Genomic DNA, 72,089 nt, shown 5'->3' with positions numbered 1-72,089 from the left:
TGTCAAAACTGTTAGGAATTATGTGATCCTTACTAGCTGGAAGTAAGGGAGATGGGGCATGATGTTATGTCTAGGAGTTGGACACATACCAAGTTTAGCTCAGTTCTGGGCATCTTTGAAATACCTATACAAACTTGTTACTACATAGTAACTTGCAACTTTGAATGAAAATGTGATTGCTTACAGCAACGTGCTATATGTTCTGAATGCCCGAATTGGGAATCTGTGTCAAAACTTTGTTAGGAGTTATGTGATCCTTACTAGCTGGAAGTAAGGGAAATGGGGCATGAAGTTATTTCTAGGAGTTGGACACATACCAAGTTTAGCTCAGTTCTGGGCATCTTTGAAATACCTATACAAACTTGTTCCTACATAGTAACTTGCATCTTTGAATGAGAATGTGCTTGCTTACAGCAACGTGCTATATGTTCTGAATGCCCGAATTGGCAATCTGTGTCAAAACTTTGTTAGGAATTATGTGATCCTTAGTAGCTGGAAGTAAGGGAGATGGGGCATGAAGTTATTTCTAGGAGTTGGACACATAAGAAGTTTAGCTCAGTTCTGGGCATCTTTGAAATACCTATACAAACTTGTTCCTACATAGTAACTTGCATCTTTGAATGAGAATGTGCTTCCTTACAGCAACGTGCTATATGTTCTGAATGCCCGAATTGGGAATCTGTGTCAAAACTTTGTTAGGAATTATGTGATCCTTACTAGCTGGAAGTAAGGGAGATGGGGCATGAAGTTATTTCTAGGAGTTGGACACATACCAAGTTTAGCTCAGTTCTGGGCATTTTTGAAATACCTATACAAACTTGTTCCTACCTAGTAACTTGCATCTTTGAATGAGAATGTGCTTGCTTGCAGCAACGTGCTATATGTTCTGAATGCCCGAATAGGGAATCTGTGTCAAAACTTTGTTAGGAATTATGTGATCCTTACTAGCTGGAAGTAAGGGAGATGGAGCATGAAGTTATTTCTTGGAGTTGGACACATAGCAAGTTTAGCTCAGTTCTGGGCATCTTTGAAATACCTATACAAACTTGTTCCTACCTAGTAACTTGCATCTTTGAATGAGAATGTGCTTGCTTGCAGCAACGTGCTATATGTTCTGAATGCCCTGATAGGGAATCTGTGTCAAAACTTTGTTAGAAATTATGTGATCCTTACAAGCTGGAAGTAAGGGAGATGGGGCATGAAGTTATTTCTAGGAGTTGGACACATACCAAGTTTAGCTCAGTTCTGGGCATCTTTGAATACCTATACAAACTTGTTCCTACATAGTAACTTGCATCTTTGAATGAGAATGTGCTTGCTTACAGCAACGTGCTATATGTTCTGAATGCCCGAATTGGCAATCTGTGTCAAAACTTTGTTAGGAATTATGTGATCCTTACTAGCTGGAAGTAAGGGAGATGGGGCATGAAGTTATTTCTAGGAGTTGGACACATACCAAGTTTAGCTCAGTTCTGGGCATCTTTGAAATACCTATACAAACTTGTTCCTACATAGTAACTTGCATCTTAGAATCAGAATGTGCTTGCTTACAGCAACGTGCTATATGTTCTGAATGCCCGAATTGGCAATCTGTGTCAAAACTTTGTTAGGAATTATGTGATCCTTACTAGCTGGAAGTAAGGGAGATGGGGCATGAAGTTATTTCTAGGAGTTGGACACATACCAAGTTTAGCTCAGTTCTGGGCATCTTTGAAATACCTATACAAACTTGTTCCTACCTAGTAACTTGCAACTTTGAATGAAAATGTGCTTGCTTAGAGCAACGGGCTATATGTTCTGAATGCCCGAATTGGGAATCTGTGTCAAAACTTTGTTAGGAATTATGTGATCCTTACTAGCTGGAAGTAAGGGAGATGGGGCATGAAGTTATTTCTAGGAGTTGGACACATACCAAGTTTAGCTCAGTTCTGGGCATCTTTGAAATACCTATACAAACTTGTTCCTACATAGTAACTTGCAACTTTGAATGAAAATGTGCTTGCTTACAGCAACGTGCTATATGTTCTGAATGCCCGAATTGGGAATCTCTGTGAAAACATTGTTAGGAATTATGTGATGCTTACTAGCTGGAAGTAAGGGAGATGGGGCATGAAGTTATTTCTAGGAGTTGGACACATACAAAGTTTAGCTCAGTTCTGGGCATTTTTGAAATACCTATACAAACTTGTTCCTACATAGTAACTTGCATCTTTCAATGAGAATGTGCTTGCTTGCAGCAACGTGCTATATGTTCTGAATGCCCGAATAGGGAATCTGTGTCAAAACTTTGTTAGGAATTATGTGATCCTTACTAGCTGGAAGTAAGGGAGATGGACCATGAAGTTATTTCTTGGAGTTGGACACATAGCAAGTTTAGCTCAGTTCTGGGCATCTTTGAAATACCTATACAAACTTGTTCCTACCTAGTAACTTGCATCTTTGAATGAGAATGTGCTTGCTTGCAGCAACGTGCTATATGTTCTGAATGCCCTGATAGGGAATCTGTGTCAAAACTTTGTTAGAAATTATGTGATCCTTACTAGCTGGAAGTAAGGGAGATGGGGCATGAAGTTATTTCTAGGAGTTGGACACATACCAAGTTTAGCTCAGTTCTGGGCATCTTTGAATACCTATACAAACTTGTTCCTACATAGTAACTTGCATCTTTGAATGAGAATGTGCTTGCTTACAGCAACGTGCTATATGTTCTGAATGCCCGAATTGGCAATCTGTGTCAAAACTTTGTTAGGAATTATGTGATCCTTACTAGCTGGAAGTAAGGGAGATGGGGCATGAAGTTATTTCTAGGAGTTGGACACATACCAAGTTTAGCTCAGTTCTGGGCATCTTTGAAATACCTATACAAACTTGTTCCTACATAGTAACTTGCATCTTTGAATCAGAATGTGCTTGCTTACAGCAACGTGCTATATGTTCTGAATGCCCGAATTGGCAATCTGTGTCAAAACTTTGTTAGGAATTATGTGATCCTTACTAGCTGGAAGTAAGGGAGATGGGGCATGAAGTTATTTCTAGGAGTTGGACACATACCAAGTTTAGCTCAGTTCTGGGCATCTTTGAAATACCTATACAAACTTGTTCCTACATAGTAACTTGCAACTTTGAATGAAAATGTGCTTGCTTACAGCAACGGGCTATATGTTCTGAATGCCCGAATTGGCAATCTGTGTCAAAACTTTGTTAGGAATTATGTGATCCTTACTAGCTGGAAGTAAGGGAGATGGGGCATGAAGTTATTTCTAGGAGTTGGACACATACCAAGTTTAGCTCAGTTCTGGGCATCTTTGAAATACCTATACAAACTTGTTCCTACCTAGTAACTTGCAACTTTGAATGAAAATGTGCTTGCTTACAGCAACGTGCTATATGTTCTGAATGCCCGAATTGGGAATCTGTGTGAAAACATTGTTAGGAATTATGTGATCCTTACTAGCTGGAAGTAAGGGAGATGGGGCATGAAGTTATTTCTAGGAGTTGGACACATACCAAGTTTAGCTCAGTTCTGGGCATCTTTGAAATACCTATACAAACTTGTTCCTACCTAGTAACTTGCATCTTTGAATGAGAATGTGCTTGCTTACAGCAACGTGCTATATGTTCTTAATGCCCGAATTGGGAATCTGTGTCAAAACTTTGTTAGGAATTATGTGATCCTTACTAGCTGGAAGTAAGGGAGATGGACCATGAAGTTATTTCTTGGAGTTGGACACATAGCAAGTTTAGCTCAGTTCTGGGCATCTTTGAAATACCTATACAAACTTGTTCCTACCTCGTAACTTGCATCTTTGAATGAGAATGTGCTTGCTTGCAGCAACGTGCTATATGTTCTGAATGCCCTGATAGGGAATCTGTGTCAAAACTTTGTTAGAAATTATGTGATCCTTACTAGCTGGAAGTAAGGGAGATGGGGCATGAAGTTATTTCTAGGAGTTGGACACATACCAAGTTTAGCTCAGTTCTGGGCATCTTTGAATACCTATACAAACTTGTTCCTACATAGTAACTTGCATCTTTGAATGAGAATGTGCTTGCTTACAGCAACGTGCTATATGTTCTGAATGCCCGAATTGGCAATCTGTGTCAAAACTTTGTTAGGAATTATGTGATCCTTACTAGCTGGAAGTAAGGGAGATGGGGCATGAAGTTATTTCTAGGAGTTGGACACATACCAAGTTTAGCTCAGTTCTGGGCATCTTTGAAATACCTATACAAACTTGTTCCTACATAGTAACTTGCATCTTTGAATCAGAATGTGCTTGCTTACAGCAACGTGCTATATGTTCTGAATGCCCGAATTGGCAATCTGTGTCAAAACTTTGTTAGGAATTATGTGATCCTTACTAGCTGGAAGTAAGGGAGATGGGGCATGAAGTTATTTCTAGGAGTTGGACACATACCAAGTTTAGCTCAGTTCTGGGCATCTTTGAAATACCTATACAAACTTGTTCCTACATAGTAACTTGCAACTTTGAATGAAAATGTGCTTGCTTACAGCAACGGGCTATATGTTCTGAATGCCCGAATTGGCAATCTGTGTCAAAACTTTGTTAGGAATTATGTGATCCTTACTAGCTGGAAGTAAGGGAGATGGGGCATGAAGTTATTTCTAGGAGTTGGACACATACCAAGTTTAGCTCAGTTCTGGGCATCTTTGAAATACCTATACAAACTTGTTCCTACCTAGTAACTTGCAACTTTGAATGAAAATGTGCTTGCTTACAGCAACGTGCTATATGTTCTGAATGCCCGAATTGGGAATCTGTGTGAAAACATTGTTAGGAATTATGTGATCCTTACTAGCTGGAAGTAAGGGAGATGGGGCATGAAGTTATTTCTAGGAGTTGGACACATACCAAGTTTAGCTCAGTTCTGGGCATCTTTGAAATACCTATACAAACTTGTTCCTACCTAGTAACTTGCATCTTTGAATGAGAATGTGCTTGCTTACAGCAACGTGCTATATGTTCTTAATGCCCGAATTGGGAATCTGTGTCAAAACTTTGTTAGGAATTATGTGATCCTTACTAGCTGGAAGTAAGGGAGATGGGGCATGAAGTTATTTCTAGGAGTTGGACACATACCAAGTTTAGCTCAGTTCTGGGCATCTTTGAAATACCTATACAAACTTATTCCTACATAGTAACTTGCATCTTTGAATGAGAATCTGCTTGCTTACAGCAACGTGCTATATGTTCTGAATGCCCGAATTGGGAATCTGTGTCAAAACTTTGTTAGGAATTATGTGATCCTTACTAGCTGGAAGTAAGGGAGATGGGGCATGAAGTTATTTCTAGGAGTTGGACACATACCAAGTTTAGCTCAGTTCTGGGCATCTTTGAAATACCTATACAAACATGTTCCTACATAGTATCTTGCAACTTTGAATGAGAATGTGCTTGCTTACAGCAACGTGCTACATGTTCTGAATGCCCGAATTGGGAATCTGTGTCAAAACTTTGTTAGGAATTATGTGATCCTTACTAGCTGGAAGAAAGGGAGATGGGGCATGAAGTTATTTCTAGGAGTTGGACACATACCAAGTTTAGCTCAGTTCTGGGCATCTTTGAAATACCTATACAAACTTGTTCCTACATAGTAACTTGCATCTTTGAATGAGAATGTGCTTGCTTACAGCAACGTGCTATATGTTCTGAATGCCCGAATTGGGAATCTGTGTCAAAACTTTGTTAGGAATTATGTGATCCTTACTAGCTGGAAGTAAGGGAGATGGGGCATGAAGTTATTTCTAGGAGTTGGACACATACCAAGTTTAGCTCAGTTCTGGGCATCTTTGAAATACCTATACAAACTTGTTCCTACATAGTAACTTGCAACTTTGAATGGGAATCTGCTTGCTTACAGCAACGTGCTATATGTTCTGAATGCCCGAATTGGCAATCTGTGTCAAAACTTTGTTAGGAATTATGTGATCCTTACTAGCTGGAAGTAAGGGAGATGGGGCATGAAGTTATTTCTAGGAGTTGGACACATACCAAGTTTAGCTCAGTTCTGGGCATCTTTGAAATACCTATACAAACTTGTTCCTACCTAGTAACTTGCAACTTTGAATGAGAATGTGCTTGCTTGCAGCAACGTGCTATATGTTCTGAATGCCCGAATAGGGAATCTGTGTCAAAACTTTGTTAGGAATTATGTGATCCTTACTAGCTGGAAGTAAGGGAGATGGAGCATGAAGTTATTTCTTGGAGTTGGACACATACCAAGTTGAGCTCAATTCTGGGCATCTTTGAAATACCTATACAAACTTGTTCCTACCTAGTAAGTTGCATCTTTAAATGAGAATCTGCTTGCTTATAGCAACGTGCTATATGTTCTGAATGCCCGAATAGGGAATCTGTGTCAAAACTTTGTTTGGAATTATGTGATCCTTACTAGCTGGAAGTAAGGGAGATGGGGCATGAAGTTATTTCTAGGAGTTGGACACATACCAAGTTTAGCTCAGTTCTGGGCATCTTTGAAATACCTATACAAACTTGTTCCTACATAGTAACTTGCAACTTTGAATGAAAATGTGCTTGCTTACAGCAACATGCTATATGTTCTGAATGCCCGAATTGGGAATCTGTGTCAAAACTTTGTTAGGAATTATGTGATCCTTACTAGCTGGAAGTAAGGGAGATGGGGCATGAAGATATTTCTAGGAGTTGGACACATACCAAGTTTAGCTCAGTTCTGGGCATCTTTGAAATACCTATACAAACTTGTTTCTACATAGTAACTTGCATCTTTGAACGAGAATGTGCTTGCTTACAGCAACGTGCTATATGTTCTGAATGCCCGAATTGGCAATCTGTGTCAAAACTTTGTTAGGAATTATGTGATCCTTACTAGCTGGAAGTAAGGGAGATGGGGCATGAAGTTATTTCTAGGAGTTGGACACATACCAAGTTTAGCTCAGTTCTGGGCATCTTTGAAATACCTATACAAACTTGTTCCTACATAGTAACTTGCAACTTTGAATGAGAATGTGCTTGCTTACAGCAACGTGCTATATGTTCTGAATGCCCGAATTGGGAATCTGTGTCAAAACTGTTAGGAATTATGAGATCCTTACTAGCTGGAAGTAAGGGAGATGGGGCATGAAGTTATTTCTAGGAGTTGGACACATACCAAGTTTAGCTCAGTTCTGGGCATCTTTGAAATACCTATACAAACTTGTTCCTACATAGTAACTTGCAACTTTGAATGAGAATGTGCTTGCTTACAGCAACGTGCTATATGTTCTGAATGCCCGAATTGGGAATCTGTGTCAAAACTTTGTTAGGAATTATGTGATCCTTACTAGCTGGAAGTAAGGGAGATGGGGCATGAAGTTATTTCTAGGAGTTGGACACATACCAAGTTTAGCTCAGTTCTGGGCATCTTTGAAATACCTATACAAACTTGTTCCTACCTAGTAACTTGCAACTTTGAATGAAAATGTGCTTGCTTACAGCAACGTGCTATATGTTCTGAATGCCCGAATTGGGAATCTGTGTGAAAACATTGTTAGGAATTATGTGATCCTTACTAGCTGGAAGTAAGGGAGATGGGGCATGAAGTTATTTCTAGGAGTTGGACACATACCAAGTTTAGCTCAGTTCTGGGCATCTTTGAAATACCTATACAAACTTGTTCCTACCTAGTAACTTGCATCTTTGAATGAGAATGTGCTTGCTTACAGCAACGTGCTATATGTTCTTAATGCCCGAATTGGGAATCTGTGTCAAAACTTTGTTAGGAATTATGTGATCCTTACTAGCTGGAAGTAAGGGAGATGGGGCATGAAGTTATTTCTAGGAGTTGGACACATACCAAGTTTAGCTCAGTTCTGGGCATCTTTGAAATACCTATACAAACTTGTTCCTACCTAGTAACTTGCAACTTTGAATGAAAATGTGCTTGCTTACAGCAACGTGCTATATGTTCTGAATGCCCGAATTGGGAATCTGTGTGAAAACATTGTTAGGAATTATGTGATCCTTACTAGCTGGAAGTAAGGGAGATGGGGCATGAAGTTATTTCTAGGAGTTGGACACATACCAAGTTTAGCTCAGTTCTGGGCATCTTTGAAATACCTATACAAACTTGTTCCTACCTAGTAACTTGCATCTTTGAATGAGAATGTGCTTGCTTACAGCAACGTGCTATATGTTCTGAATGCCCGAATTGGGAATCTGTGTCAAAACTTTGTTAGGAATTATGTGATCCTTACTAGCTGGAAGTAAGGGAGATGGGGCATGAAGTTATTTCTAGGAGTTGGACACATACCAAGTTTAGCTCAGTTCTGGGCATCTTTGAAATACCTATACAAACTTATTCCTACATAGTAACTTGCATCTTTGAATGAGAATCTGCTTGCTTACAGCAACGTGCTATATGTTCTGAATGCCCGAATTGGCAATCTGTGTCAAAACTTTGTTAGGAATTATGTGATCCTTACTAGCTGGAAGTAAGGGAGATGGGGCATGAAGTTATTTCTAGGAGTTGGACACATACCAAGTTTAGCTCAGTTCTGGGCATCTTTGAAATACCTATACAAACATGTTCCTACATAGTATCTTGCAACTTTGAATGAGAATGTGCTTGCTTACAGCAACGTGCTACATGTTCTGAATGCCCGAATTGGGAATCTGTGTCAAAACTTTGTTAGGAATTATGTGATCCTTACTAGCTGGAAGTAAGGGAGATGGGGCATGAAGTTATTTCTAGGAGTTGGACACATACCAAGTTTAGCTCAGTTCTGGGCATCTTTGAAATACCTATACAAACTTGTTCCTACATAGTAACTTGCATCTTTGAATGAGAATGTGCTTGCTTACAGCAACGTGCTATATGTTCTGAATGCCCGAATTGGGAATCTGTGTCAAAACTTTGTTAGGAATTATGTGATCCTTACTAGCTGGAAGTAAGGGAGATGGGGCATGAAGTTATTTCTAGGAGTTGGACACATACCAAGTTTAGCTCAGTTCTGGGCATCTTTGAAATACCTATACAAACTTGTTCCTACATAGTAACTTGCAACTTTGAATGGGAATCTGCTTGCTTACAGCAACGTGCTATATGTTCTGAATGCCCGAATTGGCAATCTGTGTCAAAACTTTGTTAGGAATTATGTGATCCTTACTAGCTGGAAGTAAGGGAGATGGGGCATGAAGTTATTTCTAGGAGTTGGACACATACCAAGTTTAGCTCAGTTCTGGGCATCTTTGAAATACCTATACAAACTTGTTCCTACCTAGTAACTTGCAACTTTGAATGAGAATGTGCTTGCTTGCAGCAACGTGCTATATGTTCTGAATGCCCGAATAGGGAATCTGTGTCAAAACTTTGTTAGGAATTATGTGATCCTTACTAGCTGGAAGTAAGGGAGATGGAGCATGAAGTTATTTCTTGGAGTTGGACACATACCAAGTTGAGCTCAATTCTGGGCATCTTTGAAATACCTATACAAACTTGTTCCTACCTAGTAAGTTGCATCTTTAAATGAGAATCTGCTTGCTTATAGCAACGTGCTATATGTTCTGAATGCCCGAATAGGGAATCTGTGTCAAAACTTTGTTTGGAATTATGTGATCCTTACTAGCTGGAAGTAAGGGAGATGGGGCATGAAGTTATTTCTAGGAGTTGGACACATACCAAGTTTAGCTCAGTTCTGGGCATCTTTGAAATACCTATACAAACTTGTTCCTACATAGTAACTTGCAACTTTGAATGAAAATGTGCTTGCTTACAGCAACATGCTATATGTTCTGAATGCCCGAATTGGGAATCTGTGTCAAAACTTTGTTAGGAATTATGTGATCCTTACTAGCTGGAAGTAAGGGAGATGGGGCATGAAGATATTTCTAGGAGTTGGACACATACCAAGTTTAGCTCAGTTCTGGGCATCTTTGAAATACCTATACAAACTTGTTTCTACATAGTAACTTGCATCTTTGAATGAGAATGTGCTTGCTTACAGCAACGTGCTATATGTTCTGAATGCCCGAATTGGCAATCTGTGTCAAAACTTTGTTAGGAATTATGTGATCCTTACTAGCTGGAAGTAAGGGAGATGGGGCATGAAGTTATTTCTAGGAGTTGGACACATACCAAGTTTAGCTCAGTTCTGGGCATCTTTGAAATACCTATACAAACTTGTTCCTACATAGTAACTTGCAACTTTGAATGAGAATGTGCTTGCTTACAGCAACGTGCTATATGTTCTGAATGCCCGAATTGGGAATCTGTGTCAAAACTGTTAGGAATTATGTGATCCTTACTAGCTGGAAGTAAGGGAGATGGGGCATGAAGTTATTTCTAGGAGTTGGACACATACCAAGTTTAGCTCAGTTCTGGGCATCTTTGAAATACCTATACAAACTTGTTCCTACATAGTAACTTGCAACTTTGAATGAGAATGTGCTTGCTTACAGCAACGTGCTATATGTTCTGAATGCCCGAATTGGGAATCTGTGTCAAAACTTTGTTAGGAATTATGTGATCCTTACTAGCTGGAAGTAAGGGAGATGGGGCATGAAGTTATTTCTAGGAGTTGGACACATACCAAGTTTAGCTCCATTCTGGGCATCTTTGAAATACCTATACAAACTTGTTCCTACCTAGTAACTTGCATCTTTGAATGAGAATGTGCTTGCTTACAGCAACGTGCTATATGTTCTGAATGCCCGAATTGGGAATCTGTGTCAAAACTTTGTTAGGAATTATGTGATCCTTACTAGCTGGAAGTAAGGGAGATGGGGCATGAAGTTATTTCTAGGAGTTGGACACATACCAAGTTTAGCTCAGTTCTGGGCATCTTTGAAATACCTATACAAACTTGTTCCTACATAGTAACTTGCAACTTTGAATGAAAATGTGCTTGCTTACAGCAACGTGCTATATGTTCTGAATGCCCGAATTGGGAATCTGTGTCAAAACTTTGTTAGGAATTATGTGATCCTTACTAGCTGGAAGTAAGGGAGATGGGGCATGAAGTTATTTCTAGGAGTTGGACACATACCAAGTTTAGCTCAGTTCTGGGCATCTTTGAAATACCTATACAAACTTGTTCCTACATAGTAACTTGCATCTTTGAATGAGAATGTGCTTGCTTACAGCAACGTGCTATATGTTCTGAATGCCCGAATAGGGAATCTGTGTCAAAACTTTGTTAGGAATTATGTGATCCTTACTAGCTGGAAGTAAGGGAGATGGGGCATGAAGTTATTTCTAGGAGTTGGACACATACCAAGTTTAGCTCAGTTCTGGGCATCTTTGAAATACCTATACAAACTTGTTCCTACATAGTAACTTGCAACTTTGAATGAGAATGTGCTTGCTTACAGCAACGTGCTATATGTTCTGAATGCCCGAATTGGGAATCTGTGTCAAAACTTTGTTAGGAATTATGTGATCCTTACTAGCTGAAAGTAAGGGAGATGGGGCATGAAGTTATTTCTAGGAGTTGGACACATACCAAGTTTAGCTCAGTTCTGGGCATCTTTGAAATACCTATACAAACTTGTTCCTACATAGTAACTTGCATCTTTGAATGAGAATGTGCTTGCTTACAGCAACGTGCTATATGTTCTGAATGCCCGAATTGGCAATCTGTGTCAAAACTTTGTTAGGAATTATGTGATCCTTACTAGCTGGAAGTAAGGGAGATGGGGCATGAAGTTATTTCTAGGAGTTGGACACATACCAAGTTTAGCTCAGTTCTGGGCATCTTTGAAATACCTATACAAACTTGTTGCTACATAGTAACTTGCATCATTAATGAGAATCTGCTTTCTTACAGCAACGTGCTATATGTTCTGAATGCCCGAATTGGGAATCTGTGTGAAAACATTGTTAGGAATTATGTGATCCTTACTAGCTGGAAGTAAGGGAGATGGGGCATGAAGTTATTTCTAGGAGTTGGACACATACCAAGTTTAGCTCAGTTCTGGGCATCTTTGAAATACCTATACAAACTTGTTCCTACCTAGTAACTTGCATCTTTGAATGAGAATGTGCTTGCTTACAGCAACGTGCTATATGTTCTTAATGCTCGAATTGGGAATCTGTGTCAAAACTTTGTTAGGAATAATGTGATCCTTACTAGCTGGAAGTAAGGGAGATGGGGCATGAAGTTATTTCTAGGAGTTGGACACATACCAAGTTTAGCTCTGTTCTGGGCATCTTTGAAATACCTATACAAACTTATTCCTACATAGTAACTTGCATCTTTGAATGAGAATCTGCTTGCTTACAGCAACGTGCTATATGTTCTGAATGCCCGAATTGGCAATCTGTGTCAAAACTTTGTTAGGAATTATGTGATCCTTACTAGCTGGAAGTAAGGGAGATGGGGCATGAAGTTATTTCTAGGAGTTGGACACATTCCAAGTTTAGCTCAGTTCTGGGCATCTTTGAAATACCTATACAAACTTGTTCCTACATAGTATCTTGCAACTTTGAATGAGAATGTGCTTGCTTACAGCAACGTGCTACATGTTCTGAATGCCCGAATTGGGAATCTGTGTCAAAACTTTGTTAGGAATTATGTGATCCTTACTAGCTGGAAGTAAGGGAGATGGGGCATGAAGTTATTTCTAGGAGTTGGACACATACCAAGTTTAGCTCAGTTCTGGGCATCTTTGAAATACCTATACAAACTTGTTCCTACATAGTAACTTGCAACTTTGAATGAGAATGTGCTTGCTTACAGCAACGTGCTATATGTTCTGAATGCCCGAATTGGCAATCTGTGTCAAAACTTTGTTAGGAATTATGTGATCCTTACTAGCTGGAAGTAAGGGAGATGGGCCATGAATTTATTTCTAGGAGTTGGACACATACCAAGTTTAGCTCAGTTCTGGGCATCTTTCAAATACCTATACATACTTGTTCCTACATAGTAACTTGCATCTTTGAATGAGAATGTGCTTGCTTACAGCAACGTGCTATATGTTCTGAATGCCCGAATTGGGAATCTGTGTCAAAACTGTTAGGAATTATGTGATCCTTACTAGCTGGAAGTAAGGGAGATGGGGCATGAAGTTATTTCTAGGAGTTGGACACATACCAAGTTTAGCTCAGTTCTGGGCATCTTTGAAATACCTATACAAACTTGTTCCTACCTAGTAACTTGCAACTTTGAATGAAAATGTGCTTGCTTACAGCAACGTGCTATATGTTCTGAATGCCCAAATTGGGAATCTGTGTCAAAACTTTGTTAGGAATTATGTGATCCTTACTAGCTGGAAGTAAGGGAGATGGGGCATGAAGTTATTTCTAGGAGTTGGACACATACCAAGTTTAGCTCAGTTCTGGGCATCTTTGAAATACCTATACAAACTTGTTCCTTCATAGTAACTTACAACTTTGAATGAAAATGTGCTTGCTTACAGCAACGTGCTATATGTTCTGAATGCCCGAATAGGGAATCTGTGTCAAAACTTTGTTAGGAATTATGTGATCCTTACTAGCTGGAAGTAAGGGAGATGGGGCATGAAGTTATTTCTAGGAGTTGGACACATACCAAGTTTAGCTCAGTTCTGGGCATCTTTGAAATACCTATACAAACTTGTTCCTACATAGTAACTTGCAACTTTGAATGAGAATGTGCTTGCTTACAGCAACGTGCTATATGTTCTGAATGCCCGAATTGGGAATCTGTGTCAAAACTTTGTTAGGAATTATGTGATCCTTACTAGCTGGAAGTAAGGGAGATGGGGCATGAAGTTATTTCTAGGAGTTGGACACATACCAAGTTTAGCTCAGTTCTGGGCATCTTTGAAATACCTATACAAACTTGTTCTTACATAGTAACTTGCATCTTTGAATGAGAATGTGCTTGCTTACAGCAACGTGCTATATGTTCTGAATGCCCGAATTGGGAATCTGTGTCAAAACTTTGTTAGGAATTATGTGATCCTTACTAGCTGGAAGTAAGGGAGATGGGGCATGAAGTTATTTCTAGGAGTTGGACACATACCAAGTTTAGCTCAGTTCTGGGCATCTTTGAAATACCTATACAAACTTGTTCCTACATAGTAACTTGCAACTTTGAATGGGAATCTGGTTGCTTACAGCAACGTGCTATATGTTCTGAATGCCCGAATAGGGAATCTGTGTACTAGGTAGGAACAAGTTTGCCTAGTAACTTGCATCTTTGAATGAGAATCTGCTTGCTTATAGCAACGTGCTATATGTTCTGAATGCCCGAATTGGCAATCTGTGTCAAAACTTTGTTAGGAATTATGTGATCCTTACTAGCTGGAAGTAAGGGAGATGGGGCATGAAGTTATTTCTAGGAGTTGGACACATACCAAGTTTAGCTCAGTTCTGGGCATCTTTGAAATACCTATACAAACTTGTTCCTACCTAGTAACTTGCATCTTTGAATGAGAATGTGCTTGCTTACAGCAACGTGCTATATGTTCTGAATGCCCGAATTGGGAATCTGTGTCAAAACTTTGTTAGGAATTATGTGATCCTTACTAGCTGGAAGTAAGGGAGATGGGGCATGAAGTTATTTCTAGGAGTTGGACACATACCAAGTTTAGCTCAGTTCTGGGCATCTTTGAAATACCTATACAAACTTGTTCCTACATAGTAACTTGCAACTTTGAATGAAAATGTGCTTGCTTACAGCAACGTGCTATATGTTCTGAATGCCCGAATTGGGAATCTGTGTCAAAACTTTGTTAGGAATTATGTGATCCTTACTAGCTGGAAGTAAGGGAGATGGGGCATGAAGTTATTTCTAGGAGTTGGACACATACCAAGTTTAGCTCAGTTCTGGGCATCTTTGAAATACCTATACAAACTTGTTCCTACATAGTAACTTGCATCTTTGAATGAGAATGTGCTTGCTTACAGCAACGTGCTATATGTTCTGAATGCCCGAATTGGGAATCTGTGTCAAAACTTTGTTAGGAATTATGTGATCCTTACTAGCTGGAAGTAAGGGAGATGGGGCATGAAGTTATTTCTAGGAGTTGGACACATAGCAAGTTTAGCTCAGTTCTGGGCATCTTTGAAATACCTATACAAACTTGTTCCTACATAGTAACTTGCATCTTTGAATGGGAATCTGCTTGCTTACAGCAACGTGCTATATGTTCTGAATGCCCGAATAGGGAATCTGTGTCAAAACTTTGTTAGGAATTATGTGATCCTTACTAGCTGGAAGTAAGGGAGATGGGGCATGAAGTTATTTCTAGGAGTTGGACACATACCAAGTTTAGCTCAGTTCTGGGCATCTTTGAAATACCTATACAAACTTGTTCCTACATAGTAACTTGCAACTTTGAATGAGAATGTGCTTGCTTACAGCAACGTGCTATATGTTCTGAATGCCCGAATTGGGAATCTGTGTCAAAACTTTGTTAGGAATTATGTGATCCTTACTAGCTGGAAGTAAGGGAGATGGGGCATGAAGTTATTTCTAGGAGTTGGACACATACCAAGTTTAGCTCAGTTCTGGGCATCTTTGAAATACCTATACAAACTTGTTCCTACATAGTAACTTGCATCTTTGAATGAGAATGTGCTTGCTTACAGCAACGTGCTATATGTTCTGAATGCCCGAATTGGCAATCTGTGTCAAAACTTTGTTAGGAATTATGTGATCCTTACTAGCTGGAAGTAAGGGAGATGGGGCATGAAGTTATTTCTAGGAGTTGGACACATACCAAGTTTAGCTCAGTTCTGGGCATCTTTGAAATACCTATACAAACTTGTTCCTACCTAGTAACTTGCAACGTTGAATGAAAATGTGCTTGCTTACAGCAACGGGCTATATGTTCTGAATGCCCGAATTGGGAATCTGTGTCAAAACTTTGTTAGGAATTATGTGATCCTTACTAGCTGGAAGTAAGGGAGATGGGGCATGAAGTTATTTCTAGGAGTTGGACACATACCAAGTTTAGCTCAGTTCTGGGCATCTTTGAAATACCTATACAAACTTGTTCCTACATAGTAACTTGCAACTTTGAATGAAAATGTGCTTGCTTACAGCAACGTGCTATATGTTCTGAATGCCCGAATTGGGAATCTGTGTCAAAACTTTGTTAGGAATTATGTGATCCTTACTAGCTGGAAGTAAGGGAGATGGGGCATGAAGTTATTTCTAGGAGTTGGACACATACCAAGTTTAGCTCAGTTCTGGGCATCTTTGAAATACCTATACAAACTTGTTCCTACATAGTAACTTGCATCTTTGAATGAGAATGTGCTTGCTTACAGCAACGTGCTATATGTTCTGAATGCCCGAATAGGGAATCTGTGTCAAAACTTTGTTAGGAATTATGTGATCCTTACTAGCTGGAAGTAAGGGAGATGGGGCATGAAGTTATTTCTAGGAGTTGGACACATACCAAGTTTAGCTCAGTTCTGGGCATCTTTGAAATACCTATACAAACTTGTTCCTACATAGTAACTTGCAACTTTGAATGAGAATGTGCTTGCTTACAGCAACGTGCTATATGTTCTGAATGCCCGAATTGGGAATCTGTGTCAAAACTTTGTTAGGAATTATGTGATCCTTACTAGCTGAAAGTAAGGGAGATGGGGCATGAAGTTATTTCTAGGAGTTGGACACATACCAAGTTTAGCTCAGTTCTGGGCATCTTTGAAATACCTATACAAACTTGTTCCTACATAGTAACTTGCATCTTTGAATGAGAATGTGCTTGCTTACAGCAACGTGCTATATGTTCTGAATGCCCGAATTGGCAATCTGTGTCAAAACTTTGTTAGGAATTATGTGATCCTTACTAGCTGGAAGTAAGGGAGATGGGGCATGAAGTTATTTCTAGGAGTTGGACACATACCAAGTTTAGCTCAGTTCTGGGCATCTTTGAAATACCTATACAAACTTGTTGCTACATAGTAACTTGCATCATTAATGAGAATCTGCTTTCTTACAGCAACGTGCTATATGTTCTGAATGCCCGAATTGGGAATCTGTGTGAAAACATTGTTAGGAATTATGTGATCCTTACTAGCTGGAAGTAAGGGAGATGGGGCAGGAAGTTATTTCTAGGAGTTGGACACATACCAAGTTTAGCTCAGTTCTGGGCATCTTTGAAATACCTATACAAACTTGTTCCTACCTAGTAACTTGCATCTTTGAATGAGAATGTGCTTGCTTACAGCAACGTGCTATATGTTCTTAATGCTCGAATTGGGAATCTGTGTCAAAACTTTGTTAGGAATAATGTGATCCTTACTAGCTGGAAGTAAGGGAGATGGGGCATGAAGTTATTTCTAGGAGTTGGACACATACCAAGTTTAGCTCTGTTCTGGGCATCTTTGAAATACCTATACAAACTTATTCCTACATAGTAACTTGCATCTTTGAATGAGAATCTGCTTGCTTACAGCAACGTGCTATATGTTCTGAATGCCCGAATTGGCAATCTGTGTCAAAACTTTGTTAGGAATTATGTGATCCTTACTAGCTGGAAGTAAGGGAGATGGGGCATGAAGTTATTTCTAGGAGTTGGACACATTCCAAGTTTAGCTCAGTTCTGGGCATCTTTGAAATACCTATACAAACTTGTTCCTACATAGTATCTTGCAACTTTGAATGAGAATGTGCTTGCTTACAGCAACGTGCTACATGTTCTGAATGCCCGAATTGGGAATCTGTGTCAAAACTTTGTTAGGAATTATGTGATCCTTACTAGCTGGAAGTAAGGGAGATGGGGCATGAAGTTATTTCTAGGAGTTGGACACATACCAAGTTTAGCTCAGTTCTGGGCATCTTTGAAATACCTATACAAACTTGTTCCTACATAGTAACTTGCAACTTTGAATGAGAATGTGCTTGCTTACAGCAACGTGCTATATGTTCTGAATGCCCGAATTGGCAATCTGTGTCAAAACTTTGTTAGGAATTATGTGATCCTTACTAGCTGGAAGTAAGGGAGATGGGCCATGAATTTATTTCTAGGAGTTGGACACATACCAAGTTTAGCTCAGTTCTGGGCATCTTTCAAATACCTATACATACTTGTTCCTACATAGTAACTTGCATCTTTGAATGAGAATGTGCTTGCTTACAGCAACGTGCTATATGTTCTGAATGCCCGAATTGGGAATCTGTGTCAAAACTGTTAGGAATTATGTGATCCTTACTAGCTGGAAGTAAGGGAGATGGGGCATGATGTTATTTCTAGGAGTTGGACACATACCAAGTTTAGCTCAGTTCTGGGCATCTTTGAAATACCTATACAAACTTGTTCCTACATAGTAACTTGCAACTTTGAATGAGAATGTGATTGCTTACAGCAACGTGCTATATGTTCTGAATGCCCGAATTGGGAATCTGTGTCAAAACTTTGTTAGGAATTATGTGATCCTTACTAGCTGGAAGTAAGGGAGATGGGGCATGAAGTTATTTCTAGGAGTTGGACACATACCAAGTTTAGCTCAGTTCTGGGCATCTTTGAAATACCTATACAAACTTGTTGCTACATAGTAACTTGCATCATTAATGAGAATCTGCTTTCTTACAGCAACGTGCTATATGTTCTGAATGCCCGAATTGGGAATCTGTGTGAAAACATTGTTAGGAATTATGTGATCCTTACTAGCTGGAAGTAAGGGAGATGGGGCATGAAGTTATTTCTAGGAGTTGGACACATACCAAGTTTAGCTCAGTTCTGGGCATCTTTGAAATACCTATACAAACTTGTTCCTACCTAGTAACTTGCATCTTTGAATGAGAATGTGCTTGCTTACAGCAACGTGCTATATGTTCTTAATGCTCGAATTGGGAATCTGTGTCAAAACTTTGTTAGGAATAATGTGATCCTTACTAGCTGGAAGTAAGGGAGATGGGGCATGAAGTTATTTCTAGGAGTTGGACACATACCAAGTTTAGCTCTGTTCTGGGCATCTTTGAAATACCTATACAAACTTATTCCTACATAGTAACTTGCATCTTTGAATGAGAATCTGCTTGCTTACAGCAACGTGCTATATGTTCTGAATGCCCGAATTGGCAATCTGTGTCAAAACTTTGTTAGGAATTATGTGATCCTTACTAGCTGGAAGTAAGGGAGATGGGGCATGAAGTTATTTCTAGGAGTTGGACACATTCCAAGTTTAGCTCAGTTCTGGGCATCTTTGAAATACCTATACAAACTTGTTCCTACATAGTATCTTGCAACTTTGAATGAGAATGTGCTTGCTTACAGCAACGTGCTACATGTTCTGAATGCCCGAATTGGGAATCTGTGTCAAAACTTTGTTAGGAATTATGTGATCCTTACTAGCTGGAAGTAAGGGAGATGGGGCATGAAGTTATTTCTAGGAGTTGGACACATACCAAGTTTAGCTCAGTTCTGGGCATCTTTGAAATACCTATACAAACTTGTTCCTACATAGTAACTTGCAACTTTGAATGAGAATGTGCTTGCTTACAGCAACGTGCTATATGTTCTGAATGCCCGAATTGGCAATCTGTGTCAAAACTTTGTTAGGAATTATGTGATCCTTACTAGCTGGAAGTAAGGGAGATGGGCCATGAATTTATTTCTAGGAGTTGGACACATACCAAGTTTAGCTCAGTTCTGGGCATCTTTCAAATACCTATACATACTTGTTCCTACATAGTAACTTGCATCTTTGAATGAGAATGTGCTTGCTTACAGCAACGTGCTATATGTTCTGAATGCCCGAATTGGGAATCTGTGTCAAAACTGTTAGGAATTATGTGATCCTTACTAGCTGGAAGTAAGGGAGATGGGGCATGATGTTATTTCTAGGAGTTGGACACATACCAAGTTTAGCTCAGTTCTGGGCATCTTTGAAATACCTATACAAACTTGTTCCTACATAGTAACTTGCAACTTTGAATGAAAATGTGATTGCTTACAGCAACGTGCTATATGTTCTGAATGCCCGAATTGGGAATCTGTGTCAAAACTTTGTTAGGAATTATGTGATCCTTACTAGCTGGAAGTAAGGGAGATGGGGCATGAAGTTATTTCTAGGAGTTGGACACATACCAAGTTTAGCTCAGTTCTGGGCATCTTTGAAATACCTATACAAACTTGTTCCTTCATAGTAACTTACAACTTTGAATGAAAATGTGCTTGCTTACAGCAACGTGCTATATGTTCTGAATGCCCGAATAGGGAATCTGTGTCAAAACTTTGTTAGGAATTATGTGATCCTTACTAGCTGGAAGTAAGGGAGATGGGGCATGAAGTTATTTCTAGGAGTTGGACACATACCAAGTTTAGCTCAGTTCTGGGCATCTTTGAAATACCTATACAAACTTGTTCCTACATAGTAACTTGCAACTTTGAATGAGAATGTGCTTGCTTACAGCAACGTGCTATATGTTCTGAATGCCCGAATTGGGAATCTGTGTCAAAACTTTGTTAGGAATTATGTGATCCTTACTAGCTGGAAGTAAGGGAGATGGGGCATGAAGTTATTTCTAGGAGTTGGACACATACCAAGTTTAGCTCAGTTCTGGGCATCTTTGAAATACCTATACAAACTTGTTCTTACATAGTAACTTGCATCTTTGAATGAGAATGTGCTTGCTTACAGCAACGTGCTATATGTTCTGAATGCCCGAATTGGGAATCTGTGTCAAAACTTTGTTAGGAATTATGTGATCCTTACTAGCTGGAAGTAAGGGAGATGGGGCATGAAGTTATTTCTAGGAGTTGGACACATACCAAGTTTAGCTCAGTTCTGGGCATCTTTGAAATACCTATACAAACTTGTTCCTACATAGTAACTTGCAACTTTGAATGGGAATCTGCTTGCTTACAGCAACGTGCTATATGTTCTGAATGCCCGAATAGGGAATCTGTGTACTAGGTAGGAACAAGTTTGCCTAGTAACTTGCATCTTTGAATGAGAATCTGCTTGCTTATAGCAACGTGCTATATGTTCTGAATGCCCGAATTGGCAATCTGTGTCAAAACTTTGTTAGGAATTATGTGATCCTTACTAGCTGGAAGTAAGGGAGATGGGGCATGAAGTTATTTCTATGAGTTGGACACATACCAAGTTTAGCTCAGTTCTGGGCATCTTTGAAATACCTATACAAACTTGTTCCTACCTAGTAACTTGCATCTTTGAATGAGAATGTGCTTGCTTACAGCAACGTGCTATATGTTCTGAATGCCCGAATTGGGAATCTGTGTCAAAACTTTGTTAGGAATTATGTGATCCTTACTAGCTGGAAGTAAGGGAGATGGGGCATGAAGTTATTTCTAGGAGTTGGACACATACCAAGTTTAGCTCAGTTCTGGGCATCTTTGAAATACCTATACAAACTTGTTCCTACATAGTAACTTGCAACTTTGAATGAAAATGTGCTTGCTTACAGCAACGTGCTATATGTTCTGAATGCCCGAATTGGGAATCTGTGTCAAAACTTTGTTAGGAATTATGTGATCCTTACTAGCTGGAAGTAAGGGACATGGGGCATGAAGTTATTTCTAGGAGTTGGACACATACCAAGTTTAGCTCAGTTCTGGGCATCTTTGAAATACCTATACAAACTTGTTCCTACATAGTAACTTGCATCTTTGAATGAGAATGTGCTTGCTTACAGCAACGTGCTATATGTTCTGAATGCCCGAATTGGGAATCTGTGTCAAAACTTTGTTAGGAATTATGTGATCCTTACTAGCTGGAAGTAAGGGAGATGGGGCATGAAGTTATTTCTAGGAGTTGGACACATACCAAGTTTAGCTCAGTTCTGGGCATCTTTGAAATACCTATACAAACTTGTTCCTACATAGTAACTTGCATCTTTGAATGGGAATCTGCTTGCTTACAGCAACGTGCTATATGTTCTGAATGCCCGAATAGGGAATCTGTGTCAAAACTTTGTTAGGAATTATGTGATCCTTACTAGCTGGAAGTAAGGGAGATGGGGCATGAAGTTATTTCTAGGAGTTGGACACATACCAAGTTTAGCTCAGTTCTGGGCATCTTTGAAATACCTATACAAACTTGTTCCTACATAGTAACTTGCAACTTTGAATGAGAATGTGCTTGCTTACAGCAACGTGCTATATGTTCTGAATGCCCGAATTGGGAATCTGTGTCAAAACTTTGTTAGGAATTATGTGATCCTTACTAGCTGGAAGTAAGGGAGATGGGGCATGAAGTTATTTCTAGGAGTTGGACACATACCAAGTTTAGCTCAGTTCTGGGCATCTTTGAAATACCTATACAAACTTGTTCCTACATAGTAACTTGCATCTTTGAATGAGAATGTGCTTGCTTACAGCAACGTGCTATATGTTCTGAATGCCCGAATTGGCAATCTGTGTCAAAACTTTGTTAGGAATTATGTGATCCTTACTAGCTGGAAGTAAGGGAGATGGGGCATGAAGTTATTTCTAGGAGTTGGACACATACCAAGTTTAGCTCAGTTCTGGGCATCTTTGAAATACCTATACAAACTTGTTCCTACCTAGTAACTTGCAACGTTGAATGAAAATGTGCTTGCTTACAGGAACGGGCTATATGTTCTGAATGCCCGAATTGGGAATCTGTGTCAAAACTTTGTTAGGAATTATGTGATCCTTACTAGCTGGAAGTAAGGGAGATGGGGCATGAAGTTATTTCTAGGAGTTGGACACATAGCAAGTTTAGCTCAGTTCTGGGCATCTTTGAAATACCTATACAAACTTGTTCCTACATAGTAACTTGCAACTTTGAATGAAAATGTGCTTGCTTACAGCAACGTGCTATATGTTCTGAATGCCCGAATTGGGAATCTGTGTCAAAACTTTGTTAGGAATTATGTGATCCTTACTAGCTGGAAGTAAGGGAGATGGGGCATGAAGTTATTTCTAGGAGTTGGACACATACCAAGTTTAGCTCAGTTCTGGGCATCTTTGAAATACCTATACAAACTTGTTCCTACCTAGTAACTTGCATCTTTGAATGAGAATGTGCTTGCTTACAGCAACGTGCTATATGTTCTGAATGCCCGAATTGGGAATCTGTGTCAAAACTTTGTTAGGAATTATGTGATCCTTACTAGCTGGAAGTAAGGGAGATGGGGCATGAAGTTATTTCTAGGAGTTGGACACATACCAAGTTTAGCTCAGTTCTGGGCATCTTTGAAATACCTATACAAACTTATTCCTACATAGTAACTTGCATCTTTGAATGAGAATCTGCTTGCTTACAGCAACTTGCTATATGTTCTGAATGCCCGAATTGGCAATCTGTGTCAAAACTTTGTTAGGAATTATGTGATCCTTACTAGCTGGAAGTAAGGGAGATGGGGCATGAAGTTATTTCTAGGAGTTGGACACATTCAAAGTTTAGCTCAGTTCTGGGCATCTTTGAAATACCTATACAAACTTGTTCCTACATAGTATCTTGCAACTTTGAATGAGAATGTGCTTGCTTACAGCAACGTGCTACATGTTCTGAATGCCCGAATTGGGAATCTGTGTCAAAACTTTGTTAGGAATTATGTGATCCTTACTAGCTGGAAGTAAGGGAGATGGGGCATGAAGTTATTTCTAGGAGTTGGACACATACCAAGTTTAGCTCAGTTCTGGGCATCTTTGAAATACCTATACAAACTTGTTCCTACATAGTAACTTGCAACTTTGAATGAGAATGTGCTTGCTTACAGCAACGTGCTATATGTTCTGAATGCCCGAATTGGGAATCTGTGTCAAAACTTTGTTAGGAATTATGTGATCCTTACTAGCTGGAAGTAAGGGAGATGGGGCATGAATTTATTTCTAGGAGTTGGACACATACCAAGTTTAGCTCAGTTCTGGGCATCTTTCAAATACCTATACAAACTTGTTCCTACATAGTAACTTGCATCTTTGAATGAGAATGTGCTTGCTTACAGCAACGTGCTATATGTTCTGAATGCCCGAATTGGGAATCTGTGTCAAAACTGTTAGGAATTATGTGATCCTTACTAGCTGGAAGTAAGGGAGATGGGGCATGATGTTATTTCTAGGAGTTGGACACATACCAAGTTTAGCTCAGTTCTGGGCATCTTTGAAATACCTATACAAACTTGTTCCTACATAGTAACTTGCAACTTTGAATGAAAATGTGATTGCTTACAGCAACGTGCTATATGTTCTGAATGCCCGAATTGGGAATCTGTGTCAAAACTTTGTTAGGAATTATGTGATCCTTACTAGCTGGAAGTAAGGGAGATGGGGCATGAAGTTATTTCTAGGAGTTGGACACATACCAAGTTTAGCTCAGTTCTGGGCATCTTTGAAATACCTATACAAACTTGTTCCTACATAGTAACTTGCAACTTTGAATGGGAATCTGCTTGCTTACAGCAACGTGCTATATGTTCTGAATGCCCGAATAGGGAATCTGTGTACTAGGTAGGAACAAGTTTGCCTAGTAACTTGCATCTTTGAATGAGAATCTGCTTGCTTATAGCAACGTGCTATATGTTCTGAATGCCCGAATAGGGAATCTGTGTCAAAAGTTTGTTAGAAATTATGTGATCCTTACTAGCTGGAAGTAAGGGAGATGGGGCATGAAGTTATTTCTAGGAGTTGGACACATACCAAGTTTAGCTCAGTTCTGGGCATCTTTGAAATACCTATACAAACTTGTTCCTACCTTGTAACTTGCAACTTTGAATGAAAATGTGCTTGCTTACAGCAACATGCTATATGTTCTGAATGCCCGAATTGGGAATCTGTGTCAAAACTTTGTTAGGAATTATGTGATCCTTACTAGCTGGAAGTAAGGGAGATGGGGCATGAAGTTATTTCTAGGAGTTGGACACATACCAAGTTTAGCTCAGTTCTGGGCATCTTTGAAATACCTATACAAACTTGTTTCTACATAGTAACTTGCATCTTTGAATGAGAATGTGCTTGCTTACAGCAACGTGCTATATGTTCTGAATGCCCGAATTGGGAATCTGTGTCAAAACTTTGTTAGGAATTATGTGATCCTTACTAGCTGGAAGTAAGGGAGATGGGGCATGAAGTTATTTCTAGGAGTTGGACACATAGCAAGTTTAGCTCAGTTCTGGGCATCTTTGAAATACCTATACAAACTTGTTCCTACATAATAACTTGCAACTTTGAATGAGAATGTGCTTGCTTACAGCAACGTGCTATATGTTCTGAATGCCCGAATTGGGAATCTGTGTCAAAACTGTTAGGAATTATGTGATCCTTACTAGCTGGAAGTAAGGGAGATGGGGCATGAAGTTATATCTAGGAGTTGGACACATACCAAGTTTAGCTCAGTTCTGGGCATCTTTGAAATACCTATACAAACTTGTTCCTACATAGTAACTTGCAACTTTGAATGAGAATGTGCTTGCTTACAGCAACGTGCTATATGTTCTGAATGCCCGAATTGGGAATCTGTGTCAAAACTTTGTTAGGAATTATGTGATCCTTACTAGCTGAAAGTAAGGGAGATGGGGCATGAAGTTATTTCTAGGAGTTGGACACATACCAAGTTTAGCTCAGTTCTGGGCATCTTTGAAATACCTATACAAACTTGTTCCTACATAGTAACTTGCATCTTTGAATGAGAATGTGCTTGCTTACAGCAACGTGCTATATGTTCTGAATGCCCGAATTGGCAATCTGTGTCAAAACTTTGTTAGGAATTATGTGATCCTTACTAGCTGGAAGTAAGGGAGATGGGGCATGAAGTTATTTCTAGGAGTTGGACACATACCAAGTTTAGCTCAGTTCTGGGCATCTTTGAAATACCTATACAAACTTGTTGCTACATAGTAACTTGCATCATTAATGAGAATCTGCTTTCTTACAGCAACGTGCTATATGTTCTGAATGCCCGAATTGGGAATCTGTGTGAAAACATTGTTAGGAATTATGTGATCCTTACTAGCTGGAAGTAAGGGAGATGGGGCATGAATTTATTTCTAGGAGTTGGACACATACCAAGTTTAGCTCAGTTCTGGGCATCTTTGAAATACCTATACAAACTTGTTCCTACCTAGTAACTTGCATCTTTGAATGAGAATGTGCTTGCTTACAGCAACGTGCTATATGTTCTTAATGCTCGAATTGGGAATCTGTGTCAAAACTTTGTTAGGAATAATGTGATCCTTACTAGCTGGAAGTAAGGGAGATGGGGCATGAAGTTATTTCTAGGAGTTGGACACATACCAAGTTTAGCTCTGTTCTGGGCATCTTTGAAATACCTATACAAACTTATTCCTACATAGTAACTTGCATCTTTGAATGAGAATCTGCTTGCTTACAGCAACGTGCTATATGTTCTGAATGCCCGAATTGGCAATCTGTGTCAAAACTTTGTTAGGAATTATGTGATCCTTACTAGCTGGAAGTAAGGGAGATGGGGCATGAAGTTATTTCTAGGAGTTGGACACATTCCAAGTTTAGCTCAGTTCTGGGCATCTTTGAAATACCTATACAAACTTGTTCCTACATAGTATCTTGCAACTTTGAATGAGAATGTGCTTGCTTACAGCAACGTGCTACATGTTCTGAATGCCCGAATTGGGAATCTGTGTCAAAACTTTGTTAGGAATTATGTGATCCTTACTAGCTGGAAGTAAGGGAGATGGGGCATGAAGTTATTTCTAGGAGTTGGACACATACCAAGTTTAGCTCAGTTCTGGGCATCTTTGAAATACCTATACAAACTTGTTCCTACATAGTAACTTGCAACTTTGAATGAGAATGTGCTTGCTTACAGCAACGTGCTATATCTTCTGAATGCCCGAATTGGCAATCTGTGTCAAAACTTTGTTAGGAATTATGTGATCCTTACTAGCTGGAAGTAAGGGAGATGGGCCATGAATTTATTTCTAGGAGTTGGACACATACCAAGTTTAGCTCAGTTCTGGGCATCTTTCAAATACCTATACATACTTGTTCCTACATAGTAACTTGCATCTTTGAATGAGAATGTGCTTGCTTACAGCAACGTGCTATATGTTCTGAATGCCCGAATTGGGAATCTGTGTCAAAACTGTTAGGAATTATGTGATCCTTACTAGCTGGAAGTAAGGGAGATGGGGCATGATGTTATTTCTAGGAGTTGGACACATACCAAGTTTAGCTCAGTTCTGGGCATCTTTGAAATACCTATACAAACTTGTTCCTACATAGTAACTTGCAACTTTGAATGAGAATGTGATTGCTTACAGCAACGTGCTATATGTTCTGAATGCCCGAATTGGGAATCTGTGTCAAAACTTTGTTAGGAATTATGTGATCCTTACTAGCTGGAAGTAAGGGAGATGGGGCATGAAGTTATTTCTAGGAGTTGGACACATACCAAGTTTAGCTCAGTTCTGGGCATCTTTGAAATACCTATACAAACTTGTTGCTACATAGTAACTTGCATCATTAATGAGAATCTGCTTTCTTACAGCAACGTGCTATATGTTCTGAATGCCCGAATTGGGAATCTGTGTGAAAACATTGTTAGGAATTATGTGATCCTTACTAGCTGGAAGTAAGGGAGATGGGGCATGAAGTTATTTCTAGGAGTTGGACACATACCAAGTTTAGCTCAGTTCTGGGCATCTTTGAAATACCTATACAAACTTGTTCCTACCTAGTAACTTGCATCTTTGAATGAGAATGTGCTTGCTTACAGCAACGTGCTATATGTTCTTAATGCTCGAATTGGGAATCTGTGTCAAAACTTTGTTAGGAATAATGTGATCCTTACTAGCTGGAAGTAAGGGAGATGGGGCATGAAGTTATTTCTAGGAGTTGGACACATACCAAGTTTAGCTCTGTTCTGGGCATCTTTGAAATACCTATACAAACTTATTCCTACATAGTAACTTGCATCTTTGAATGAGAATCTGCTTGCTTACAGCAACGTGCTATATGTTCTGAATGCCCGAATTGGCAATCTGTGTCAAAACTTTGTTAGGAATTATGTGATCCTTACTAGCTGGAAGTAAGGGAGATGGGGCATGAAGTTATTTCTAGGAGTTGGACACATTACAAGTTTAGCTCAGTTCTGGGCATCTTTGAAATACCTATACAAACTTGTTCCTACATAGTATCTTGCAACTTTGAATGAGAATGTGCTTGCTTACAGCAACGCGCTACATGTTCTGAATGCCCGAATTGGGAATCTGTGTCAAAACTTTGTTAGGAATTATGTGATCCTTACTAGCTGGAAGTAAGGGAGATGGGGCATGAAGTTATTTCTAGGAGTTGGACACATACCAAGTTTAGCTCAGTTCTGGGCATCTTTGAAATACCTATACAAACTTGTTCCTACATAGTAACTTGCAACTTTGAATGAGAATGTGCTTGCTTACAGCAACGTGCTATATGTTCTGAATGCCCGAATTGGCAATCTGTGTCAAAACTTTGTTAGGAATTATGTGATCCTTACTAGCTGGAAGTAAGGGAGATGGGCCATGAATTTATTTCTAGGAGTTGGACACATACCAAGTTTAGCTCAGTTCTGGGCATCTTTCAAATACCTATACATACTTGTTCCTACATAGTAACTTGCATCTTTGAATGAGAATGTGCTTGCTTACAGCAACGTGCTATATGTTCTGAATGCCCGAATTGGGAATCTGTGTCAAAACTGTTAGGAATTATGTGATCCTTACTAGCTGGAAGTAAGGGAGATGGGGCATGATGTTATTTCTAGGAGTTGGACACATACCAAGTTTAGCTCAGTTCTGGGCATCTTTGAAATACCTATACAAACTTGTTCCTACATAGTAACTTGCAACTTTGAATGAAAATGTGATTGCTTACAGCAACGTGCTATATGTTCTGAATGCCCGAATTGGGAATCTGTGTCAAAACTTTGTTAGGAATTATGTGATCCTTACTAGCTGGAAGTAAGGGAGATGGGGCATGAAGTTATTTCTAGGAGTTGGACACATACCAAGTTTAGCTCAGTTCTGGGCATCTTTGAAATACCTATACAAACTTGTTCCTTCATAGTAACTTACAACTTTGAATGAAAATGTGCTTGCTTACAGCAACGTGCTATATGTTCTGAATGCCCGAATAGGGAATCTGTGTCAAAACTTTGTTAGGAATTATGTGATCCTTACTAGCTGGAAGTAAGGGAGATGGGGCATGAAGTTATTTCTAGGAGTTGGACACATACCAAGTTTAGCTCAGTTCTGGGCATCTTTGAAATACCTATACAAACTTGTTCCTACATAGTAACTTGCAACTTTGAATGAGAATGTGCTTGCTTACAGCAACGTGCTATATGTTCTGAATGCCCGAATTGGGAATCTGTGTCAAAACTTTGTTAGGAATTATGTGATCCTTACTAGCTGGAAGTAAGGGAGATGGGGCATGAAGTTATTTCTAGGAGTTGGACACATACCAAGTTTAGCTCAGTTCTGGGCATCTTTGAAATACCTATACAAACTTGTTCTTACATAGTAACTTGCATCTTTGAATGAGAATGTGCTTGCTTACAGCAACGTGCTATATGTTCTGAATGCCCGAATTGGGAATCTGTGTCAAAACTTTGTTAGGAATTATGTGATCCTTACTAGCTGGAAGTAAGGGAGATGGGGCATGAAGTTATTTCTAGGAGTTGGACACATACCAAGTTTAGCTCAGTTCTGGGCATCTTTGAAATACCTATACAAACTTGTTCCTACATAGTAACTTGCAACTTTGAATGGGAATCTGCTTGCTTACAGCAACGTGCTATATGTTCTGAATGCCCGAATAGGGAATCTGTGTACTAGGTAGGAACAAGTTTGCCTAGTAACTTGCATCTTTGAATGAGAATCTGCTTGCTTATAGCAACGTGCTATATGTTCTGAATGCCCGAATTGGCAATCTGTGTCAAAACTTTGTTAGGAATTATGTGATCCTTACTAGCTGGAAGTAAGGGAGATGGGGCATGAAGTTATTTCTATGAGTTGGACACATACCAAGTTTAGCTCAGTTCTGGGCATCTTTGAAATACCTATACAAACTTGTTCCTACCTAGTAACTTGCATCTTTGAATGAGAATGTGCTTGCTTACAGCAACGTGCTATATGTTCTGAATGCCCGAATTGGGAATCTGTGTCAAAACTTTGTTAGGAATTATGTGATCCTTACTAGCTGGAAGTAAGGGAGATGGGGCATGAAGTTATTTCTAGGAGTTGGACACATACCAAGTTTAGCTCAGTTCTGGGCATCTTTGAAATACCTATACAAACTTGTTCCTACATAGTAACTTGCAACTTTGAATGAAAATGTGCTTGCTTACAGCAACGTGCTATATGTTCTGAATGCCCGAATTGGGAATCTGTGTCAAAACTTTGTTAGGAATTATGTGATCCTTACTAGCTGGAAGTAAGGGAGATGGGGCATGAAGTTATTTCTAGGAGTTGGACACATACCAAGTTTAGCTCAGTTCTGGGCATCTTTGAAATACCTATACAAACTTGTTCCTACATAGTAACTTGCATCTTTGAATGAGAATGTGCTTGCTTACAGCAACGTGCTATATGTTCTGAATGCCCGAATTGGGAATCTGTGTCAAAACTTTGTTAGGAATTATGTGATCCTTACTAGCTGGAAGTAAGGGAGATGGGGCATGAAGTTATTTCTAGGAGTTGGACACATACCAAGTTTAGCTCAGTTCTGGGCATCTTTGAAATACCTATACAAACTTGTTCCTACATAGTAACTTGCATCTTTGAATGGGAATCTGCTTGCTTACAGCAACGTGCTATATGTTCTGAATGCCCGAATAGGGAATCTGTGTCAAAACTTTGTTAGGAATTATGTGATCCTTACTAGCTGGAAGTAAGGGAGATGGGGCATGAAGTTATTTCTAGGAGTTGGACACATACCAAGTTTAGCTCAGTTCTGGGCATCTTTGAAATACCTATACAAACTTGTTCCTACATAGTAACTTGCATCTTTGAATGAGAATGTGCTTGCTTACAGCAACGTGCTATATGTTCTGAATGCCCGAATTGGCAATCTGTGTCAAAACTTTGTTAGGAATTATGTGATCCTTACTAGCTGGAAGTAAGGGAGATGGGGCATGAAGTTATTTCTAGGAGTTGGACACATACCAAGTTTAGCTCAGTTCTGGGCATCTTTGAAATACCTATACAAACTTGTTCCTACCTAGTAACTTGCAACGTTGAATGAAAATGTGCTTGCTTACAGCAACGGGCTATATGTTCTGAATGCCCGAATTGGGAATCTGTGTCAAAACTTTGTTAGGAATTATGTGATCCTTACTAGCTGGAAGTAAGGGAGATGGGGCATGAAGTTATTTCTAGGAGTTGGACACATACCAAGTTTAGCTCAGTTCTGGGCATCTTTGAAATACCTATACAAACTTGTTCCTACATAGTAACTTGCAACTTTGAATGAAAATGTGCTTGCTTACAGCAACGTGCTATATGTTCTGAATGCCCGAATTGGGAATCTGTGTCAAAACTTTGTTAGGAATTATGTGATCCTTACTAGCTGGAAGTAAGGGAGATGGGGCATGAAGTTATTTCTAGGAGTTGGACACATACCAAGTTTAGCTCAGTTCTGGGCATCTTTGAAATACCTATACAAACTTGTTCCTACCTAGTAACTTGCATCTTTGAATGAGAATGTGCTTGCTTACAGCAACGTGCTATATGTTCTGAATGCCCGAATTGGGAATCTGTGTCAAAACTTTGTTAGGAATTATGTGATCCTTACTAGCTGGAAGTAAGGGAGATGGGGCATGAAGTTATTTCTAGGAGTTGGACACATACCAAGTTTAGCTCAGTTCTGGGCATCTTTGAAATACCTATACAAACTTATTCCTACATAGTAACTTGCATCTTTGAATGAGAATCTGCTTGCTTACAGCAACGTGCTATATGTTCTGAATGCCCGAATTGGCAATCTGTGTCAAAACTTTGTTAGGAATTATGTGATCCTTACTAGCTGGAAGTAAGGGAGATGGGGCATGAAGTTATTTCTAGGAGTTGGACACATTCAAAGTTTAGCTCAGTTCTGGGCATCTTTGAAATACCTATACAAACTTGTTCCTACATAGTATCTTGCAACTTTGAATGAGAATGTGCTTGCTTACAGCAACGTGCTACATGTTCTGAATGCCCGAATTGGGAATCTGTGTCAAAACTTTGTTAGGAATTATGTGATCCTTACTAGCTGGAAGTAAGGGAGATGGGGCATGAAGTTATTTCTAGGAGTTGGACACATACCAAGTTTAGCTCAGTTCTGGGCATCTTTGAAATACCTATACAAACTTGTTCCTACATAGTAACTTGCAACTTTGAATGAGAATGTGCTTGCTTACAGCAACGTGCTATATGTTCTGAATGCCCGAATTGGGAATCTGTGTCAAAACTTTGTTAGGAATTATGTGATCCTTACTAGCTGGAAGTAAGGGAGATGGGGCATGAATTTATTTCTAGGAGTTGGACACATACCAAGTTTAGCTCAGTTCTGGGCATCTTTCAAATACCTATACAAACTTGTTCCTACATAGTAACTTGCATCTTTGAATGAGAATGTGCTTGCTTACAGCAACGTGCTATATGTTCTGAATGCCCGAATTGGGAATCTGTGTCAAAACTGTTAGGAATTATGTGATCCTTACTAGCTGGAAGTAAGGGAGATGGGGCATGATGTTATTTCTAGGAGTTGGACACATACCAAGTTTAGCTCAGTTCTGGGCATCTTTGAAATACCTATACAAACTTGTTCCTACATAGTAACTTGCAACTTTGAATGAAAATGTGATTGCTTACAGCAACGTGCTATATGTTCTGAATGCCCGAATTGGGAATCTGTGTCAAAACTTTGTTAGGAATTATGTGATCCTTACTAGCTGGAAGTAAGGTAGATGGGGCATGAAGTTATTTCTAGGAGTTGGACACATACCAAGTTTAGCTCAGTTCTGGGCATCTTTGAAATACCTATACAAACTTGTTCCTTCATAGTAACTTACAACTTTGAATGAAAATGTGCTTGCTTACAGCAACGTGCTATATGTTCTGAATGCCCGAATAGGGAATCTGTGTCAAAACTTTGTTAGGAATTATGTGATCCTTACTAGCTGGAAGTAAGGGAGATGGGGCATGAAGTTATTTCTAGGAGTTGGACACATACCAAGTTTAGCTCAGTTCTGGGCATCTTTGAAATACCTATACAAACTTGTTCCTACATAGTAACTTGCAACTTTGAATGAGAATGTGCTTGCTTACAGCAACGTGCTATATGTTCTGAATGCCCGAATTGGGAATCTGTGTCAAAACTTTGTTAGGAATTATGTGATCCTTACTAGCTGGAAGTAAGGGAGATGGGGCATGAAGTTATTTCTAGGAGTTGGACACATACCAAGTTTAGCTCAGTTCTGGACATCTTTGAAATACCTATACAAACTTGTTCTTACATAGTAACTTGCATCTTTGAATGAGAATGTGCTTGCTTACAGCAACGTGCTATATGTTCTGAATGCCCGAATTGGGAATCTGTGTCAAAACTTTGTTAGGAATTATGTGATCCTTACTAGCTGGAAGTAAGGGAGATGGGGCATGAAGTTATTTCTAGGAGTTGGACACATACCAAGTTTAGCTCAGTTCTGGGCATCTTTGAAATACCTATACAAACTTGTTCCTACATAGTAACTTGCAACTTTGAATGGGAATCTGCTTGCTTACAGCAACGTGCTATATGTTCTGAATGCCCGAATAGGGAATCTGTGTACTAGGTAGGAACAAGTTTGCCTAGTAACTTGCATCTTTGAATGAGAATCTGCTTGCTTATAGCAACGTGCTATATGTTCTGAATGCCCGAATAGGGAATCTGTGTCAAAAGTTTGTTAGGAATTATGTGATCCTTACTAGCTGGAAGTAAGGGAGATGGGGCATGAAGTTATTTCTAGGAGTTGGACACATACCAAGTTTAGCTCAGTTCTGGGCATCTTTGAAATACCTATACAAACTTGTTCCTACCTTGTAACTTGCAACTTTGAATGAAAATGTGCTTGCTTACAGCAACGTGCTATATGTTCTGAATGCCCGAATTGGGAATCTGTGTCAAAACTTTGTTAGGAATTATGTGATCCTTACTAGCTGGAAGTAAGGGAGATGGGGCATGAAGTTATTTCTAGGAGTTGGACACATACCAAGTTTAGCTCAGTTCTGGGCATCTTTGAAATACCTATACAAACTTGTTTCTACATAGTAACTTGCATCTTTGAATGAGAATGTGCTTGCTTACAGCAACGTGCTATATGTTCTGAATGCCCGAATTGGGAATCTGTGTCAAAACTTTGTTAGGAATTATGTGATCCTTACTAGCTGGAAGTAAGGGAGATGGGGCATGAAGTTATTTCTAGGAGTTGGACACATAGCAAGTTTAGCTCAGTTCTGGGCATCTTTGAAATACCTATACAAACTTGTTCCTACATAGTAACTTGCAACTTTGAATGAGAATGTGCTTGCTTACAGCAACGTGCTATATGTTCTGAATGCCCGAATTGGGAATCTGTGTCAAAACTGTTAGGAATTATGTGATCCTTACTAGCTGGAAGTAAGGGAGATGGGGCATGAAGTTATTTCTAGGAGTTGGACACATACCAAGTTTAGCTCAGTTCTGGGCATCTTTGAAATACCTATACAAACTTGTTCCTACATAGTATCTTGCAACTTTGAATGAGAATGTGCTTGCTTACAGCAACGTGCTATATGTTCTGAATGCCCGAATTGGGAATCTGTGTCAAAACTTTGTTAGGAATTATGTGATCCTTACTAGCTGGAAGTAAGGGAGATGGGGCATGAAGTTATTTCTAGGAGTTGGACACATACCAAGTTTAGCTCAGTTCTGGGCATCTTTGAAATACCTATACAAACTTGTTCCTACCTAGTAACTTGCATCTTTGAATGAGAATGTGCTTGCTTGCAGCAACGTGCTATATGTTCTGAATGCCCGGATAGGAAATCTGTGTCAAAACTTTGTTAGAAATTATGTGATCCTTACTCGCTGGAAGTAAGGGAGATGGGGCATGAAGTTATTTCTAGGAGTTGGACACATACCAAGTTTAGCTCAGTTCTGGGCATCTTTGAATACCTATACAAACTTGTTCCTACATAGTAACTTGCATCTTTGAATGAGAATGTGCTTGCTTACAGCAACGTGCTATATGTTCTGAATGCCCGAATTGGCAATCTGTGTCAAATCTTTGTTAGGAATTATGTGATCCTTACTAGCTGGAAGTAAGGGAGATGGGGCATGAAGTTATTTCTAGGAGTTGGACACATACCAAGTTTAGCTCAGTTCTGGGCATCTTTGAAATACCTATACAAACTTGTTCCTACATAGTAACTTGCATCTTTGAATCAGAATGTGCTTGCTTAGAGCAACGTGCTATATGTTCTGAATGCCCGAATTGGCAATCTGTGTCAAAACTTTGTTAGGAATTATGTGATCCTTACTAGCTGGAAGTAAGGGAGATGGGGCATGATGTTATTTCTAGGAGTTGGACACATACCAAGTTTAGCTCAGTTCTGGGCATCTTTGAAATACCTATACAAACTTGTTCCTACATAGTAACTTGCAACTTTGAATGAAAATGTGATTGCTTACAGCAACGTGCTATATGTTCTGAATGCCCGAATTGGGAATCTGTGTCAAAACTTTGTTAGGAATTATGTGATCCTTACTAGCTGGAAGTAAGGGAGATGGGGCATGAAGTTATTTCTAGGAGTTGGACACATACCAAGTTATCTCAGTTCTGGGCATCTTTGAAATACCTATACAAACTTGTTCCTTCATAGTAACTTACAACTTTGAATGAAAATGTGCTTGCTTACAGCAACGTGCTATATGTTCTGAATGCCCGAATTGGGAATCTGTGTCAAAACTTTGTTAGGAATTATGTGATCCTTACTAGCTGGAAGTAAGGGAGATGGGGCATGAAGTTATTTCTAGGAGTTGGACACATACCAAGTTTAGCTCAGTTCTGGGCATCTTTGAAATACCTATACAAACTTGTTCCTACATAGTAACTTGCAACTTTGAATGAAAATGTGCTTGCTTACAGCAACGTGCTATATGTTCTGAATGCCCGAATTGGGAATCTGTGTCAAAACTTTGTTAGGAATTATGTGATCCTTACTAGCTGGAAGTAAGGGAGATGGGGCATGAAGTTATTTCTAGGAGTTGGACACATACCAAGTTTAGCTCAGTTCTGGGCATCTTTGAAATACCTATACAAACTTGTTCCTACATAGTAACTTGCATCTTTGAATGTGAATGTGCTTGCTTACAGCAACGAGCTATATGTTCTGAATGCCCGAATTGGGAATCTGTGTCAAAACTTTGTTAGGAATTATGTGATCCTTACTAGCTGGAAGTAAGGGAGATGGGGCATGAAGTTATTTCTAGGAGTTGGACACATACCAAGTTTAGCTCAGTTCTGGGCATCTTTGAAATACCTATACAAACTTGTTCCTACATAGTAACTTGCAACTTTGAATGGGAATCTGCTTGCTTACAGCAACGTGCTATATGTTCTGAATGCCCGAATTGGCAGTCTGTGTCAAAACTTTGTTAGGAATTATGTGATCCTTACTAGCTGGAAGTAAGGGAGATGGGGCATGAAGTTATTTCTAGGAGTTGGACACATACCAAGTTTAGCTCAGTTCTGGGCATCTTTGAAATACCTATACAAACTTGTTCCTACCTAGTAACTTGCATCTTTGAATGAGAATGTGCTTGCTTACAGCAACGTGCTATATGTTCTTAATGCCCGAATTGGGAATCTGTGTCAAAACTTTGTTAGGAATTATGCGATCCTTACTAGCTGGAAGTAAGGGAGATGTGGCATGAAGTTATTTCTAGGAGTTGGACACATACCAAGTTTAGCTCAGTTCTGGGCATCTTTGAAATACCTATACAAACTTATTCCTACATAGTAACTTGCATCTTTGAATGAGAATCTGCTTGCTTACAGCAACGTCCTATATGTTCTGAATGCCCGAATTGGCAATCTGTGTCAAAACTTTGTTAGGAATTATGTGATCCTTACTAGCTGGAAGTAAGGGAGATGGGGCATGAAGTTATTTCTAGGAGTTGGACACATACCAAGTTTAGCTCAGTTCTGGGCATCTTTGAAATACCTATACAAACATGTTCCTACATAGTATCTTGCAACTTTGAATGAGAATGTGCTTGCTTACAGCAACGTGCTACATGTTCTGAATGCCCGAATTGGGAATCTGTGTCAAAACTTTGTTAGGAATTATGTGATCCTTACTAGCTGGAAGTAAGGGAGATGGGGCATGAAGTTATTTCTAGGAGTTGGACACATACCAAGTTTAGCTCAGTTCTGGGCATCTTTGAAATACCTATACAAACTTGTTCCTACATAGTAACTTGCAACTTTGAATGAGAATGTGCTTGCTTACAGTAACGTGCTATATTTTCTGAATGCCCGAATTGGGAATCTGTGTCAAAACTTTGTTAGTAATTATGTGATCCTTACTAGCTGGAAGTAAGGGAGATGGGGCATGAAGTTATTTGTAGGAGTTGGACACATACCAAGTTTAGCTCAGTTCTGGGCATCTTTCAAATACCTATACAAACTTGTTCCTACATAGTAACTTGCATCTTTGAATGAGAATGTGCTTGCTTACAGCAACGTGCTATATGTTCTGAATGCCCGAATTGGGAATCTGTGTCAAAACTGTTAGGAATTATGTGATCCTTACTAGCTGGAAGTAAGGGAGATGGGGCATGATGTTATTTCTAGGAGTTGGACACATACCAAGTTTAGCTCAGTTCTGGGCATCTTTGAAATACCTATACAAACTTGTTCCTACATAGTAACTTGCAACTTTGAATGAAAATGTGATTGCTTACAGCAACGTGCTATATGTTCTGAATGCCCGAATTGGGAATCTGTGTCAAAACTTTGTTAGGAATTATGTGATCCTTACTAGCTGGAAGTAAGGGAGATGGGGCATGAAGTTATTTCTAGGAGTTGGACACATACCAAGTTTAGCTCAGTTCTGGGCATCTTTGAAATACCTATACAAACTTGTTCCTTGATAGTAACTTACAACTTTTAATGAAAATGTGCTTGCTTACAGCAACGTGCTATATGTTCTGAATGCCCGAATTGGGAATCTGTGTCAAAACTTTGTTAGGAATTATGTGATCCTTACTAGCTGGAAGTAAGGGAGATGGGGCATGAAGTTATTTCTAGGAGTTGGACACATACCAAGTTTAGCTCAGTTCTGGGCATCTTTGAAATACCTATACAAACTTGTTCCTACATAGTAACTTGCAACTTTGAATGAGAATGTGCTTGCTTACAGCAACGTGCTATATGTTCTGAATGCCCGAATTGGGAATCTGTGTCAAAACTTTGTTAGGAATTATGTGATCCTTACTAGCTGGAAGTAAGGGAGATGGGGCATGAAGTTATTTCTAGGAGTTGGACACATACCAAGTTTAGCTCAGTTCTGGGCATCTTTGAAATACCTATACAAACTTGTTCCTACCTAGTAACTTGCATCTTTGAATGAGAATGTGCTTGCTTGCAGCAACGTGCTATATGTTCTGAATGCCCGGATAGGAAATCTGTGTCAAAACTTTGTTAGAAATTATGTGATCCTTACTCGCTGGAAGTAAGGGAGATGGGGCATGAAGTTATTTCTAGGAGTTGGACACATACCAAGTTTAGCTCAGTTCTGGGCATCTTTGAATACCTATACAAACTTGTTCCTACATAGTAACTTGCATCTTTGAATGAGAATGTGCTTGCTTACAGCAACGTGCTATATGTTCTGAATGCCCGAATTGGCAATCTGTGTCAAAACTTTGTTAGGAATTATGTGATCCTTACTAGCTGGAAGTAAGGGAGATGGGGCATGAAGTTATTTCTAGGAGTTGGACACATACCAAGTTTAGCTCAGTTCTGGGCATCTTTGAAATACCTATACAAACTTGTTCCTACATAGTAACTTGCATCTTTGAATCAGAATGTGCTTGCTTAGAGCAACGTGCTATATGTTCTGAATGCCCGAATTGGCAATCTGTGTCAAAACTTTGTTAGGAATTATGTGATCCTTACTAGCTGGAAGTAAGGGAGAAGGGGCATAAAGTTATTTCTAGGAGTTGGACACATACCAAGTTTATCTCAGTTCTGGGCATCTTTGAAATACCTATACAAACTTGTTCCTACCTAGTAACTTGCAACTTTGAATGAAAATGTGCTTGCTTACAGCAACGGGCTATATGTTCTGAATGCCCGAATTGGGAATCCGTGTCAAAACATTCTTAGGAATTATGTGATCCTTACTAGCTGGAAGTAAGGGAGATGGGGCATGAAGTTATTTCTAGGAGTTGGACACATACCAAGTTTAGCTCAGTTCTGGGCATCTTTGAAATACCTATACAAACTTGTTCCTACATAGTAACTTGCAACTTTGAATGAAAATGTGCTTGCTTACAGCAACGTGCTATATGTTCTGAATGCCCGAATTGGGAATCTGTGTGAAAACATTGTTAGGAATTATGTGATCCTTACTAGCTGGAAGTAAGGGAGATGGGGCATGAAGTTATTTCTAGGAGTTGGACACATACCAAGTTTAGCTCAGTTCTGGGCATCTTTGAAATACCTATACAAACTTGTTCCTACCTAGTAACTTGCATCTTTGAATGAGAATGTGCTTGCTTACAGCAACGTGCTATATGTTCTGAATTCCCGAATTGGGAATCTGTGTCAAAACTTTGTTAGGAATTATGTGATCCTTACTAGCTGGAAGTAAGGGAGATGGGGCATGAAGTTATTTCTAGGAGTTGGACACATACCAAGTTTAGCTCAGTTCTGGGCATCTTTGAAATACCTATACAAACTTATTCCTACATAGTAACTTGCATCTTTGAATGAGAATGTGCTTGCTTACAGCAACGTGCTATATGTTCTGAATGCCTGAATTGGCAATCTGTGTCAAAACTTTGTTAGGAATTATGTGATCCTTACAAGCTGGAAGTAAGGGAGATGGGGCATGAAGTTATTTCTAGGAGTTGGACACATACCAAGTTTAGCTCAGTTCTGGGCATCTTTCAAATACCTATACAAACTTGTTCCTACATAGTCACTTGCATCTTTGAATGAGAATGTGCTTGCTTACAGCAACGTGCTATATGTTCTGAATGCCCGAATTGGGAATCTGTGTCAAAACTGTTAGGAATTATGTGATCCTTACTAGCTGGAAGTAAGGGAGATGGGGCATGATGTTATTTCTAGGAGTTGGACACATACCAAGTTTAGCTCAGTTCTGGGCATCTTTGAAATACCTATACAAACTTGTTCCTACATAGTAACTTGCAACTTTGAATGAAAATGTGATTGCTTACAGCAACGTGCTATATGTTCTGAATGCCCGAATTGGGAATCTGTGTCAAAACTTTGTTAGGAATTATGTGATCCTTACTAGCTGGAAGTAAGGGAGATGGGGCATGAAGTTATTTCTAGGAGTTGGACACATACCAAGTTATCTCAGTTCTGGGCATCTTTGAAATACCTATACAAACTTGTTCCTTCATAGTAACTTACAACTTTGAATGAAAATGTGCTTGCTTACAGCAACGTGCTATATGTTCTGAATGCCCGAATTGGGAATCTGTGTCAAAACTTTGTTAGGAATTATGTGATCCTTACTAGCTGGAAGTAAGGGAGATGGGGCATGAAGTTATTTCTAGGAGTTGGACACATACCAAGTTTAGCTCAGTTCTGGGCATCTTTGAAATACCTATACAAACTTGTTCCTACATAGTAACTTGCAACTTTGAATGAAAATGTGCTTGCTTACAGCAACGTGCTATATGTTCTGAATGCCCGAATTGGGAATCTGTGTCAAAACTTTGTTAGGAATTATGTGATCCTTACTAGCTGGAAGTAAGGGAGATGGGGCATGAAGTTATTTCTAGGAGTTGGACACATACCAAGTTTAGCTCAGTTCTGGGCATCTTTGAAATACCTATACAAACTTGTTCCTACATAGTAACTTGCATCTTTGAATGTGAATGTGCTTGCTTACAGCAACGTGCTATATGTTCTGAATGCCCGAATTGGGAATCTGTGTCAAAACTTTGTTAGGAATTATGTGATCCTTACTAGCTGGAAGTAAGGGAGATGGGGCATGAAGTTATTTCTAGGAGTTGGACACATACCAAGTTTAGCTCAGTTCTGGGCATCTTTGAAATACCTATACAAACTTGTTCCTACATAGTAACTTGCAACTTTGAATGGGAATCTGCTTGCTTACAGCAACGTGCTATATGTTCTGAATGCCCGAATTGGCAATCTGTGTCAAAACTTTGTTAGGAATTATGTGATCCTTACTAGCTGGAAGTAAGGGAGATGGGGCATGAAGTTATTTCTAGGAGTTGGACACATACCAAGTTTAGCTCAGTTCTGGGCATCTTTGAAATACCTATACAAACTTGTTCCTACCTAGTAACTTGCATCTTTGAATGAGAATGTGCTTGCTTACAGCAACGTGCTATATGTTCTTAATGCCCGAATTGGGAATCTGTGTCAAAACTTTGTTAGGAATTATGCGATCCTTACTAGCTGGAAGTAAGGGAGATGGGGCATGAAGTTATTTCTAGGAGTTGGACACATACCAAGTTTAGCTCAGTTCTGGGCATCTTTGAAATACCTATACAAACTTATTCCTACATAGTAACTTGCATCTTTGAATGAGAATCTGCTTGCTTACAGCAACGTGCTATATGTTCTGAATGCCCGAATTGGCAATCTGTGTCAAAACTTTGTTAGGAATTATGTGATCCTTACTAGCTGGAAGTAAGGGAGATGGGGCATGAAGTTATTTCTAGGAGTTGGACACATACCAAGTTTAGCTCAGTTCTGGGCATCTTTGAAATACCTATACAAACATGTTCCTACATAGTATCTTGCAACTTTGAATGAGAATGTGCTTGCTTACAGCAACGTGCTACATGTTCTGAATGCCCGAATTGGGAATCTGTGTCAAAACTTTGTTAGGAATTATGTGATCCTTACTAGCTGGAAGTAAGGGAGATGGGGCATGAAGTTATTTCTAGGAGTTGGACACATACCAAGTTTAGCTCAGTTCTGGGCATCTTTGAAATACCTATACAAACTTGTTCCTACATAGTAACTTGCAACTTTGAATGAGAATGTGCTTGCTTACAGTAACGTGCTATATTTTCTGAATGCCCGAATTGGGAATCTGTGTCAAAACTTTGTTAGTAATTATGTGATCCTTACTAGCTGGAAGTAAGGGAGATGGGGCATGAAGTTATTTCTAGGAGTTGGACACATACCAAGTTTAGCTCAGTTCTGGGCATCTTTCAAATACCTATGCAAACTTGTTCCTACATAGTAACTTGCATCTTTGAATGAGAATGTGCTTGCTTACAGCAACGTGCTATATGTTCTGAATGCCCGAATTGGGAATCTGTGTCAAAACTGTTAGGAATTATGTGATCCTTACTAGCTGGAAGTAAGGGAGATGGGGCATGATGTTATTTCTAGGAGTTGGACACATACCAAGTTTAGCTCAGTTCTGGGCATCTTTGAAATACCTATACAAACTTGTTCCTACATAGTAACTTGCAACTTTGAATGAAAATGTGATTGCTTACAGCAACGTGCTATATGTTCTGAATGCCCGAATTGGGAATCTGTGTCAAAACTTTGTTAGGAATTATGTGATCCTTACTAGCTGGAAGTAAGGGAGATGGGGCATGAAGTTATTTCTAGGAGTTGGACACATACCAAGTTTAGCTCAGTTCTGGGCATCTTTGAAATACCTATACAAACTTGTTCCTTGATAGTAACTTACAACTTTTAATGAAAATGTGCTTGCTTACAGCAACGTGCTATATGTTCTGAATGCCCGAATTGGGAATCTGTGTCAAAACTTTGTTAGGAATTATGTGATCCTTACTAGCTGGAAGTAAGGGAGATGGGGCATGAAGTTATTTCTAGGAGTTGGACACATACCAAGTTTAGCTCAGTTCTGGGCATCTTTGAAATACCTATACAAACTTGTTCCTACATAGTAACTTGCAACTTTGAATGAAAATGTGCTTGCTTACAGCAACGTGCTATATGTTCTGAATGCCCGAATTGGGAATCTGTGTCAAAACTTTGTTAGGAATTATGTGATCCTTACTAGCTGGAAGTAAGGGAGATGGGGCATGAAGTTATTTCTAGGAGTTGGACACATACCAAGTTTAGCTCAGTTCTGGGCATCTTTGAAATACCTATACAAACTTGTTCCTACATAGTAACTTGCATCTTTGAATGGGAATCTGCTTGCTTACAGCAACGTGCTATATGTTCTGAATGCCCGAATTGGGAATCTGTGTCAAAACTTTGTTAGGAATTATGTGATCCTTACTAGCTGGAAGTAAGGGAGATGGGGCATGAAGTTATTTCTAGGAGTTGGACACATACCAAATTTAGCTCAGTTCTGGGCATCTTTGAAATACCTATACAAACTTGTTCCTACATAGTAACTTGCATCTTTGAATGAGAATGTGCTTGCTTACAGCAACGTGCTATATGTTCTGAATGCCCGAATAGGGAATCTGTGTCAAAACTTTGTTAGGAATTATGTGATCCTTACTAGCTGGAAGTGAGGGAGATGGGGCATGAAGTTATTTCTAGGAGTTGGACACATAGCAAGTTTAGCTCAGTTCTGGGCATCTTTGAAATACCTATACAAACTTGTTCCTACATAGTAACTTGCATCTTTGAATGAGAATGTGCTTGCTTACAGCAACGTGCTATATGTTCTGAATGCCCGAATTGGGAATCTGTGTCAAAACTTTGTTAGGAATTATGTGATCCTTACTAGCTGGAAGTAAGGGAGATGGGGCATGAAGTTATTTCTAGGAGTTGGACACATACCAAGTTTAGCTCAGTTCTGGGCATCTTTGAAATACCTATACAAACTTGTTCCTACCTAGTAACTTGCATCTTTGAATGAGAATGTGCTTGCTTACAGCAACGTGCTATATGTTCTGAATGCCCGAATTGGCAATCTGTGTCAAAACTTTGTTAGGAATTATGTGATCCTTACTAGCTGGAAGTAAGGGAGATGGGGCATGAAATTATTTCTAGGAGTTGGACACATACCAAGTTTAGCTCAGTTCTGGGCATCTTTGAAATACCTATACAAACTTGTTCCTACATAGTAACTTGCAACTTTGAATGAGAATGTGCTTGCTTACAGCAACGTGCTATATGTTCTGAATGCCCGAATTGGGAATCTGTGTCAAAACTTTGTTAGGAATTATGTGATCCTTACTAGGTGGAAGTAAGGGAGATGGGGCATGAAGTTATTTCTAGGAGTTGGACACATACCAAGTTTAGCTCAGTTCTGGGCATCTTTGAAATACCTATACAAACTTGTTCCTACATAGTAACTTGCATCTTTGAATGAGAATGTGCTTGCTTACAGCAACGTGCTATATGTTCTGAATGCCCGAATTGGCAATCTGTGTCAAAACTTTGTTAGGAATTATGTGATCCTTACTAGCTGGAAGTAAGGGAGATGGGGCATGAAGTTATTTCTAGGAGTTGGACACATACCAAGTTTAGCTCAGTTCTGGGCATCTTTGAAATACCTATACAAACTTGTTCCTACATAGTAACTTGCATCTTTGAATGAGAATGTGCTTGCTTACAGCAACGTGCTATATGTTCTGAATGCCCGAATTGGCAATCTGTGTCAAAACTTTGTTAGGAATTATGTGATCCTTACTAGCTGGAAGTAAGGGAGATGGGGCATGAAGTTATTTCTAGGAGTTGGACACATACCAAGTTTAGCTCAGTTCTGGGCATCTTTGAAATACCTATACAAACTTGTTCCTACATAGTAACTTGCATCTTTGAATGAGAATGTGCTTGCTTACAGCAACGTGCTATATGTTCTGAATGCCCGAATTGGGAATCTGTGTCAAAACTTTGTTAGGAATTATGTGATCCTTACTAGCTGGAAGTAAGGGAGATGGGGCATGAAGTTATTTCTAGGAGTTGGACACATACCAAGTTTAGCTCAGTTCTGGGCATCTTTGAAATACCTATACAAACTTGTTCCTACATAGTAACTTGCAACTTTGAATGGGAATCTGCTTGCTTACAGCAACGTGCTATATGTTCTGAATGCCCGAATTGGCAATCTGTGTCAAAACTTTGTTAGGAATTATGTGATCCTTACTAGCTGGAAGTAAGGGAGATGGGGCATGAAGTTATTTCTAGGAGTTGGACACATACCAAGTTTAGCTCAGTTCTGGGCATCTTTGAAATACCTATACAAACTTGTTCCTACCTAGTAACTTGCATCTTTGAATGAGAATGTGCTTGCTTACAGCAACGTGCTATAGGTTCTTAATGCCCGAATTGGGAATCTGTGTCAAAACTTTGTTAGGAATTATGTGATCCTTACTAGCTGGAAGTAAGGGAGATGGGGCATGAAGTTATTTCTAGGAGTTGGACACATACCAAGTTGAGCTCAGTTCTGGGCATCTTTGAAATACCTATACAAACTTGTTCCTACATAGTAACTTGCATCTTTGAATGAGAATGTGCTTGCTTACAGCAACGTGCTACATGTTCTGAATGCCCGAATTGGGAATCTGTGTCAAAACTTTGATAGGAATTATGTGATCCTTATTAGCTGGAAGTAAGGGAGATGGGGCATGAAGTTATTTCTAGGAGTTGGACACATAGCAAGTTTAGCTCAGTTCTGGGCATCTTTGAAATACCTATACAAACTTGTTCCTACATAGTAACTTGCATCTTTGAATGGGAATCTGCTTGCTTACAGCAACGTGCTATATGTTCTGAATGCCCGAATAGGGAATCTGTGTCAAAACTTTGTTAGGAATTATGTGATCCTTACTAGCTGGAAGTAAGGGAGATGGGGCATGAAGTTATTTCTAGGAGTTGGACACATACCAAGTTTAGCTCAGTTCTGGGCATCTTTGAAATACCTATACAAACTTGTTCCTACATAGTAACTTGCAACTTTGAATGAGAATGTGCTTGCTTACAGCAACGTGCTATATGTTCTGAATGCCCGAATTGGGAATCTGTGTCAAAACTTTGTTAGGAATTATGTGATCCTTACTAGCTGGAAGTAAGGGAGATGGGGCATGAAGTTATTTCTAGGAGTTGGACACATACCAAGTTTAGCTCAGTTCTGGGCATCTTTGAAATACCTATACAAACTTGTTCCTACATAGTAACTTGCATCTTTGAATGAGAATGTGCTTGCTTACAGCAACGTGCTATATGTTCTGAATGCCCGAATTGGCAATCTGTGTCAAAACTTTGTTAGGAATTATGTGATCCTTACTAGCTGGAAGTAAGGGAGATGGGGCATGAAGTTATTTCTAGGAGTTGGACACATACCAAGTTTAGCTCAGTTCTGGGCATCTTTGAAATACCTATACAAACTTGTTCCTACATAGTAACTTGCAACTTTGAATGAGAATGTGCTTGCTTACAGCAACGTGCTATATGTTCTGAATGCCCGAATAGGGAATCTGTGTCAAAACTTTGTTAGGAATTATGTGATCCTTACTAGCTGGAAGTAAGGGAGATGGGGCATGAAGTTATTTCTAGGAGTTGGACACATACCAAGTTTAGCTCAGTTCTGGGCATCTTTGAAATACCTATACAAACTTGTTCCTACATAGTAACTTGCAACTTTGAATGAGAATGTGCTTGCTTGCAGCAACGTGCTATATGTTCTAAATGCCCGAATAGGGAATCTGTGTCAAAACTTTGTTAGGAATTATGTGATCCTTACTAGCTGGAAGTAAGGGAGATGGGGCATGAAGTTATTTCTAGGAGTTGGACACATAACAAGTTTAGCTCAGTTCTGGGCATCTTTGAAATACCTATACAAACTTGTTCCTACCTAGTAACTTGCAACTTTGAATGAAAATGTGCTTGCTTACAGCAACGTGCTATATGTTCTGAATGCCCGAATTGGGAATCTGTGTCAAAACTTTGTTAGGAATTATGTGATCCTTACTAGCTGGAAGTAAGGGAGATGGGGCATGAAGTTATTTCTAGGAGTTGGACACATACCAAGTTTAGCTCAGTTCTGGGCATCTTTGAAATACCTATACAAACTTGTTCCTACATAGTAACTTGCATCTTTGAATGAGAATGTGCTTGCTTACAGCAACGTGCTATATGTTCTGAATGCCCGAATTGGGAATCTGTGTCAAAACTTTGTTAGGAATTATGTGATCCTTACTAGCTGGAAGTAAGGGAGATGGGGCATGAAGTTATTTCTAGGAGTTGGACACATACCAAGTTTAGCTCAGTTCTGGGCATCTTTGAAATACCTATACAAACTTGTTCCTACATAGTAACTTGCATCTTTGAATGAGAATGTGCTTGCTTACAGCAACGTGCTATATGTTCTGAATGCCCGAATTGGGAATCTGTGTCAAAACTGTTAGCAATTATGTGATCCTTACTAGCTGGAAGTAAGGGAGATGGGGCATGAAGTTATTTCTAGGAGTTGGACACATAGCAATTTTAGCTCAGTTCTGGGCATCTTTGAAATACCTATACAAACTTGTTCCTACATAGTAACTTGCAACTTTGAATGAGAATGTGCTTGCTTACAGCAACGTGCTATATGTTCTGAATGCCCGAATTGGGAATCTGTGTCAAAACTTTGTTAGGAATTATGTGATCCTTACTAGCTGGAAGTAAGGGAGATGGGGCATGAAGATATTTCTAGGAGTTGGACACATAGCAAGTTTAGCTCAGTTCTGGGCATCTTTGAAATACCTATACAAACTTGTTCCTACATAGTAACTTGCATCTTTGAATGAGAATGTGCTTGCTTACAGCAACGTGCTATATGTTCTGAATGCCCGAATTGGCAATCTGTGTCAAAACTTTGTTAGGAATTATGTGATCCTTACTAGCTGGAAGTAAGGGAGATGGGGCATGAAGTTATTTCTAGGAGTTGGACACATAGCAAGTTTAGCTCAGTTCTGGGCATCTTTGAAATACCTATACAAACTTGTTCCTACATAGTAACTTGCATCTTTGAATGGGAATCTGCTTGCTTACAGCAACGTGCTATATGTTCTGAATGCCCGAATAGGGAATCTGTGTCAAAACTTTGTTAGGAATTATGTGATCCTTACTAGCTGGAAGTAAGGGAGATGGGGCATGAAGTTATTTCTAGGAGTTGGACACATACCAAGTTTAGCTCAGTTCAGGGCATCTTTGAAATACCTATACAAACTTGTTCCTACATAGTAACTTGCAACTTTGAATGAAAATGTGCTTGCTTACAGCAACGTGCTATATGTTCTGAATGCCCGAATTGGGAATCTGTGTGAAAACATTGTTAGGAATTATGTGATCCTTACTAGCTGGAAGTAAGGGAGATGGGGCATGAAGTTATTTCTAGGAGTTGGACACATACCAAGTTTAGCTCAGTTCTGGGCATCTTTGAAATACCAATACAAACTTATTCCTACATAGTATCTTGCAACTTTGAATGAGAATGTGCTTGCTTACAGCAACGTGCTACATGTTCTGAATGCCCGAATTGGGAATCTGTGTCAAAACTTTGTTAGGAATTATGTGATCCTTACTAGCTGGAAGTAAGGGAGATGGGGCATGAAGTTATTTCTAGGAGTTGGACACATACCAAGTTTAGCTCAGTTCTGGGCATCTTTGAAATACCTATACAAACTTGTTCCTACATAGTAACTTGCAACTTTGAATGAAAATGTGCTTGCTTACAGCAACGTGCTATATGTTCTGAATGCCCGAATTGGGAATCTGTGTCAAAAATTTGTTAGGAATTATGTGATCCTTGCTAGCTGGAAGTAAGGGAGATGGGGCATGAAGTTATTTCTAGGAGTTGGACACATACCAAGTTTAGCTCAGTTCTGGGCATCTTTGAAATACCTATACAAACTTGTTCCTACATAGTAACTTGCAACTTTGAATGAAAATGTGCTTGCTTACAGCAACGTGCTATATGTTCTGAATGCCCGAATTGGGAATCTGTGTCAAAACTTTGTTAGGAATTATGTGATCCTTACTAGCTGGAAGTAAGGGAGATGGGGCATGAAGTTATTTCTAGGAGTTGGACACATACCAAGTTTAGCTCAGTTCTGGGCATCTTTGAAATACCTATACAAACTTGTTCCTACATAGTAACTTGCAACTTTGAATGAAAATGTGCTTGCTTACAGCAACGTGCTATATGTTCTGAATGCCCGAATTGGGAATCTGTGTCAAATCTTTGTTAGGAATTATGTGATCCTTACTAGCTGGAAGTAAGGGAGATGGAGCATGAAGTTATTTCTAGGAGTTGGACACATAGCAAGTTTAGCTCAGTTCTTGGCATCTTTGAAATACCTATACAAACTTGTTCCTACATAGTAACTTGCATCTTTGAATGAGAATGTGCTTGCTTACAGCAAGGTGCTCTATGTTCTGAATGCCCGAATTGGGAATCTGTGTCAAAACTTTGTTAGGAATTATGTGATCCTTACTAGCTGGAAGTAAGGGAGATGGGGCATGAAGTTATTTCTAGGAGTTGGACACATAGCAAGTTTAGCTCAGTTCTGGGCATCTTTGAAATACCTATACAAACTTGTTCCTACATAGTAACTTGCATCTTTGAATGGGAATCTGCTTGCTTACACCAACGTGCTATATGTTCTGAATGCCCGAATTGGGAATCTGTGTCAAAACTTTGTTAGGAATTATGTGATCCTTACTAGCTGGAAGTAAGGGAGATGGGGCATGAAGTTATTTCTAGGAGTTGGACACATACCAAGTTTAGCTCAGTTCTGGGCATCTTTGAAATATCTATACAAACTTGTTCCTACATAGTAACTTGCAACTTTGAATGAGAATGTGCTTGCTTACAGCAACGTGCTATATGTTCTGAATGCCCGAATTGGCAATCTGTGTCAAATCTTTGTTAGGAATTATGTGATCCTTACTAGCTGGAAGTAAGGGAGATGGGGCATGAAGTTATTTCTAGGAGTTGGACACATACCAAGTTTAGCTCAGTTCTGGGCATCTTTGAAATACCTATACAAACTTGTTCCTACATAGTAACTTGCAACTTTGAATGAAAATGTGCTTGCTTACAGCAACGTGCTATATGTTCTGAATGCCCGAATTGGGAATCTGTGTCAAAACATTGTTAGGAATTATGTGATCCTTACTAGCTGGAAGTAAGGGAGATGGGGCATGAAGTTATTTCTAGGAGTTGGACACATAGCAAGTTTAGCTCAGTTCTGGGCATCTTTGAAATTCCTATACAAACTTGTTCCTACCTAGTAACTTGCATCTTTGAATGAGAATCTGCTTGCTTACAGCAACGTGCTATATGTTCTGAATGCCCGAATTGGGAATCTGTGTCAAAACTTTGTTAGGAATTATGTGATCCTTACTAGCTGGAAGTAAGGGAGATGGGGCATGAAGTTATTTCTAGGAGTTGGACACATACCAAGTTTAGCTCAGTTCTGGGCATCTTTGAAATACCTATACAAACTTGTTCCTACATAGTAACTTGCAACTTTGAATGAAAATGTGCTTGCTTACAGCAACGTGCTATATGTTCTGAATGCCCGAATTGGGAATCTGTGTCAAAACTTTGTTAGGAATTATGTGTTCCTTACTAGCTGGAAGTAAGGGAGATGGGGCATGAAGTTATTTCTAGGAGTTGGACACATACCAAGTTTAGCTCAGTTCTGGGCATCTTTGAAATACCTATACAAACTTGTTCCTACATAGTAACTTGCAACTTTGAATGAGAATGTGCTTGCTTAGAGCAACGTGCTATATGTTCTGAATGCCCGAATTGGGAATCTGTGTCAAAACTTTGTTAGGAATTATGTGATCCTTACTAGCTGGAAGTAAGGGAGATGGGGCATGAAGTTATTTCTAGGAGTTGGACACATACCAAGTTTAGCTCAGTTCTGGGCATCTTTGAAATACCTATACAAACTTGTTCCTACATAGTAACTTGCATCTTTGAATGAGAATGTGCTTGCTTACAGCAACGTGCTATATGTTCTGAATGCCCGAATTGGGAATCTGTGTCAAAACTGTTAGGAATTATGTGATCCTTACTAGCTGGAAGTAAGGGAGATGGGGCATGAAGTTATTTCTAGGAGTTGGACACATACCAAGTTTAGCTCAGTTCTGGGCATCTTTGAAATACCTATACAAACTTGTTCCTACATAGTAACTTGCAACTTTGAATGAGAATGTGCTTGCTTACAGCAACGTGCTATATGTTCTGAATGCCCGAATTGGGAATCTGTGTCAAAACTTTGTTAGGAATTATGTGATCCTTACTAGCTGGAAGTAAGGGAGATGGGGCATGAAGTTATTTCTAGGAGTTGGACACATACCAAGTTTAGCTCAGTTCTGGGCATCTTTAAAATACCTATACAAACTTGTTCCTACATAGTAACTTGCATCTTTGAATGAGAATGTGCTTGCTTACAGCAACGTGCTATATGTTCTGAATGCCCGAATTGGCAATCTCTGTCAAAACTTTGTTAGGAATTATGTGATCCTTACTAGCTGGAAGTGAGGGAGATGGGGCATGAAGTTATTTCTAGGAGTTGGACACATACCAAGTTTAGCTCAGTTCTGGGCATCTTTGAAATACCTATACAAACTTGTTCCTACCTAGTAACTTGCATCTTTGAATGAGAATGTGCTTGCTTACAGCAACGTGCTATATGTTCTGAATGCCCGAATTGGGAATCTGTGTCAAAACTTTGTTAGGAATTATGTGATCCTTACTAGCTGGAAGTAAGGGAGATGGGGCATGAAGTTATTTCTAGGAGTTGGACACATACCAAGTTTAGCTCAGTTCTGGGCATCTTTGAAATACCTATACAAACTTGTTCCTACATAGTAACTTGCAACTTTGAATGAAAATGTGCTTGCTTACAGCAACGTGCTATATGTTCTGAATGCCCGAATAGGGAATCTGTGTCAAAACTTTGTTAGGAATTATGTGATCCTTAGTAGCTGGAAGTAAGGGAGATGGGGCATGAAGTTATTTCTAGGAGTTGGACACATACCAAGTTTAGCTCAGTTCTGGGCATCTTTGAAATACCTATACAAACTTGTTCCTACATAGTAACTTGCATCTTTGAATGAGAATGTGCTTGCTTACAGCAACGTGCTACATGTTCTGAATGCCCGAATTGGGAATCTGTGTCAAAAATTTGTTAGGAATTATGTGATCCTTGCTAGCTGGAAGTAAGGGAGATGGGGCATGAAGTTATTTCTAGGAGTTGGACACATACCAAGTTTAGCTCAGTTCTGGGCATCTTTGAAATACCTATACAAACTTGTTCCTACATAGTAACTTGCAACTTTGAATGAAAATGTGCTTGCTTACAGCAACGTGCTATATGTTCTGAATGCCCGAATTGGGAATCTGTGTCAAATCTTTGTTAGGAATTATGTGATCCTTACTAGCTGGAAGTAAGGGAGATGGAGCATGAAGTTATTTCTAGGAGTTGGACACATAGCAAGTTTAGCTCAGTTCTTGGCATCTTTGAAATACCTATACAAACTTGTTCCTACATAGTAACTTGCATCTTTGAATGAGAATGTGCTTGCTTACAGCAAGGTGCTATATGTTCTGAATGCCCGAATTGGGAATCTGTGTCAAAACTTTGTTAGGAAGTATGTGATCCTTACTAGCTGGAAGTAAGGGAGATGGGGCATGAAGTTATTTCTAGGAGTTGGACACATAGCAAGTTTAGCTCAGTTCTGGGCATCTTTGAAATACCTATACAAACTTGTTCCTACATAGTAACTTGCATCTTTGAATGGGAATCTGCTTGCTTACACCAACGTGCTATATGTTCTGAATGCCCGAATTGGGAATCTGTGTCAAAACTTTGTTAGGAATTATGTGATCCTTACTAGCTGGAAGTAAGGGAGATGGGGCATGAAGTTATTTCTAGGAGTTGGACACATACCAAGTTTAGCTCAGTTCTGGGCATCTTTGAAATATCTATACAAACTTGTTCCTACATAGTAACTTGCAACTTTGAATGAGAATGTGCTTGCTTACAGCAACGTGCTATATGTTCTGAATGCCCGAATTGGCAATCTGTGTCAAATCTTTGTTAGGAATTATGTGATCCTTACTAGCTGGAAGTAAGGGAGATGGGGCATGAAGTTATTTCTAGGAGTTGGACACATACCAAGTTTAGCTCAGTTCTGGGCATCTTTGAAATACCTATACAAACTTGTTCCTACATAGTAACTTGCAACTTTGAATGAAAATGTGCTTGCTTACAGCAACGTGCTATATGTTCTGAATGCCCGAATTGGGAATCTGTGTCAAAAATTTGTTAGGAATTATGTGATCCTTGCTAGCTGGAAGTAAGGGAGATGGGGCATGAAGTTATTTCTAGGAGTTGGACACATACCAAGTTTAGCTCAGTTCTGGGCATCTTTGAAATACCTATACAAACTTGTTCCTACATAGTAACTTGCATCTTTGAATGAGAATGTGCTTGCTTACAGCAACGTGCTATATGTTCTGAATGCCCGAATTGGGAATCTGTGTCAAAACTTTGTTAGGAATTATGTGATCCTTACTAGCTGGAAGTAAGGGAGATGGGGCATGAAGTTATTTCTAGGAGTTGGACACATACCAAGTTTAGCTCAGTTCTGGGCATCTTTGAAATACCTATACAAACTTGTTCCTACATAGTAACTTGCATCTTTGAATGAGAATGTGCTTGCTTACAGCAACGTGCTATATGTTCTGAATGCCCGAATTGGGAATCTGTGTCAAAACTGTTAGGAATTATGTGATCCTTACTAGCTGGAAGTAAGGGAGATGGGGCATGAAGTTATTTCTAGGAGTTGGACACATACCAAGTTTAGCTCAGTTCTGGGCATCTTTGAAATACCTATACAAACTTGTTCCTACATAGTAACTTGCAACTTTGAATGAGAATGTGCTTGCTTACAGCAACGTGCTATATGTTCTGAATGCCCGAATTGGGAATCTGTGTCAAAACTTTGTTAGGAATTATGTGATCCTTACTAGCTGGAAGTAAGGGAGATGGGGCATGAAGTTATTTCTAGGAGTTGGACACATACCAAGTTTAGCTCAGTTCTGGGCATCTTTGAAATACCTATACAAACTTGTTCCTACATAGTAACTTGCATCTTTGAATGAGAATGTGCTTGATTACAGCAACGTGCTATATGTTCTGAATGCCCGAATTGGCAATCTCTGTCAAAACTTTGTTAGGAATTATGTGATCCTTACTAGCTGGAAGTGAGGGAGATGGGGCATGAAGTTATTTCTAGGAGTTGGACACATACCAAGTTTAGCTCAGTTCTGGGCATCTTTGAAATACCTATACAAACTTGTTCCTACCTAGTAACTTGCATCTTTGAATGAGAATGTGCTTGCTTACAGCAACGTGCTATATGTTCTGAATGCCCGAATTGGGAATCTGTGTCAAAACTTTGTTAGGAATTATGTGATCCTTACTAGCTGGAAGTAAGGGAGATGGGGCATGAAGTTATTTCTAGGAGTTGGACACATACCAAGTTTAGCTCAGTTCTGGGCATCTTTGAAATACCTATACAAACTTGTTCCTACATAGTAACTTGCAACTTTGAATGAAAATGTGCTTGCTTACAGCAACGTGCTATATGTTCTGAATGCCCGAATAGGGAATCTGTGTCAAAACTTTGTTAGGAATTATGTGATCCTTAGTAGCTGGAAGTAAGGGAGATGGGGCATGAAGTTATTTCTAGGAGTTGGACACATACCAAGTTTAGCTCAGTTCTGGGCATCTTTGAAATACCTATACAAACTTGTTCCTACATAGTAACTTGCATCTTTGAATGAGAATGTGCTTGCTTACAGCAACGTGCTACATGTTCTGAATGCCCGAATTGGGAATCTGTGTCAAAACTTTGATAGGAATTATGTGATCCTTATTAGCTGGAAGTAAGGGAGATGGGGCATGAAGTTATTTCTAGGAGTTGGACACATAGCAAGTTTAGCTCAGTTTTGGGCATCTTTGAAATACCTATACAAACTTGTTCCTACATAGTAACTTGCATCTTTGAATGGGAATCTGCTTGCTTACAGCAACGTGCTATATGTTCTGAATGCCCGAATAGGGAATCTGTGTCAAAACTTTGTTAGGAATTATGTGATCCTTACTAGCTGGAAGTAAGGGAGATGGGGCATGAAGTTATTTCTAGGAGTTGGACACATACCAAGTTTAGCTCAGTTCTGGGCATCTTTGAAATACCTATACAAACTTGTTCCTACATAGTAACTTGCAACTTTGAATGAGAATGTGCTTGCTTACAGCAACGTGCTATATGTTCTGAATGCCCGAATTGGGAATCTGTGTCAAAACTTTGTTAGGAATTATGTGATCCTTACTAGCTGGAAGTAAGGGAGATGGGGCATGAAGTTATTTCTAGGAGTTGGACACATACCAAGTTTAGCTCAGTTCTGGGCATCTTTGAAATACCTATACAAACTTGTTCCTACATAGTAACTTGCATCTTTGAATGAGAATGTGCTTGCTTACAGCAACGTGCTATATGTTCTGAATGCCCGAATTGGCAATCTGTGTCAAAACTTTGTTAGGAATTATGTGATCCTTACTAGCTGGAAGTAAGGGAGATGGGGCATGAAGTTATTTCTAGGAGTTGGACACATACCAAGTTTAGCTCAGTTCTGGGCATCTTTGAAATACCTATACAAACTTGTTCCTACATAGTAACTTGCAACTTTGAATGAGAATGTGCTTGCTTACAGCAACGTGCTATATGTTCTGAATGCCCGAATAGGGAATCTGTGTCAAAACTTTGTTAGGAATTATGTGATCCTTACTAGCTGGAAGTAAGGGAGATGGGGCATGAAGTTATTTCTAGGAGTTGGACACATACCAAGTTTAGCTCAGTTCTGGGCATCTTTGAAATACCTATACAAACTTGTTCCTACATAGTAACTTGCAACTTTGAATGAGAATGTGCTTGCTTGCAGCAACGTGCTATATGTTCTAAATGCCCGAATAGGGAATCTGTGTCAAAACTTTGTTAGGAATTATGTGATCCTTACTAGCTGGAAGTAAGGGAGATGGGGCATGAAGTTATTTCTAGGAGTTGGACACATAACAAGTTTAGCTCAGTTCTGGGCATCTTTGAAATACCTATACAAACTTGTTCCTACCTAGTAACTTGCAACTTTGAATGAAAATGTGCTTGCTTACAGCAACGTGCTATATGTTCTGAATGCCCGAATTGGGAATCTGTGTCAAAACTTTGTTAGGAATTATGTGATCCTTACTAGCTGGAAGTAAGGGAGATGGGGCATGAAGTTATTTCTAGGAGTTGGACACATACCAAGTTTAGCTCAGTTCTGGGCATCTTTGAAATACCTATACAAACTTGTTCCTACATAGTAACTTGCATCTTTGAATGAGAATGTGCTTGCTTACAGCAACGTGCTATATGTTCTGAATGCCCGAATTGGGAATCTGTGTCAAAACTTTGTTAGGAATTATGTGATCCTTACTAGCTGGAAGTAAGGGAGATGGGGCATGAAGTTATTTCTAGGAGTTGGACACATACCAAGTTTAGCTCAGTTCTGGGCATCTTTGAAATACCTATACAAACTTGTTCCTACATAGTAACTTGCATCTTTGAATGAGAATGTGCTTGCTTACAGCAACGTGCTATATGTTCTGAATGCCCGAATTGGGAATCTGTGTCAAAACTGTTAGCAATTATGTGATCCTTACTAGCTGGAAGTAAGGGAGATGGGGCATGAAGTTATTTCTAGGAGTTGGACACATAGCAATTTTAGCTCAGTTCTGGGCATCTTTGAAATACCTATACAAACTTGTTCCTACATAGTAACTTGCATCTTTGAATGGGAATCTGCTTGCTTACAGCAACGTGCTATATGTTCTGAATGCCCGAATAGGGAATCTGTGTCAAAACTTTGTTAGGAATTATGTGATCCTTACTAGCTGGAAGTAAGGGAGATGGGGCATGAAGTTATTTCTAGGAGTTGGACACATACCAAGTTTAGCTCAGTTCAGGGCATCTTTGAAATACCTATACAAACTTGTTCCTACATAGTAACTTGCAACTTTGAATGAAAATGTGCTTGCTTACAGCAACGTGCTATATGTTCTGAATGCCCGAATTGGGAATCTGTGTGAAAACATTGTTAGGAATTATGTGATCCTTACTAGCTGGAAGTAAGGGAGATGGGGCATGAAGTTATTTCTAGGAGTTGGACACATACCAAGTTTAGCTCAGTTCTGGGCATCTTTGAAATACCAATACAAACTTATTCCTACATAGTATCTTGCAACTTTGAATGAGAATGTGCTTGCTTACAGCAACGTGCTACATGTTCTGAATGCCCGAATTGGGAATCTGTGTCAAAACTTTGTTAGGAATTATGTGATCCTTACTAGCTGGAAGTAAGGGAGATGGGGCATGAAGTTATTTCTAGGAGTTGGACACATACCAAGTTTAGCTCAGTTCTGGGCATCTTTGAAATACCTATACAAACTTGTTCCTACATAGTAACTTGCAACTTTGAATGAAAATGTGCTTGCTTACAGCAACGTGCTATATGTTCTGAATGCCCGAATTGGGAATCTGTGTCAAAAATTTGTTAGGAATTATGTGATCCTTGCTAGCTGGAAGTAAGGGAGATGGGGCATGAAGTTATTTCTAGGAGTTGGACACATACCATGTTTAGCTCAGTTCTGGGCATCTTTGAAATACCTATACAAACTTGTTCCTACATAGTAACTTGCAACTTTGAATGAAAATGTGCTTGCTTACAGCAACGTGCTATATGTTCTGAATGCCCGAATTGGGAATCTGTGTCAAAACTTTGTTAGGAATTATGTGATCCTTACTAGCTGGAAGTAAGGGAGATGGGGCATGAAGTTATTTCTAGGAGTTGGACACATACCAAGTTTAGCTCAGTTCTGGGCATCTTTGAAATACCTATACAAACTTGTTCCTACATAGTAACTTGCAACTTTGAATGAAAATGTGCTTGCTTACAGCAACGTGCTATATGTTCTGAATGCCCGAATTGGGAATCTGTGTCAAATCTTTGTTAGGAATTATGTGATCCTTACTAGCTGGAAGTAAGGGAGATGGAGCATGAAGTTATTTCTAGGAGTTGGACACATAGCAAGTTTAGCTCAGTTCTTGGCATCTTTGAAATACCTATACAAACTTGTTCCTACATAGTAACTTGCATCTTTGAATGAGAATGTGCTTGCTTACAGCAAGGTGCTATATGTTCTGAATGCCCGAATTGGGAATCTGTGTCAAAACTTTGTTAGGAATTATGTGATCCTTACTAGCTGGAAGTAAGGGAGATGGGGCATGAAGTTATTTCTAGGAGTTGGACACATAGCAAGTTTAGCTCAGTTCTGGGCATCTTTGAAATACCTATACAAACTTGTTCCTACATAGTAACTTGCATCTTTGAATGGGAATCTGCTTGCTTACACCAACGTGCTATATGTTCTGAATGCCCGAATTGGGAATCTGTGTCAAAACTTTGTTAGGAATTATGTGATCCTTACTAGCTGGAAGTAAGGGAGATGGGGCATGAAGTTATTTCTAGGAGTTGGACACATACCAAGTTTAGCTCAGTTCTGGGCATCTTTGAAATACCTATACAAACTTGTTCCTACATAGTGACTTGCATCTTTGAATGAGAATGTGCTTGCTTACAGCAACGTGCTATATGTTCTGAATGCCCGAATTGGCAATCTCTGTCAAAACTTTGTTAGGAATTATGTGATCCTTACTAGCTGGAAGTGAGGGAGATGGGGCATGAAGTTATTTCTAGGAGTTGGACACATACCAAGTTTAGCTCAGTTCTGGGCATCTTTGAAATACCTATACAAACTTGTTCCTACCTAGTAACTTGCATCTTTGAATGAGAATGTGCTTGCTTACAGCAACGTGCTATATGTTCTGAATGCCCGAATTGGGAATCTGTGTCAAAACTTTGTTAGGAATTATGTGATCCTTACTAGCTGGAAGTAAGGGAGATGGGGCATGAAGTTATTTCTAGGAGTTGGACACATACCAAGTTTAGCTCAGTTCTGGGCATCTTTGAAATACCTATACAAACTTGTTCCTACATAGTAACTTGCAACTTTGAATGAAAATGTGCTTGCTTACAGCAACGTGCTATATGTTCTGAATGCCCGAATAGGGAATCTGTGTCAAAACTTTGTTAGGAATTATGTGATCCTTAGTAGCTGGAAGTAAGGGAGATGGGGCATGAAGTTATTTCTAGGAGTTGGACACATACCAAGTTTAGCTCAGTTCTGGGCATCTTTGAAATACCTATACAAACTTGTTCCTACATAGTAACTTGCATCTTTGAATGAGAATGTGCTTGCTTACAGCAACGTGCTACATGTTCTGAATGCCCGAATTGGGAATCTGTGTCAAAACTTTGATAGGAATTATGTGATCCTTATTAGCTGGAAGTAAGGGAGATGGGGCATGAAGTTATTTCTAGGAGTTGGACACATAGCAAGTTTAGCTCAGTTTTGGGCATCTTTGAAATACCTATACAAACTTGTTCCTACATAGTAACTTGCATCTTTGAATGGGAATCTGCTTGCTTACAGCAACGTGCTATATGTTCTGAATGCCCGAATAGGGAATCTGTGTCAAAACTTTGTTAGGAATTATGTGATCCTTACTAGCTGGAAGTAAGGGAGATGGGGCATGAAGTTATTTCTAGGAGTTGGACACATACCAAGTTTAGCTCAGTTCTGGGCATCTTTGAAATACCTATACAAACTTGTTCCTACATAGTAACTTGCAACTTTGAATGAGAATGTGCTTGCTTACAGCAACGTGCTATATGTTCTGAATGCCCGAATTGGGAATCTGTGTCAAAACTTTGTTAGGAATTATGTGATCCTTACTAGCTGGAAGTAAGGGAGATGGGGCATGAAGTTATTTCTAGGAGTTGGACACATACCAAGTTTAGCTCAGTTCTGGGCATCTTTGAAATACCTATACAAACTTGTTCCTACATAGTAACTTGCATCTTTGAATGAGAATGTGCTTGCTTACAGCAACGTGCTATATGTTCTGAATGCCCGAATTGGCAATCTGTGTCAAAACTTTGTTAGGAATTATGTGATCCTTACTAGCTGGAAGTAAGGGAGATGGGGCATGAAGTTATTTCTAGGAGTTGGACACATACCAAGTTTAGCTCAGTTCTGGGCATCTTTGAAATACCTATACAAACTTGTTCCTACATAGTAACTTGCAACTTTGAATGAGAATGTGCTTGCTTACAGCAACGTGCTATATGTTCTGAATGCCCGAATTGGGAATCTGTGTCAAAACTTTGTTAGGAATTATGTGATCCTTACTAGCTGGAAGTAAGGGAGATGGGGCATGAAGTTATTTCTAGGAGTTGGACACATACCAAGTTTAGCTCAGTTCTGGGCATCTTTGAAATACCTATACAAACTTGTTCCTACATAGTAACTTGCAACTTTGAATGAGAATGTGCTTGCTTGCAGCAACGTGCTATATGTTCTAAATGCCCGAATAGGGAATCTGTGTCAAAACTTTGTTAGGAATTATGTGATCCTTACTAGCTGGAAGTAAGGGAGATGGGGCATGAAGTTATTTCTAGGAGTTGGACACATAACAAGTTTAGCTCAGTTCTGGGCATCTTTGAAATACCTATACAAACTTGTTCCTACCTAGTAACTTGCAACTTTGAATGAAAATGTGCTTGCTTACAGCAACGTGCTATATGTTCTGAATGCCCGAATTGGGAATCTGTGTCAAAACTTTGTTAGGAATTATGTGATCCTTACTAGCTGGAAGTAAGGGAGATGGGGCATGAAGTTATTTCTAGGAGTTGGACACATACCAAGTTTAGCTCAGTTCTGGGCATCTTTGAAATACCTATACAAACTTGTTCCTACATAGTAACTTGCATCTTTGAATGAGAATGTGCTTGCTTACAGCAACGTGCTATATGTTCTGAATGCCCGAATTGGGAATCTGTGTCAAAACTTTGTTAGGAATTATGTGATCCTTACTAGCTGGAAGTAAGGGAGATGGGGCATGAAGTTATTTCTAGGAGTTGGACACATACCAAGTTTAGCTCAGTTCTGGGCATCTTTGAAATACCTATACAAACTTGTTCCTACATAGTAACTTGCATCTTTGAATGAGAATGTGCTTGCTTACAGCAACGTGCTATATGTTCTGAATGCCCGAATTGGGAATCTGTGTCAAAACTGTTAGCAATTATGTGATCCTTACTAGCTGGAAGTAAGGGAGATGGGGCATGAAGTTATTTCTAGGAGTTGGACACATAGCAATTTTAGCTCAGTTCTGGGCATCTTTGAAATACCTATACAAACTTGTTCCTACATAGTAACTTGCAACTTTGAATGAGAATGTGCTTGCTTACAGCAACGTGCTATATGTTCTGAATGCCCGAATTGGGAATCTGTGTCAAAACTTTGTTAGGAATTATGTGATCCTTACTAGCTGGAAGTAAGGGAGATGGGGCATGAAGATATTTCTAGGAGTTGGACACATAGCAAGTTTAGCTCAGTTCTGGGCATCTTTGAAATACCTATACAAACTTGTTCCTACATAGTAACTTGCATCTTTGAATGAGAATGTGCTTGCTTACAGCAACGTGCTATATGTTCTGAATGCCCGAATTGGCAATCTGTGTCAAAACTTTGTTAGGAATTATGTGATCCTTACTAGCTGGAAGTAAGGGAGATGGGGCATGAAGTTATTTCTAGGAGTTGGACACATAGCAAGTTTAGCTCAGTTCTGGGCATCTTTGAAATACCTATACAAACTTGTTCCTACATAGTAACTTGCATCTTTGAATGGGAATCTGCTTGCTTACAGCAACGTGCTATATGTTCTGAATGCCCGAATAGGGAATCTGTGTCAAAACTTTGTTAGGAATTATGTGATCCTTACTAGCTGGAAGTAAGGGAGATGGGGCATGAAGTTATTTCTAGGAGTTGGACACATACCAAGTTTAGCTCAGTTCTGGGCATCTTTGAAATACCTATACAAACTTGTTCCTACATAGTAACTTGCAACTTTGAATGAAAATGTGCTTGCTTACAGCAACGTGCTATATGTTCTGAATGCCCGAATTGGGAATCTGTGTGAAAACATTGTTAGGAATTATGTGATCCTTACTAGCTGGAAGTAAGGGAGATGGGGCATGAAGTTATTTCTAGGAGTTGGACACATACCAAGTTTAGCTCAGTTCTGGGCATCTTTGAAATACCTATACAAACTTGTTCCTACATAGTAACTTGCAACTTTGAATGAGAATGTGCTTGCTTACAGCAACGTGCTATATGTTCTGAATGCCCGAATTGGGAATCTGTGTCAAAAATTTGTTAGGAATTATGTGATCCTTGCTAGCTGGAAGTAAGGGAGATGGGGCATGAAGTTATTTCTAGGAGTTGGACACATACCAAGTTTAGCTCAGTTCTGGGCATCTTTGAAATACCTATACAAACTTGTTCCTACATAGTAACTTGCAACTTTGAATGAAAATGTGCTTGCTTACAGCAACGTGCTATATGTTCTGAATGCCCGAATTGGGAATCTGTGTCAAAACTTTGTTAGGAATTATGTGATCCTTACTAGCTGGAAGTAAGGGAGATGGGGCATGAAGTTATTTCTAGGAGTTGGACACATACCAAGTTTAGCTCAGTTCTGGGCATCTTTGAAATACCTATACAAACTTGTTCCTACATAGTAACTTGCAACTTTGAATGAAAATGTGCTTGCTTACAGCAACGTGCTATATGTTCTGAATGCCCGAATTGGGAATCTGTGTCAAATCTTTGTTAGGAATTATGTGATCCTTACTAGCTGGAAGTAAGGGAGATGGAGCATGAAGTTATTTCTAGGAGTTGGACACATAGCAAGTTTAGCTCAGTTCTTGGCATCTTTGAAATACCTATACAAACTTGTTCCTACATAGTAACTTGCATCTTTGAATGAGAATGTGCTTGCTTACAGCAAGGTGCTATATGTTCTGAATGCCCGAATTGGGAATCTGTGTCAAAACTTTGTTAGGAATTATGTGATCCTTACTAGCTGGAAGTAAGGGAGATGGGGCATGAAGTTATTTCTAGGAGTTGGACACATAGCAAGTTTAGCTCAGTTCTGGGCATCTTTGAAATACCTATACAAACTTGTTCCTACATAGTAACTTGCATCTTTGAATGGGAATCTGCTTGCTTACACCAACGTGCTATATGTTCTGAATGCCCGAATTGGGAATCTGTGTCAAAACTTTGTTAGGAATTATGTGATCCTTACTAGCTGGAAGTAAGGGAGATGGGGCATGAAGTTATTTCTAGGAGTTGGACACATACCAAGTTTAGCTCAGTTCTGGGCATCTTTGAAATACCTATACAAACTTGTTCCTACATAGTAACTTGCATCTTTGAATGAGAATGTGCTTGCTTACAGCAACGTGCTACATGTTCTGAATGCCCGAATTGGGAATCTGTGTCAAAACTTTGATAGGAATTATGTGATCCTTATTAGCTGGAAGTAAGGGAGATGGGGCATGAAGTTATTTCTAGGAGTTGGACACATAGCAAGTTTAGCTCAGTTTTGGGCATCTTTGAAATACCTATACAAACTTGTTCCTACATAGTAACTTGCATCTTTGAATGGGAATCTGCTTGCTTACAGCAACGTGCTATATGTTCTGAATGCCCGAATAGGGAATCTGTGTCAAAACTTTGTTAGGAATTATGTGATCCTTACTAGCTGGAAGTAAGGGAGATGGGGCATGAAGTTATTTCTAGGAGTTGGACACATACCAAGTTTAGCTCAGTTCTGGGCATCTTTGAAATACCTATACAAACTTGTTCCTACATAGTAACTTGCAACTTTGAATGAGAATGTGCTTGCTTACAGCAACGTGCTATATGTTCTGAATGCCCGAATTGGGAATCTGTGTCAAAACTTTGTTAGGAATTATGTGATCCTTACTAGCTGGAAGTAAGGGAGATGGGGCATGAAGTTATTTCTAGGAGTTGGACACATACCAAGTTTAGCTCAGTTCTGGGCATCTTTGAAATACCTATACAAACTTGTTCCTACATAGTAACTTGCATCTTTGAATGAGAATGTGCTTGCTTACAGCAACGTGCTATATGTTCTGAATGCCCGAATTGGGAATCTGTGTCAAAACTGTTAGCAATTATGTGATCCTTACTAGCTGGAAGTAAGGGAGATGGGGCATGAAGTTATTTCTAGGAGTTGGACACATAGCAATTTTAGCTCAGTTCTGGGCATCTTTGAAATACCTATACAAACTTGTTCCTACATAGTAACTTGCAACTTTGAATGAGAATGTGCTTGCTTACAGCAACGTGCTATATGTTCTGAATGCCCGAATTGGGAATCTGTGTCAAAACTTTGTTAGGAATTATGTGATCCTTACTAGCTGGAAGTAAGGGAGATGGGGCATGAAGATATTTCTAGGAGTTGGACACATAGCAAGTTTAGCTCAGTTCTGGGCATCTTTGAAATACCTATACAAACTTGTTCCTACATAGTAACTTGCATCTTTGAATGAGAATGTGCTTGCTTACAGCAACGTGCTATATGTTCTGAATGCCCGAATTGGCAATCTGTGTCAAAACTTTGTTAGGAATTATGTGATCCTTACTAGCTGGAAGTAAGGGAGATGGGGCATGAAGTTATTTCTAGGAGTTGGACACATAGCAAGTTTAGCTCAGTTCTGGGCATCTTTGAAATACCTATACAAACTTGTTCCTACATAGTAACTTGCATCTTTGAATGGGAATCTGCTTGCTTACAGCAACGTGCTATATGTTCTGAATGCCCGAATAGGGAATCTGTGTCAAAACTTTGTTAGGAATTATGTGATCCTTACTAGCTGGAAGTAAGGGAGATGGGGCATGAAGTTATTTCTAGGAGTTGGACACATACCAAGTTTAGCTCAGTTCTGGGCATCTTTGAAATACCTATACAAACTTGTTCCTACATAGTAACTTGCAACTTTGAATGAAAATGTGCTTGCTTACAGCAACGTGCTATATGTTCTGAATGCCCGAATTGGGAATCTGTGTGAAAACATTGTTAGGAATTATGTGATCCTTACTAGCTGGAAGTAAGGGAGATGGGGCATGAAGTTATTTCTAGGAGTTGGACACATACCAAGTTTAGCTCAGTTCTGGGCATCTTTGAAATACCAATACAAACTTATTCCTACATAGTATCTTGCAACTTTGAATGAGAATGTGCTTGCTTACAGCAACGTGCTACATGTTCTGAATGCCCGAATTGGGAATCTGTGTCAAAACTTTGTTAGGAATTATGTGATCCTTACTAGCTGGAAGTAAGGGAGATGGGGCATGAAGTTATTTCTAGGAGTTGGACACATACCAAGTTTAGCTCAGTTCTGGGCATCTTTGAAATACCTATACAAACTTGTTCCTACATAGTAACTTGCAACTTTGAATGAAAATGTGCTTGCTTACAGCAACGTGCTATATGTTCTGAATGCCCGAATTGGGAATCTGTGTCAAAAATTTGTTAGGAATTATGTGATCCTTGCTAGCTGGAAGTAAGGGAGATGGGGCATGAAGTTATTTCTAGGAGTTGGACACATACCAAGTTTAGCTCAGTTCTGGGCATCTTTGAAATACCTATACAAACTTGTTCCTACATAGTAACTTGCAACTTTGAATGAAAATGTGCTTGCTTACAGCAACGTGCTATATGTTCTGAATGCCCGAATTGGGAATCTGTGTCAAAACTTTGTTAGGAATTATGTGATCCTTACTAGCTGGAAGTAAGGGAGATGGGGCATGAAGTTATTTCTAGGAGTTGGACACATACCAAGTTTAGCTCAGTTCTGGGCATCTTTGAAATACCTATACAAACTTGTTCCTACATAGTAACTTGCAACTTTGAATGAAAATGTGCTTGCTTACAGCAACGTGCTATATGTTCTGAATGCCCGAATTGGGAATCTGTGTCAAATCTTTGTTAGGAATTATGTGATCCTTACTAGCTGGAAGTAAGGGAGATGGAGCATGAAGTTATTTCTAGGAGTTGGACACATAGCAAGTTTAGCTCAGTTCTTGGCATCTTTGAAATACCTATACAAACTTGTTCCTACATAGTAACTTGCATCTTTGAATGAGAATGTGCTTGCTTACAGCAAGGTGCTATATGTTCTGAATGCCCGAATTGGGAATCTGTGTCAAAACTTTGTTAGGAATTATGTGATCCTTACTAGCTGGAAGTAAGGGAGATGGGGCATGAAGTTATTTCTAGGAGTTGGACACATAGCAAGTTTAGCTCAGTTCTGGGCATCTTTGAAATACCTATACAAACTTGTTCCTACATAGTAACTTGCATCTTTGAATGGGAATCTGCTTGCTTACACCAACGTGCTATATGTTCTGAATGCCCGAATTGGGAATCTGTGTCAAAACTTTGTTAGGAATTATGTGATCCTTACTAGCTGGAAGTAAGGGAGATGGGGCATGAAGTTATTTCTAGGAGTTGGACACATACCAAGTTTAGCTCAGTTCTGGGCATCTTTGAAATATCTATACAAACTTGTTCCTACATAGTAACTTGCAACTTTGAATGAGAATGTGCTTGCTTACAGCAACGTGCTATATGTTCTGAATGCCCGAATTGGCAATCTGTGTCAAATCTTTGTTAGGAATTATGTGATCCTTACTAGCTGGAAGTAAGGGAGATGGGGCATGAAGTTATTTCTAGGAGTTGGACACATACCAAGTTTAGCTCAGTTCTGGGCATCTTTGAAATACCTATACAAACTTGTTCCTACATAGTAACTTGCAACTTTGAATGAAAATGTGCTTGCTTACAGCAACGTGCTATATGTTCTGAATGCCCGAATTGGGAATCTGTGTCAAAACATTGTTAGGAATTATGTGATCCTTACTAGCTGGAAGTAAGGGAGATGGGGCATGAAGTTATTTCTAGGAGTTGGACACATAGCAAGTTTAGCTCAGTTCTGGGCATCTTTGAAATTCCTATACAAACTTGTTCCTACCTAGTAACTTGCATCTTTGAATGAGAATCTGCTTGCTTACAGCAACGTGCTATATGTTCTGAATGCCCGAATTGGGAATCTGTGTCAAAACTTTGTTAGGAATTATGTGATCCTTACTAGCTGGAAGTAAGGGAGATGGGGCATGAAGTTATTTCTAGGAGTTGGACACATACCAAGTTTAGCTCAGTTCTGGGCATCTTTGAAATACCTATACAAACTTGTTCCTACATAGTAACTTGCAACTTTGAATGAGAATGTGCTTGCTTACAGCAACGTGCTATATGTTCTGAATGCCCGAATTGGGAATCTGTGTCAAAACTTTGTTAGGAATTATGTGTTCCTTACTAGCTGGAAGTAAGGGAGATGGGGCATGAAGTTATTTCTAGGAGTTGGACACATACCAAGTTTAGCTCAGTTCTGGGCATCTTTGAAATACCTATACAAACTTGTTCCTACATAGTAACTTGCAACTTTGAATGAGAATGTGCTTGCTTACAGCAACGTGCTATATGTTCTGAATGCCCGAATTGGGAATCTGTGTCAAAACTTTGTTAGGAATTATGTGATCCTTACTAGCTGGAAGTAAGGGAGATGGGGCATGAAGTTATTTCTAGGAGTTGGACACATACCAAGTTTAGCTCAGTTCTGGGCATCTTTGAAATACCTATACAAACTTGTTCCTACATAGTAACTTGCAACTTTGAATGAGAATGTGCTTGCTTACAGCAACGTGCTATATGTTCTGAATGCCCGAATTGGGAATCTGTGTCAAAACTTTGTTAGGAATTATGTGTTCCTTACTAGCTGGAAGTAAGGGAGATGGGGCATGAAGTTATTTCTAGGAGTTGGACACATACCAAGTTTAGCTCAGTTCTGGGCATCTTTGAAATACCTATACAAACTTGTTTCTACATAGTAACTTGCATCATTAATGAGAATCTGCTTGCTTACAGCAACGTGCTATATGTTCTGAATGCCCGAATTGGGAATCTGTGTCAAAACTTTGTTAGGAATTATGTGATCCTTACTAGCTGGAAGTAAGGGAGATGGGGCATGAAGTTATTTCTAGGAGTTGGACACATACCAAGTTTAGCTCAGTTCTGGGCATCTTTGAAATACCTATACAAACTTGTTCCTACATAGTAACTTGCAACTTTGAATGAGAATGTGCTTGCTTACAGCAACGTGCTATATGTTCTGAATGCCCGAATTGGGAATCTGTGTCAAAACTTTGTTAGGAATTATGTGATCCTTACTAGCTGGAAGTAAGGGAGATGGGGCATGAAGTTATTTCTAGGAGTTGGACACATACCAAGTTTAGCTCAGTTCTGGGCATCTTTGAAATACCTATACAAACTTGTTCCTACATAGTAACTTGCATCTTTGAATGAGAATGTGCTTGCTTACAGCAACCTGCTATATGTTCTGAATGCCCGAATTGGGAATCTGTGTCAAAACTTTGTTAGGAATTATGTGATCCTTACTAGCTGGAAGTAAGGGAGATGGGGCATGAAGTTATTTCTAGGAGTTGGACACATACCAAGTTTAGCTCAGTTCTGGGCATCTTTGAAATACCTATACAAACTTGTTCCTACATAGTAACTTGCATCTTTGAATGAGAATGTGCTTGCTTACAGCAACGTGCTATATGTTCTGAATGCCCGAATTGGGAATCTGTGTCAAAACTTTGTTAGGAATTATGTGATCCTTACTAGCTGGAAGTAAGGGAGATGGGGCATGAAGTTATTTCTAGGAGTTGGACACATACCAAGTTTAGCTCAGTTCTGGGCATCTTTGAAATACCTATACAAACTTGTTCCTACATAGTAACTTGCATCTTTGAATGAGAATCTGCTTGCTTACAGCAACGTGCTATATGTTCTGAATGCCCGAATTGGGAATCTGTGTCAAAACTTTGTTAGGAATTATGTGATCCTTACTAGCTGGAAGTAAGGGAGATGGGGCATGAAGTTATTTCTAGGAGTTGGACACGTACCAAGTTTAGCTCAGTTCTGGGCATCTTTGAAATACCTATACAAACTTGTTCCTACATAGTAACTTGCATCTTTGAATGAGAATGTGCTTGCTTACAGCAACGTGCTATATGTTCTGAATGCCCGAATTGGGAATCTGAGTCAAAACTTTGTTAGGAATTATGTGATCCTTACTAGCTGGAAGTAAGGGAGATGGGGCATGAAGTTATTTCTAGGAGTTGGACACATACCAAGTTTAGCTCAGTTCTGGGCATCTTTGAAATACCTATACAAACTTGTTGCTACATAGTAACTTGCATCATTAATGAGAATCTGCTTGCTTACAGCAACGTGCTATATGTTCTGAATGCCCGAATTGGGAATCTGTGTCAAAACTTTGTTAGGAATTATGTGATCCTTACTAGCTGGAAGTAAGGGAGATGGGGCATGAAGTTATTTCTAGGAGTTGGACACATAGCAATTTTAGCTCAGTTCTGGGCATCTTTGAAATACCTATACGAACTTGTTCCTACATAGTAACTTGCATCGTTGAATGAGAATGTGCTTGCTTACAGCAACGTGCTATATGTTCTGAATGCCCGAATTGGGAATCTGTGTCAAAACTTTGTTAGGAATTATGTGATCCTTACTAGCTGGAAGTAAGGGAGATGGGGCATGAAGTTATTTCTAGGAGTTGGACACATACCAAGTTTAGCTCAGTTCTGGGCATCTTTGAAATACCTATACGAACTTGTTCCTACATAGTAACTTGCATCTTTGAATGAGAATGTGCTTGCTTACAGCAACGTGCTATATGTTCTGAATGCCCGAATTGGGAATCTGTGTCAAAACTTTGTTAGGAATTATGTGATCCTTACTAGCTGGAAGTAAGGGAGATGGAGCATGAAGTTATTTCTAGGAGTTGGACACATACCAAGTTTAGCTCAGTTCTGGGCATCTTTGAAATACCTATACGAACTTGTTCCTACATAGTAACTTGCATTTTTGAATGAGAATGTGCTTGCTTACAGCAACGTGCTATATGTTCTGATTGCCCGAATTGGCAATCTGTGTCAAAACTTTGTTAGGAATTATGTGATCCTTACTAGCTGGAAGTAAGGGAGATGGGGCATGAAGTTATTTCTAGGAGTTGGACACATACCAAGTTTAGCTCAGTTCTGGGCATCTTTGAAATACCTATACGAACTTGTACCTACAAAGTAACTTGCATCTTTGAATGAGAATGTGCTTGCTTACAGCAACGTGCTATATGTTCTGAATGCCCGAATTGGGAATCTGTGTCAAAACTTTGTTAGGAATTATGTGATCCTTACTAGCTGGAAGTAAGGGAGATGGGGCATGAAGTTATTTCTAGGAGTTGGACACATACCAAGTTTAGCTCAGTTCTGGGCATCTTTGAAATACCTATACGAACTTGTTCCTACATAGTAACTTGCATCTTTGAATGAGAATGTGCTTGCTTACAGCAACTTGCTATATGTTCTGAATGCCCGAATTGGCAATCTGTGTCAAAACTTTGTTAGGAATTATGTGATCCTTACTAGCTGGAAGTAAGGGAGATGGGGCATGAAGTTATTTCTAGGATTTGGACACATACCAAGTTTAGCTCAGTTCTGGGCATCTTTGAAATACCTATACGAACTTGTTGCTACATAGTAACTTGCATCATTAATGAGAATCTGCTTGCTTACAGCAACGTGCTATATGTTCTGAATGCCCGAATTGGGAATCTGTGTCAAAACTTTGTTAGGAAATATGTGATCCTTACTAGCTGGAAGTAAGGGAGATGGGGCATGAAGTTATTTCTAGGAGTTGGACACATACCAAGTTTAGCTCAGTTCTGGGCATCTTTGAAATACCTATACAAACTTGTTGCTACATAGTAACTTGCAACTTTGAATGAGAATGTGCTTGCTTACAGCAACGTGCTATATGTTCTGAATGCCCGAATTGGGAATCTGTGTCAAAACTTTGTTAGGAATTATGTGATCCTTACTAGCTGGAAGTAAGGGAGATGGGGCATGAAGTTATTTCTAGGAGTTGGACACATACCAAGTTTAGCTCAGTTCTGGGCATCTTTGAAATACCTATACAAACTTGTTCCTACATAGTAACTTGCATCTTTGAATGAGAATCTGCTTGCTTACAGCAACGTGCTATATGTTCTGAATGCCCGAATTGGGAATCTGTGTCAAAACTTTGTTAGGAATTATGTGATCCTTACTAGCTGGAAGTAAGGGAGATGGGGCATGAAGTTATTTCTAGGAGTTGGACACATACCAAGTTTAGCTCAGTTCTGGGCATCTTTGAAATACCTATACGAACTTGTTCCTACATAGTAACTTGCATCTTTGAATGAGAATGTGCTTGCTTACAGCAACGTGCTATATGTTCTGAATGCCCGAATTGGGAATCTGTGTCAAAACTTTGTTAGGAATTATGTGATCCTTACTAGGTGGAAGTAAGGGAGATGGGGCATGAAGTTATTTCTAGGAGTTGGACACATACCAAGTTTAGCTCAGTTCTGGGCATCTTTGAAATACCTATACAAACTTGTTCCTACATAGTAACTTGCATCTTTGAATGAGAATGTGCTTGCTTACAGCAACGTGCTATATGTTCTGAATGCCCGAATTGGGAATCTGTGTCAAAACTTTGTTAGGAATTATGTGATCCTTACTAGGTGGAAGTAAGGGAGATGGGGCATGAAGTTATTTCTAGGAGTTGGACACATACCAAGTTTAGCTCAGTTCTGGGCATCTTTGAAATACCTATACAAACTTGTTCCTACATAGTAACTTGCATCTTTGAATGAGAATCTGCTTGCTTACAGCAACGTGCTATATGTTCTGAATGCCCGAATTGGGAATCTGTGTCAAAACTGTTAGGAATTATGT

This window comes from Diceros bicornis, chromosome 11 (genome assembly GCF_020826845.1).
Source record: "Diceros bicornis minor isolate mBicDic1 chromosome 11, mDicBic1.mat.cur, whole genome shotgun sequence".
Lineage (NCBI taxonomy): Eukaryota > Metazoa > Chordata > Mammalia > Perissodactyla > Rhinocerotidae > Diceros > Diceros bicornis.
Note: the sequence above shows the minus strand (reverse complement) of the source record.